The 70,380-nt window shown below is 50.3% G+C and overlaps 3 protein-coding genes and 2 pseudogenes across 3 annotated transcripts; 3 read left to right on the top strand and 2 right to left on the bottom strand.

Moving 5' to 3' along the window:
• The first annotated feature begins 24,268 nt into the window (after window positions 1-24,268).
• Window positions 24,269-25,376, top strand: LOC149326637 (uncharacterized; annotated as a pseudogene).
• Window positions 25,377-27,314: 1,938 nt separating this feature from the next.
• Window positions 27,315-29,142, bottom strand: LOC149326636 (uncharacterized; annotated as a pseudogene).
• Window positions 29,143-38,943: 9,801 nt separating this feature from the next.
• On the top strand, window positions 38,944-42,864 carry LOC149326635 (vacuolar protein sorting-associated protein 4B-like). The gene is made up of 2 exons (XM_089562509.1): window positions 38,944-39,122; window positions 41,772-42,864. The coding sequence occupies exons 1-2, from the start codon at window positions 38,944-38,946 to the stop codon at window positions 42,862-42,864; spliced, it is 1,272 nt and encodes a 423-aa protein (XP_089418635.1).
• A 1,630-nt stretch (window positions 42,865-44,494) lies between these two features.
• Window positions 44,495-46,424, top strand: LOC149326634 (uncharacterized). The gene is made up of 3 exons (XM_089562742.1): window positions 44,495-44,812; window positions 45,126-45,333; window positions 45,997-46,424. The coding sequence occupies exons 1-3, from the start codon at window positions 44,510-44,512 to the stop codon at window positions 46,377-46,379; spliced, it is 894 nt and encodes a 297-aa protein (XP_089418868.1). The 5' UTR covers window positions 44,495-44,509; the 3' UTR covers window positions 46,380-46,424.
• Window positions 46,425-65,487: 19,063 nt separating this feature from the next.
• On the bottom strand, window positions 65,488-67,441 carry LOC149326633 (uncharacterized). The gene is made up of 5 exons (XM_089562963.1): window positions 67,240-67,441; window positions 66,956-67,118; window positions 66,377-66,383; window positions 66,029-66,033; window positions 65,488-65,881 (listed from the first exon to the last, which is right to left on the bottom strand). Exons 1-5 carry the CDS (start codon window positions 67,439-67,441, stop codon window positions 65,488-65,490), a joined length of 771 nt encoding a protein of 256 aa, XP_089419089.1.
• Between the last annotated feature and the right edge of the window lie 2,939 nt (window positions 67,442-70,380).

Here is a 70,380-nt window from a genome sequence, read left to right as displayed (position 1 = left end):
CTCTGTCGCAGTGGTCGCGCGTGTTCGTCTGTGACAATGCGGTGCTTGGCAAGCCGGGTTCGTCGCACATTAGATGCTGATGAGAAGCAATCGGTGTACCTTTGAAGAAGACTGCGTATTTGGTCTTGTCTGCTCCGGGGTAATGCCGGGTTGATGTCGAACGTGGGTTGATGGCCTTGGTCGGATAGTTCTGCGGGTTGGTCGGGTAGGGCAAATACGTCTCTGATGTCTGCCAGCTCGTCGAGGAAAGCGATCGTCGTACCTTTGTTTAGATGCCGGTATTCTTCGGTGAAGTTGGTTAGCAACACCTGGGCTTGGCCATTTCGGATTTCGGCGACTCCCCTCGCGACGCCCAATCCTCGATCCAGGAGTAACTGGGTGTTCCCCTCGATAACGCCTTCGGCATTTTCGATGTCTCCAGTACCTATGCCGACGAGAACACTTGATCGGGGTGGCACGCTCAATGCCTCATCGAGGACGTTTAAGGCAACGTGATGAGTCGCGCTCGTCGCAACAGGTATGGCTTTTTCCGTGGAAAGCTTGATCGACTTAGATCGAAGGTCGATGATCGCCCGATGTTCGTTCAGGAAGTCCATTCCCAAAATCACGTCTCTCGAGCATTGCTGTAGAATCAGGAAGGTTGTCGCATAGGTTCTCCCATTTACAGTAACTCTCGCGGTGCAGCGTCCTGACGGCGTAATCAGGTTGCCACCTGCGGTGCGGATCAGCGGGCCATCCCAGGTTGTTGTTACCTTCCTGAGTCGGACAGCGAGTGGGCCACTCATGACAGAGTAGTCAGCTCCGGTGTCCACCAAGGCAGTAACCGTGTGACCGTCGACCGTAACTTCAAGGTCACTTGTACGCGTTCTCGTATTGTACGTTGTCTTCGGTGTCCGATCACGGCTTCGTCGAGTAGTGAGGCTGCGGTGGGCGTACTGCGACGTTACTTCACTGGGCAGCGGTAAAAGCTTCAATTCTGGCCGCGTCGTCGTCGTCGGTATCGTCGTCGTGGCATGGTCTTGAGTACTCGTCGATGGAGGATATTTGTCATTGCGCTTAGAAGCAACCTCACCTCCAGAGGCTGCTTTATTTAGTTTAACCTTCGGGGGCTGGGGGAGCGTCCACGCACGGCGTAACCTCGGCTAGGAGATACAAAGCGCTGGGACGATGGCGACGGGGAACGTGATAGGCGGCTCGGCGATGAGTATTCTTCCCGACGTAAAAACTCCTCGATTTCGGCTGGTCGCTGGCCAGGTCGGGGTCGTGGAGCGTCGTAAGAGAACCCTCGGATGCCCAGTCTTCTGTATGGGCAGTGCCGGAGGACGTGACCGGCTTCTCCACAGTGGAAGCATAGTGGGCGGCGCTGGTCGGGAGTTCTCCACTCGTCACATTTCCTCGGCTGCGCGCGTCGCTCGTAGGACGGGCGGGTTGGGGCGAGTGGGCGGCGGTCCAACGCAGCTGGCTGAGGGCGACAGGGGCTTGGGTCCCGTCGTCGAGGTGCAGGACGGCGCACAGCTGCGGCGTAAGTCATGGCTGGGGGCTGCAGAGGCTGCGTGGGTGTCGGCGTCACACCCAAGGCCTGTTGAACTTCGTCCCGGATTACGTCAGTAAGTGGTGAAACCTGCGGCTGCGTTCCATTTGGCAGCAATCGTCGGAGCTCTTCTCGTACTACTTGGCGTATAACCTCCCACAGGTTATCGTTGTTAGCGGCGTCCAGGCAGTTTGCTGAAAAAACGCGCTGCTGGCGCTCATATTGGCGGGCTCGGGCGTCAAGTGTTTTTTCCATCGTGGAGGCCTTTTCTATGAATTCCGCCACGGTTTTCGGTGGGTTCCGTACGAGGCCGGCAAAGAGTTGTTCTTTAACTCCTCGCATAAGCAGCTTGACCTTTTCTTCTTCCTTCATGTTGGAGTCGGCACGCCGGTAGAGACGCTTCATCTCCTCAGTGTACACTGCAACGGTCTCGTTTGGGTGTTGTATGCGAGACTATAGCAGCTGCTGGGCTCTCACCTTTCTCACGACGTTTGTGAAAGTCTTGAGAAGCTGCTCTTTGAAGAAGAACTCTAGTTTGGGCTAGTTGGTTCATGATTCAACAGGAAAATGGCGCAAAAAACGTGGACAAAAGAGACAAACACGATAGGACCAGCGCCAACTTACAACTGAATTTTATTTCGCACCAAACCCGCCTTTATGTAGGCCAACACGCCCTAACATCCGTGTAATCACGCACAGGCAGTAGAAAAGATCACTGTAACATATCTAACACATGAAGCGCGATAGCAACCACGTAACATACTATCATGGCTAGAAAAAAAAACCAACAAAAAACCCAACAAAAGTATAGCAAACAACACTAAAACGGTCATGGCCAAGCTACTCTTAAACACCAAAAACGATACACACTCATGAGTGATACGAGATGACCAACAAGAAACGTGGAAAAAAGGTGAAGAAAGAAGCGTTAAGACCAAAGCAGTGTCAAAGGTAAAAAAAAGAAAGGTTGAAATGGATGAAGAGTGCAATCCTTAAAATGGAAACGAAAAGCCAGCAGTTGGGACGTTAAACCCCACAAACCAAACCAAACCAAAAGCCAGCAGCCACATGAATGATAACCGATGACCAACCAGAAAAAAGATGGACGCGAAGCTCAGACCAAAGTCGGCGTCAAAGGTATAAAAACGAGAAAAAATTGGAAACGAACAACCAGCAGCCATATGAATGATAACCGATGACCAACAAGAAATATGAAAAAGGATGAATGCGGAGCTCAGAACAAGGTCAGCGTCAAAGGTGTAAAAAAAAACGAGAACAAAAACCGCGCAAAAACCGCACATCGTCAAAAAATCGTCAAAAATTGCAACCAATGCCAAAGGAAAGAGCGTGCACAACAAAACAAAACGAAGAGCCCACAGAAAACTTTCTAGAAAAGTGTACTCCTCGTTGCTAAGCGTAATGGATGGCTTGCTGACGCATCTGCTCCCTTCTTTCCTGATGTAAAAGGCTTCGACCACCACTCTCTCAAATCTGTCCTTCCCACTCCTCAAAAAAATAGTTTTCTCGAACTCCGGACGGCAACCCCTGCAGGCTTTGCAATGATCCACTAGAAAGCTTCCTTCGTTATTCCGCAGATTCCGGCAGTGCTCGCTGGCTCACTCATTAAAACATCGACCAGTTTGGCCAATGTAGCTAAGCCCGCAACTTAAGGGAATCTGGTAAACAACCCGCGTCCTGCACCGTGTGAACTTGTTTTGATGTTTCACAGTACAAGCCGGTTGTTTTTTCCCGTTAGTCATTGCGCAAAGCTTAGAAAGTTTGCAGGGGGCTGAGAATGCGACCTGAACATTATGTCTGCCTCCTACTCTTTTAAGGTTCCCTTAAGTTGCGGGCTCAGCTACATTGGCCAAACTGGTCGATGTTTTAATGAGCGAGCCAGCGAGCACTGCCGGAATCTGCGGAAAAACGAAGGAAGCTTTCTAGTGGATCATTGCAAAGCCTGCAGGGGTTGCCGTCCGGAGTTCGAGAAAACTATTTTTTTGAGGAGTGGGAAGGACAGATTTGAGAGAGTGGTGGTCGAAGCCTTTTACATCAGGAAAGAAGGGAGCAGATGCGTCAGCAAGCCATCCATTACGCTTAGCAACGAGGAGTACACTTTTCTAGAAAGTTTTCTGTAGGCTCTTCGTTTTGTTTTGTTGTGCACGCTCTTTCCTTTGGCATTGGTTGCAATTTTTGACGATTTTTTGACGATGTGCGGTTTTTGTTCTCGTTTTTTTTTTACACCTTTGACGCTGACCTTGTTCTGATCTCCGCATTCATCCTTTTTCATATTTCTTGTTGGTCATCGCTTATCATTCATATGGCTGCTGGTTGTTCGTTTCCAATTTTTTCTCGTTTTTGGTCTGAGCTTCGCGTCCATCTTTTTTCTGGTTGGTCATCGGTTATCATTCATGTGGCTGCTGGTTTTTCGTTTCCATTTTAAGGTTTGCACTCTTCATCCATTTCAACCTTTTTTTTTTACCTTTGACACTGCTTTGGTCTTAACGCTTCATTCTTCACCTTTTTTCCACGTTTCTTGTTGGTCATCTCGTATCACTCATGAGTGTGTATCGTTTTTGGTGTTTAAGAGTAGCTTGGCCATGACCGTTTTAGTGTTGTTTGCTATACTTTTGTTGGGCTTTTTGTTGGTTTTTTTTTCTAGCCATTATAGTATGTTACGTGGTTGCTATCGCGCTTCATGTGTTAGATATCTTACAGTGATCTTTTCTACTGCCTCTGCGTGATTACACGGATGTTAGGGCGTGTTGGCCTACATAAAGGCAGGTTTGGTGCGAAATAAAATTCAGTTGTAAGTTGACGCTGGTCCTGTCGTGTTTGTCTCTTTTGTCCACGTTTTTTGCGCCAGTTTCCTGTTGCTCTTTGAAGGTTGCCCAATTCGCGAGGCTGGCTTCCTCATTCTCAAACCAGACTCTTGCTGGTCCCTCCAGGGCAAAGAAGACGTACCTAAATTTCATGGCATCGTCCCAGTTGTTAAAGACAGCCACTCGGTCGAACTGCTACAGCCATTCTTCGGGGTCGGCGCCAGGCGAAGCGTCGAAGGTTGGTGGCACCCGGGGCTGCTGCAGAATGATTGGAGTCGTCGTCTGGGGCAAGCTCATGGTGGACGTTGCTGCTGGCTTTCGCTTCCGGGTAGGGTCCGGCAGATTCCCGAACTCTGGTGCGTCCCCTTGCAGGCGTCGGCTAGCGCGGTGGACTGGACTCAGGTCCTGCGGTTGATGACTCAGAGGGCTGGCGTCACGGCTTGTAGGGGGTGTCCGGAACATGAAAGGCTACCCAGCACCTCCACCAGATGTGACGTTGTAGTGAGATCAGTAGGACACCAACAAGACTTCGAAACGAAGCTCTTTATTTGGGCTGACTTGCGCCCGCAAAAGAACTGACTCACTCGGTGGCGGCGTGGAAAGAGAAGTTTTTTTTTCTAAAGGAACAAAAATACGAAACGAAACAGTTGAACTGAAGTCTGATCTTTCAAGCACATGCGCAGTGACGCAGCACTGAGCATGTCAGTATGGCAGTAAGAAAGCCGACACTCGACCGCCGCGCAGGACGATAAAGTATGTCGACCATTTGCGCAGGAACTCAGCCACGCTCATTGACAGAGTGTCCACGCATGCTTGTTCAAAGAGGCGCGTGCGGAGGCGCTGCAACATTGGAAACATTGTTCTTTGCGGACGCCCATTTAAGAAAGCCGCTCCACGCTGACGCCACAAAACGAACATGCCGACACAGAGGAGCATATTTTGAAACACTTCCGGAGAACTAGTGCGCGCTTCCAGGCGGGTTAAAAACATGCGTGACACTAATATCCAAAAGGTGCGCGCAACTACACACTCAAACATTGCGTGCTGCAAAGTTTCAAGGAGACCGCACTGCGGGCATCGGGCGGAGGGCGCCACGCCCCATGCCGCAAGGCGGTCTCTTGTGGGCAGGACCCGCCAGCCTCGCAGCCAGCCGAAGTCCCTGACATCTGCAGGAAGCGCAGCTGAGGTCAGTTGGCGCCAGTGTGCCCGTCTCGTTTTCTGGAGTTGTTCGCGGGTCAGCGCAGCGACCGTTAGTGCTTCACACATCCTGGAGGGCGGGGTTTCATCAACATCCAGATCGGGCACGCTGGCAGTCAACGACGCCAGTGTGCGACGCACGTTAACGAAAAATGCCGGCGGCTGCTCGGCTGTAGGGCCAACCACGTGTTGTGTAAAAACCACGTTACGCGCTGTACCCAGAAAGTATGTGAGGAGTGTTCTCCCGGGATAGTCTCGGTTGCGTACAAGATCTCGTACTCCTCGCAAGGCGAGCACATTGCACATGGTGCGTATACAAGGTATACCGAACCCACCCATGTACGATGGAAGGCGCATGAACATTCGTGACACAAATTCGGTTTTGCCCGCCCAAACGAAAGAGCCACAGGCCGAGGTTAGCCTGCGAACAAACGTGCGCGGTGGGTTTGCGACGCGGGCGACAAAAAAACATGCGGCTAGGATTGTCGACTTAACTACATAGCTGCGCTCTGCCATTGAAAGGCGGAAAGTTGACGCCACCGAGAGGCATTTCTCAGCATTCGTGCGGAGGTTAGTCCAGGTTTCGCGGGCTACATCCCCGCTGGCGAGGAATACTACTCCCAGGACTTTCACTCCCTGCACCCACTCCACCTCGCCCGCAAGGTTCGGTGTGAAGGTGCCAAACCTTAGTGCCTTGCTTTTTTCCTGTTCAATAGCGCCCCCGATATCTCGCTGTACTCGAGAAACAGCCGCGAAAAAGCGGTGTAGCTATCCTCGTCCTTGAGGAAAAGCGACACGTCGTCGGCGTAGGCCGAAACCTGGATTTGGCCCTGGCCAGGCAGAGGGAAGCCGCGTATGGATGGGCTGTCGTTAATGCGCCGGATGAGTGGATCCAGGCATAACACGAAGAATGTTGGGGAGAGAGGGCATCCTTGCCTTATAATTATGCCCCGGGTGACTGAGAAGGGAGCGCTCTGGTGGCCGTTTACGTAGAGACGAGCATTCAGGTCTGCGTAAAGTAAGCGCAGCCTGCTGACAATTTGCGGTGGGATTCCGAAGGCTTCGAGGACTCCGAACAGATACGAGTGTTCCACTCGATCGAATGCTTTCGCCTGATCAAGCGAAACAAAGCACCCGCTGAAGCCCGTCCTGCTAGCAAATGTGAACAGGTCTCTTGTGAGTGCCAGTGCATCATACACAGAGCGGTCAGGCACGCTGCTGGTTTGAGCCCGGTGGATTAGGTGAGGCAGGATCGTCCGCATTCTTGTGTTCAGTAAGGATGCGACTATTTTGTAGTCTGCGTTTAAGAGGCTTATGGGCCGCCATGCTTGCGGGTCGGAGGGGTCACCGCCCGCTTTCGGAATGAGTATGATGCGGCATTCGCGGAAAGAGTTTGGCCGTAATCCATCCGTGAGGAAGCCATTGACCATCCTCAGCAGCGCTCCTTGGATCTCGTAAAAAAACGTTGAATAAAAACATGTTGGAATGCCGTCTGGACCGGGGGCTGAGGCTGCATTCATACTTTGCAGGATGGCTTGCAGCTCTTGGCTTGTGGCTGGTGCGCAAAGGGTTTCATGCAGCTCTTCAGCTACTCGTGGCAAGTTTCCAATAAACCTTTCTAAAAGTCCGTCATAGCCTTCTTGAAGATTCAGCCAACTGCCCGTTGAGAACAGGTCCGAGAAGTGGCTTGCGAAGATCGTGCAGATGTCAGACGTGGTTCTGCTTTGTGTGCCGTCTGGGAGGGTCACAAAAGGCACAGTAGCGGGAGCGAATTCCTCTGCCGTGCCTGCGCGTACGTGTCGCAGCACAGCCGGGTCTGATATAGGTCACCCGAGCTGTTGTGCGCGACTAGCTGCCCGTGATGACTGGCAGAGTAACACGTGGTAGCGTGCTTTAAGTAGGCACAGGTAATCGCTCATAGCAAAGGTTAACGGGGCTCCCCTTTGCACTATACGGATGCGCTTGAGGGTGTCATTAAGTGCGTGCGTTACACGGCGTCTGCGGTCTTGACCGACCGCCACCAGAGTTGCCTGCCAACGAGTCTTGAGTGTGTCTAAAGAATCAGTTGCAACGAAGCTCTTGCACGATGCGGCCAACGTCGTACGCAGCGACGCCACGCTTTCCGGGTCTGCCAGTAGGCTCGTGTCCATGCGCCACGCAACAGTACGTGGGGTGTCTTCACCAAAGTCGAGCCTGACTGACAAGGGGTGGTGATCGGAAATCACCGGCGTGCCTACAGGGAACGAGAGAACCTCGCAGCTGTCGACAAACGAAGCGAGCTCTGGTGGAAGATAGAATTTGTCTATCCGACTGGCTGACTGTGCTCCTCCCACGTCGCTCCAAAGGCATCCCCGTGAAGCTGAACCCACGCGTCAGACAAGCGGAACTGAGTCACGAGATCGCGGAGCGCGGGGGCACCGGAATAACGGCGACCGTGACCCTGTCCGCGGACGTCACGGTCAATGTTAAGAACACAATTGAAGTCACCGACTATAAATGTGGGGTAAGGATCAAGGAGGAATGAATCTAGGCGCTCAAAAAAATCAGAACGACCAGACTGCCATGCCGGCGCGTATACAACCAACGCACGTACCCGCCGCTGGTTTAGCGTGAAATCGACCGCAAGAGTGCGGCCATCCAGCCCGAAAGTGCAATGAGCACCCGCGCGCAGGCAGGGGTTTACAAAAACGACACCGACACTGCACATGTGAGAATCAGTCAACGAAAAATAAGCAAAAACAGAAAACCGGGTGGTGAAATTCAGCACATCAAGTCAAGTACGGAAGTAGCATTCCTGTAAAAACAGGATGTCGACGCCCCTAGCCCTGGCAAAGTGCATCACCTCTCTCTGTCTATCTACGAATTGAAATCCCCGAACATTCAGGGAGAGGAGATGCACAACCGCCATGACTGCCAAGAGCACCGACGGCACAGCATACAACCTAAAGAGCGCTGCCATGGGCGGCGCTTGGCGTGCGCGGCACTTTTTTGCTAGAACGTTCGTTAACAGTCCCTTCGGATTCCGATTATTGGGGGTGGGCACGTTTGTAGTCGGGTCTTGAGAAGTCCATTTTTTCGGGGTCGTCGGCGCTTGTGGCCTCGCTCACCGGTTGCTGCGTGGTCTTGGCGACGCTCGCAGCTGAAGCCGATGCCGACGCCAGGGTCGCCGATGGTAGGGTGTGGCTGGCTGGTGACGGGAAGCGCGCGTCGTCCGCACCTCGAGGAGTCGTCGGCCCTGACACCTGCCCGCACGTCAAGTCGTCTGTCAGGCGAAGCGGCGTGACTTTGTCCGGTACGTCCACCAGGTCGCCCGACGCCACGCTCGACTCGTCGCTGCTGCTCACGGTGTCGTAGGTGTCTGTGCCGGGGAATGGCGCCAAGGGCTCGGCGAAAACTGCAGCGAACGGCTCCACTTCGTTCGAAGGTGACCCCTCGTGGTGCTGCTCCTTCCCGGGCACCTCCGTCACGGGGGCGGATTCGGGCTCCCTCGGGCGGCTGGTCGTTGGGTGCTCGTCGGCAACCGACGTCCGGACGGCTGGTGTGCTCCGTGTTTCTGCGGCCACGTTGTCCTTACTTGGGTCTTTCCTCGAGGCGGCGGCCGCCGCATAGGACCGTGGTCGCAGGCAGTCCGCTGTGGCGTGGCTTCCACCGCAGCGCCTGCAAGCCGCTCCGCATCCGGCCGTGTCGTGGCCGAACACCTCGCAGCGAGCGCACCGCGGCGTTCGACACGCCACGCCGATGTGGCCGTCCTGCCCGCAGCGGGAACACACCTTCCGGACGCCTCGGTAGTCAAACATGACGCGGTGGCCCTGGACGGTCAAGAAGTTCGGCACCGCCTGCTTCATCTCGATCCGGCCCACGCGCGTCCCGTTGCCGACGTGACGACGGCCCTTGAGGACGGGGTGGGTGATGTCCAGCACCTTTCCGTAAGAGGACAGTGCTGCCGCCAGCGCCGCATCTCCCACGTACAGCGGCACACGAAAAGCCGTCACGTGGACCACGGCGGGACCCACGCAGGCTACTGGGACGGAAGTGCCGTTCACGTTGAAGGCGCCTTCCACTAGCATCTTCTCCGCCGCCGCAGCCGAGGCCAAGGCGACGCAGAACTTCATGCCTCCATGGTGTTGGAGGCTCTCTAGCCCTTTCGGGCCGACAACCGACTCGATGCCGTCGACGATGTCGTCAGCAGTCGCGTCGGAAGTAACTGAAAACTGGAAACAGTGCGCCTTTGGGGGCGGCGCACGGAACACCGGAGGGGCAGCAGGTCCCGGGCCTCCCATGACGTCACGGGCGGCCGACTGGGCTGCTGCTTGAAGGTCTCGAAGTTGCCCGAGCACCGGCAAAAGCACGGCGCCTGGGCTGGGAGGCTGGTTGCGGAACCTCGGGGTCGCAGCTGATCCGAGGCCCGCCTGCACTTGACGAAATTCTCAGCAAGCCAGCGCCGAAAAAAACTTCGCTGGTTCTGGACGAGCTCGGGCGTAGAAAGAGAAGTTTATTTTTTTCGAAAGGAACAAAAATTCGAAACAAAACAGTTGAACTGAAGTCTGATTTTTCAAGCACATGCGCAGTGACGCAGCACTGAGCACGTCAGTATGGCAGTATGAAAGCCGACACTCGACCGCCGCGCAGGACGATAAAGTATGTCGACCATTTGTGCAAGAACTCAGCCTCGCTCATTGTCAGTGCGTCCACGCATGTTTGCTCAAAGAGGCACGTGCGGAGGCGCTGCACCATTGGAAACATTGCTATTTGCGGACGCCCATTTAAGGAAGCCGCTCCACGCTGCCGCCACAAAACGAACATGCCGACACACAAGAGCATATTTGTAAACAGTTCGCGTGAACTAGTGCGCGCTTCGAGGCGGGTTACGAACATTCGTGACACTAGTACCCAAAAGGTGCGCGCCACTACACAGTCGAACATTGCGTGCCGCAATGTTTCTAAGAGACCGCACTGCGGGCATAGGGCGGAGGGCGCCACGCCCCACGCCGCAAGGCGGTCTCTTGTGGGCAGGACCCGCCAGCCTCGTAGCCAGCCGAAGTCCCTGACATCTGCAGGAAGCGCATCTGAGGTCAGTTGGCGCCAGCGTGCCCGTCTCGTTTTCTGGAGTTGTTCGCGTGGCAGCTCAGCTACCGTTAGTGCTTCACACATCCTGGAGGGCGGGGTTTCATCAACATCCAGATCGGGCACGCTGGCAGACAACGACGCCAGTGTGCGACGCACGTTAACGAAAAATACCGGCGGCCGCTCGGCTGTAGGGCCAACCACGCGTTGTGTAAAAACCACGTTACGCGCTGTACCCAGAAAGTATGTGAGGAGTGTTCTCCCGGGATAGTCTGGGTTGCGTACAAGATCTCGTACTCCTCGCAAGGCGAGCACATTGCACATAGTGCGGATACAAGGTATACCAAACCCACCCATGTACGATGGAAGGCGCATGAACATTCGTGACACAAGTTCGGTTTTGCCCGCCCAAACGAAAGAGCCACAGGCCGAGGTTAGCCTGCGAGCAAACGTGCGCGGTGGGTTTGCGACGCGGGCGACAAAAAAACATGCGGCTAGGATTGTGGACTTAACTACATAGCTGCGCTCTGCCATTGAAAGGCGGAAAGTTGACGCCACCGAGAGGCGTTTCTCAGCATTCGTGCGGAGGTTAGTCCAGGTTTCGCGGGCTACTTCCCCGCTGGCGAGGAATACTACTCCCAGGACTCTCACTCCCTGCACCCACTCCACCTCGCCCGCAAGGTTCGGTGTGAAGGTGCCAAACCTTAGTGCATTGCTTTTTGCCTTGTTCAATAGGGCCCCCGATATCTCGCTGTACTCGAGAAACAGCCGCGAAAAAGCGGTGTAGCTATCCTCGTCCTTGAGGAAAAGCGACACGTCGTCGGCGTAGGCCGAAACCTTGATTTGGCCCTGGCCAGGCAGAGGGAAGCCGCGTATGGATGGGCTGTCGTTAATGCGCCGGATGAGTGGATCCAGGCATAACACGAAGAATGTTGGGGAGAGAGGGCATCCTTGCCTTATGCCCCGGGTGACTGAGAAGGGAGCGCTCTGGTGGCCGTTTACTGAGAGACGAGCATTCAGGTCTGTGTAAAGTAAGCGCAGCCTGCTGACAATTTGCGGAGGGAATCCGAAGGATTCAAGGACTCCGAACAGATACGAGTGTTGCACCCGATCGAATGCTTCCGCCTGGTCAAGCGAAACAAAGCACCCGCTGAAGCCCGTCGTGCTGGCAAATGTGAACAGGTCTCTAGTTAGTGCCAATGCATCAAACACAGAGCGGTTAGACACGCTGCTGGTTTGAGCCCGGTGGATTAGGTGAGGCAGGATCGTCCGCATTCTTGTGTTGAGTATAGATGCGACTATTTTGTAGTCTGCGTTTAAGAGGCTTATGGGCCGCCATGCTTGCGGGTCGGAGGGGTCACCGCCCGCTTTCGGAATGAGTATGATGCGGCATTCGCGGAAAGAGTTTGGACGTAACCCATCCGCGAGGAAGCCGTTGACCATCTTCAGGAGCGCTCCTTGGATCTCGTAAAAAAACTTTGAATAAAAACTTGTTGGAATGCCGTCTGGACCGGGGGCAGAGGCTGCATTCATACTCTGCAGGATGGCGTGCAGCTCTTGGCTTGTGGCTGGTGCGCAAAGGTTTTCATGCAGCTCTTCAGCTACTCGTGGCAAGTTTCCAAAAAAGCTTTGTAGAATCCCGTCATAACCATCTTGAAGATTTAGCCAACTGTCCGTAGAGAACAGGTTCGAGAAGTGACTTGCAAAGATCGTGCAGATATCGGACGCGGTTTTGCTTTGGGTGCCGTCTGGGAGTGTCACGAAAGGCACAGTAGCGGGAGCGAATTCCTCTGGCGTGCCTGCGCGTACGTGTCGTAGCACAGCCGGGTCTGATATAGGCCGCCCGAGCTGGTGTGCACGACTAGCTGCCCGTGATAACTGCCAGAGCAACACGTGGTAACGTGCTTTAAGTAGACTCAAGTAATCGCTCATGGCAAAGGTTAAGGGTGCTCCCCTTTGCACTATACGGATGCGCTTGAGGGTGTCATTCAGTGCATGAGTTACCCGGCGTCTGCGGTCTTGACCGGCCGCCACCAGAGTTGCCTGCCAACGAGCCTTGAGTGTGTCCCATGAATCAGTCGCAACGAAGCTCTTGCACGATGCTGCCAACGCCGTACGCAGCGACGCCACGCTTTCCGGGTCCGCCAGTAGGCTCGTGTCCATGCGCCACGTAACAGTACGTGGGGTGTCCTCACCAAAGTCGAGCCTGACTGACAAGGGGTGGTGATCGGAAATCACCGGCGTGCCTGCAGGGAACGCGAGAACTTCGCAGCTAACGACAAAAGAAGCGAGCTCTGGTGGAAAATAGAATTTTTCTATCCGACTCGCTGACTGTGCTCTCTCAAACGTCGCTCCAAAGGCATCCCCGTGAAGCTGCACCCCCGCGTCAGAAAAGCGCAACTGAGTCACGAGATCGCGGAGCGCGGGGGCACCGCAATAACGGCGACCATGACCCTGTCCGCGGACGTCACGGTCGATGTTAAGTACACAATTGAAGTCACCGACGATGAAAGTGGGGTAGGGATCAAGGAGGAATGAGTCGAGGCGCTCAAAAAAATCAGAACTACTAGTCTGCCGTGCTGGCGCATATACAACCAACGCACGTACCCGCCGCTGGTTTAGTGTGAAGTCGACCGCAAGAGTGCGGCCGTCCAGCCCGAAAGTGCAATGAGCACCCGCGCGCAGGCAGGGGTTTACAAAAACGACACCAACACCGCACATATGAAAATCAGTCAACGAAAAATAAGCAAAAACAGAAAAGCGGGTGGTGAAATTCAGCACATCAAGTGAAGTACGGAAGTTGCATTCCTGTAAAAGCAGGATGTCGACGCCCCTAGCCCTGGCAAAGTGCATCACCTCTCTCTGTCTGTCTACGGATTGAAATCCCCGAACATTCATGGAGAGGAGATGCACAACCGCCATGACTGCCAAGAGCACCGACGGCATAGCATACAACCTAAAGAGCGCTGCCATGGGCGGCGCTTGGCGCGCGCGGCACTTTTTTGCTAGAACGTTCGTTAACAGTCCCTTCGGATTCCGATGATTGGGGGTGGGCACGTTTGAAGTCTGGTCGGGAGAAGTCCATGTTTTCGGGGCCGTCGGCGCTTGTGGCCTCGCTCACCGGTTGCTGCGTGGTCTTGGCGACGCTCGCAGCTGAAGCCGATGCCGACGCCAGGGTCGCCGATGGGAGGGTGTGGCTGGCTGGTGACGGGAATCGCGCGTCGTCCGCACCTCCAGGAGTCGTCGGTCCTGACACCTGGCCGCACGTCAAGTCGCCTGTCAGGCGAAGCGGCGTGACTTTGTCCGGTACGTCCACCAGGTCGCCCGACGCCAGGCTTGACTCATCGCCGCTGCTGCTCTCGGTGTTGAAGGAAGCTGTGCGGGGTAGCGGCGGCAAGGGTTCCGCGAAAACAGCACCGAACGGCTCCACCTCGTTTGAAGGCGTCCCCTCGAGCTGCTCCTTCACGGGCACCTCCGTCGCGGGGGCGGGCTCGGGCTCCCTCGGGCTGCTGATCGTACGGACCACGTCGGCAACAGGCGTCCGGAGGGTTGGTGTGCTCCGTGTTTCCGCGGCCACGTTGTCTTTGCTCGGGGCCTTCCTCGAGGCGGCGGCCGCCGCATACGGCCGTGGCCGCAGGCAGTCCGCTGTGGCGTGGCTTCCACCGCAGCGCCTGCAAGCCGCTCCGCATCCTGCCGTGTCGTGGCCGAACACCTCGCAGCGAGCGCACCGCGGCGTTCGACACGCCGGGCCGATGTGGCCGTCCTGCCCGCAGCGGGAACACACCTTCCGGACGCCTCGGTAGTCAAACATGACGCGGTGGCCCTGGACGGTCAAGAAGTTCGGCACCGCCTGCTTCATCTCGATCCGGACCACGCGCGTCCCGTTGCCGACGTGACGACGGCCCTTGAGGACGGGGTGGGTGATGTCAAGCACCTTGCCGTAGGAGCTCAGTGCCGCCGCCAGCGCCGCGTCTCCCACCAACAGCGGCACACGAAAAGCCGTCACGTGGACAACGGCAGGATCCACGCAGGCTACTGGGACGGAAGTGCCATTGTCACAAAATTCGGCGCATTTTAGGAACAAACAAAGAAAAACCGCCGCGCGCACGGCGTCTCGCCAGCGCGAGCCCGACGGGGGAGAGGGAAAGCCCCCGCCGAGCGCGTGCCTCTCTCTCCACCGCCGCGGCGTGCGCCGAGGAAATGAGTCATCCCCGCCGATTGTTCTCGAACATGCGAGTCGGTTCTACAGCTGACGGGGGGAAGAGGGGGAAGCCTTGCGTGCGCTAAGACATGTCCCCCTCCTCTGCACTCGGGCGTCGACGACGCCGCCACGACGGCGCCACGCTAGAACACGCTGGAACCTTCGCGAAACGACTCCTGACTCTGACCAATGGGGACGCGCGCCCAGTGAGACGAGAGAAGGGAGACAGCACTGCAAATGCTGCGTGTATGTGCGCGCCTACTTTGGCGCGTACAACGAACAGACGGGAGAGCGAGCCTATAAAAGAAGCGCGTTGACCGCTGTCAAGTCAGTCCGGACCGCCGTTTAAGCTTCATCGAAGCGCGCCCGTTCGACTCCCGGGAAAACACCACTCGGCCAGCATCGGACCAACGAGGCAACGGTTGCCAGTCTGCGGGACGGCATCGTCGTGGAACTCTGGTCGTCGGACTGCCGCAGTGCCCGGTGAACAAATTGTGTTTTGTTTGTTTACCTCTCTCTCTTGTGTTAGTGCACTTTAGGTGCAATAGTGCCTCTGTATTGTATTCTCTCTCGAGTTTAACATTGCACGAGTTGCATTGTTTCGTTAATCACTTTGTATGTGTCTGTACTAGTGACTGTGAAATCCTCTGTATCGTCTCTTAGCTGTATAAACTTTGTTTTGTTTGTGAACCTTTGGCTCCGACCCATTCTCTGGCTTCCGACCAGCGAAAGCTGGGCACCGAACGCCCAAAAACCTCTTGTCACTTGGTGGCTGGTCTCCGCTGAGTTTGCCACGCTGAGTCGAGGGCATCTCCTTTGAGTCCGAGACCGCTACCCCCACACGCTCTAAGGGTGTCTGGGAGCTTCCCACTAAAAGTGCGCGAAGTCAGGGTGACAGCCATTCACGTTGAAGGCGCCTTCCACTAGCATCTTGTCTGCCGCCGCAGCCGAGGCCATGGCGACGCAGAACTTCATGCCTCCATGGTGTTGGAGGCTCTCTAGCCCTTTCGGGCCGACAACCAACTCGATGCCGTCGACGATGTCGTCAGCTGTCGCGTCGGAAGTAACTGTAAAAGAAAAACAATGCGCCTTTGGGGGCGGCGCACGGAACACCGGAGGGGCAGCAGGTCCCGGGCCTCCCATGACGTCACGGGCGGCCGACTGGGCTGCTGCTTGAAGCTCACGAAGTTGCCCGAGCACCGGCAAAGGCACGGCGCCTGGGCGGGGAGGCTGGTTGCGGAACCTCGGGGTCGCAGTGGATCCGAGGCCCGCCTGCACTTGTCAAATCTTCTCAGCAAGCCAGCGCCGAAAAATCTTCGCTGGTTCTGGACGAGCTCGGGCAGCAACAAGCGTGCTCGGCGGTCGTCGAACTACGAATGCCCGCTGCTCGCGGCATCGTTCAATTTAAAGCCGGCAAGGAAACTTCGAGATAACAGGTCGAGATCATCTAGAGTAATCTAGAAACACGTAGATGCAGCTGTTCATGGCTGTGAACAATCGAGATAAGTCCGGTCGCTTCTCGCGTCACGAACAAAAATGATAACAGCCCTTTCCTGCAGCCTTGAGCGTCAACGAACAAACACTACAATGATACGTGGCAATATGCCAACCTTAGAAGACGTAGTACCGAGACTGTCTGGTGCACAGTACTTTTCCACCTTGGACGCGTCATCGGGGTTCTGGCAGGTCAAGTTAGACGACCCGAGCTCAAGAATATGTACTATGAGCACCCCGTGCGGCAGGTATAGGTTTTTACGTTTGCCGTTCGGCATAGCGTCGGCTCCAGATGTTTTTCAACGAGCTATGCACGGAGTAGTAGAAGGCCTTACTGGTGTAGCCGTTGTTATGGACGACATTTTAGTCTGGGGAAACACTCGCGAGGAGCACGACAGCAACCTGAGTAATTTGCTGACGCGGTGCAGAGAACACAACTTGAAGCTTAACCGAAAAAAGTGTCATTTCTTGCAGTCCAAAGTGCGTTACATGGGCCATGTACTCACCAGAGATGGACTCTGCCTGGACCCTGGGAGGGTGGAAGACATCCTACAAGTGCCAGCGCCAAAAAATCGTAAGGAGCTTCAAGTTTTTCTGGGCATGGTCAACTTTGTGGCGCGCTTCGTGCCCAACATGTCCACTTTGTCTGCCCCACTTAGAGAGCTGTTAAAGAAAGACATAGCGTGGATTTGGTCAGACGAACAGGAAAATTGTTTTAAACAGCTCCGGGCAAGTCTTATAAAGGCACCAGTCCTGGCATACTTTCAGCAGGACCAACCCGTGGTACTGTCGGTTGATGCCAGCCAGTACGGTGTTGGGGCCGTACTCTTGCAAAACGTACGGCCGGTCGCGTACTCGTTCCGTTCGCTAACCGGAGCCCAACAGCGGTACGCGCAAATTGAAAAGGAAACTTTGGCAATAGTCCATGGCTGTACAAAGTTTCAAGATTACATATTTGGTCAACCAGAAGTAACGGTTGAATCAGATCACAGGCCATTGGAAATGATATTCAAGAAGGCATTGTGCGAATGTCCGATACGCCTCCAGCGCATGAGGCTAGTGCTTCAAAAGTACCCAATCACAGTCAAGTACAAGCCAGGAAAAGAACTGCTGTTTGCTGATGCCTTGTCATGTTTTCCAAATAAGGTGGAACTGCAAGAAGAAACTGAGCAGTTTCAGGTTAATATTGTTTCTGCTCTGCCCATTGCAGACGATAGACTGCGAAGCATCCGGGATGAAACCAAGAACGATTCACTGATGTCGCAGTTGCTTTTCTATTCGAGTACACAATGGCCCGAGGACAGGTTACAAGTTCCGGATACCTTGCGCCCTTTTTGGGCCTACCGCGACGAACTGCACGTCGAGGACGGTCTGCTGCTTCGGAGCAACAAGTTGGTCATCCCGGCAGCCAAGCGCCCGGAGGTCCTCACCTTACTACACGCAGCACACGGGGGAGAGGAGAAAATGAAGGCGAGGGCACGGCAGGTAATGTTCTGGCCTAATATGAATGCGGACATTCGGGCACTTGCGAAAGCTTGCCCAGTGTGTCAAAAACACAAAAACAGAAATGCAAAGCTTCCCATGATCAGTCATCCGGTGCCCAGCTTGCCTTGGCAGTCTGTTGGTACGGACTTGTTCTACTACGGCGGCGCCCAGTACCTGCTGATAGTGGATTTTTACTCTTCTTTTTTCGAAATCCGAAAGCTCCCCCACACAACAGCGCAAGCGGTCATCGAAGCATGCATGGAAGTTTTCGAAACACACGGGATCCCTGTCAACATCTGCAGCGATAACGGGCCCCCGTTCAGCAGTGCAAAGTTCCGGTTGTTCACGTTGTGGGTTTCTAAGTGGACATAGGCCACCACCCACCGCGGGTTCGAGCTTCGCGCGAGCCAAGGGCCCCGATCAGCCGTCACCACACACACACTGGGACACCGCTGCAGCGCACTCAACCTCCGCTGGGAGGAGATCGATTCGCCGCAAAGAAATAGGCCTCCAAGTTCACAAAGGAGACGTTTATTCACGTCGTCCTCCAGCAGGTACACAAACACTCAATAGTCACCCCGTCCCGGGGGCGCGCGAGGAGCAAGGCTCCGCTGCGCGCACGAAGCGACTCGAGTAATGCGCGCCGCTAGCACGCCGCTGCAGGAGAATGTCCCCGCGGCCGTGCTGTGATCTCTCTATCGTGTCGACCGTTGGGCCGGTTGCGAGAGAGAGTGGGCAATCAACGCAAGGTACGCCTGTCGGAGGTCGCTGGATCCCGCTGGACAGGCTCGAGCCGCCGCAGGTCAGAGGACACGTGCGGGCGAGCTCGAGTAAGCACTGATCCGAACGGCAAAGGCCGGCACGGACAAAACAGTAACGTACGCACCTTACGCTGTCTCGGAGGGATCTCTCCCTCGGGCCCCGCTCGGACGGTCGCGGGATGCGCGGCCGCCAAAACGGGTCCCGGATTCCCGCCAAAAGGCGCCAATGGCAAAGGCCCTTGGGGAGCCGGGGCGGAGCTGTGGCTAAATGACAGTGATTAGTCACCCAGCCGCCTCTCCACCGCCTGAGGCGGGAGCAAGGGAAAGAGGAGAAACAACGCGGGAGGCCGGCACAGCCGCGCAAAGGCGACGGCGGAAAGCCAGGATTCCCACAACGTCTTACTTTCACATCAACCATGTCACATCCAGCCCCTACTATCCACGTGGGAATGGCATGGCCGAGCGTGCCGTTCAAGAGGCAAAAAAGTTGCTTAAAAAATGCTGTTTTGGCACCTTTGAATTTTGCAGTGCTATGCTGGAGTGGAGGGACTCGCCGAGAGACGACCTCCTGCAATCCCCAGCCGAAAGATTGATGGGCCGCCGCACCAGAACGAGGCTGCCGGTACTGGACTGTCATCTCGAGCCAAAGACTATTCCTACTGCAGATGTCCGAACTCGTCTAGAGGACATCAGGACAAGGCAGCAGAAGTACTACAACAGGTCTGCTAGACATCTGCCAGAGCTTCACAGAGGGTCTACAGTGTCTGTCTATGACACTTTGCAGAGAACATGGGCTCCAGCAGTAGTTGTAGGCACGGCAAGCACGCCGCGATCCTACATAATGGATACCAGCGCAGGATATCTGCGTCGCACAAGAGAGCATGTAAGAACTACCAAAGAAGAAATGCAAGACCCTCCCTCCGAGACGGAGCCACCACGCGACGCTTCGACTAGTCAAGCAACACCTGCCGACGGGCTTCGCAGAAGCAGCCGGCAGCGTAGGGAGCCTCAACGTTATCCCTTGCCGGAACGGGGAACTTAATCGCCTATTTAATTTTTTTTTCTACTCTCTCCTTCCGTACTTTTTTTTCGATGAAGAGAAGATGTGGCAGAGTGCATCGTCATCGGCACGCGTCAACAAGACGAGCACTGCGCATGTCTGAGCTGAACAGCTGCCTGTATAAATACCGGAGCACTTCCTAATAAACATTCATTCCTTGTTCCCACATGCTTGCGTGTTACAAGGTGTATCTGAAAAAAAATAAATTTTAGTAATGAATAAAATTGTGGACAAAGCAAAACAAAGAATGAGGGATGTGACGCATCAATTTGCTTGCCAGTGTTTCGACAAGGGGAGATAAGTCCTGTTGTCAAAACATGGCAAGCAAGCTCAAGTTCCCCTCCATAGTTAACTAGGTTTCGGTCTGTGTCGAATACCGTACTCCTTTCTTCTCGTCTGCAATGATATAGATAACGGCGAATTACCTTTGTTGCAGTGATCCTCGGGAATATCTCATTCTTCCATTCGCTTCTCTCATCGACAAAGCAGCAACATCATCAGGTTGCAGAGATGCGTACAGGTCTCTCTCCCAGTCTGAGAGCCTAGGTAGGTTGAAATACAGAGAAAGTGGGAAGGCACCCCAAATTATTGCAGCTCTCTCAACATCAATGCTGCATGCTGTTAGAAGCGTTACCAAAGGGTTGGATGCAGCGCTGCATGTGTAAAAAGACAAATGGGGAGGGGGGGGGGGAGGGGCAGAGGTAGCAGTGTTATGTTAAAAGCGGAGGTATTGCATGGGGGGGGGGGGGGGCCGTTGACACGCCGCTGCGCCGAGTGCAGCTGGCCCTAGTGACGCCTTTTGCAGCTGTTTTCTCTTGGATAACTAAAATGTACCGCTGAGGTAACGAAGATTACAAAAGAACGAAGCATAAACCTGTTCGGGATGCCAACTGCTTCAAGAACTAATTTGCTGTCAGTGCGAGTTTTGACAACATGACTGTGGAACTTCCTCCTGTCCCTGTCCCACTGAAAAAGCTCTAGAGGCTGATCTGAGCAAAATGCGATAGGTGCCCTACTGAAAAAAGTTTTATGAGGCAATAAACTCATACAGTTTATCATACAAATATCATAGAGTTCTCAAACAAATCACGTAAAATTATCATTCAAATGTCATTCATTTCTTTGAAATCATACAGTCATCATTGAGATATCATAGAATATCATACGAATTGCATAGATGGTATGATAATCAATGATATCTCTATGATGACTGTATGATTTCACAGAAATGAATGACATTTGAATGATAATTTTATGTGATTCGTATGATAAGTCTATGACATTTGTATGATAAACTGTATGAGTTTATTGCCTCATAAAACTTTTTTCAGTAGGGTGTGAAAGCCGATTCTTCAATAGTGCCGGCTTCTGCACGAAGCATATCTGTTAGCGGGCATTCGATGCCACCAAAAAACTGCAGCACATGTGTGACTGGAAAGCTTTGGGCACGCACTGAAAAATTATAAAAAAAAACAGCATCAGGAGCGTTTGCAGAGGATTGTGTTATTTCTTGACGCCTCTGGTAAAGCTTCCACGTTTGATTACAGGGATAAACAAAGCTCCAAAAACTCACCTCTCACTTTTTGGGTGCGCCAACTGTCGAATGCTTGGGGTACACTTTTTTTGCCGATGGAACGCGCCAGGATCTAGCCGCGCTGGTCCTCGATTCTCCCGTAGTGTTTTGTACGAACAGCGCGACAGCCGCCGCATACTTACACTTCCCCGCGACACCGGCACGACAGTCGCAACGTGCTGCGATGATTCTCCTGCTGTTGTCAATCTGAAATAACAATGAGAGATGTGAGCCAGAAAAAATGGCTGAGGCTTAACTTGGTTAACCCTGGTCAGATGCGAAGCATATTGATGGCTAGGCTTGTTAATACATGGCTTTCCTTGGTTGAATACTCGATCATTTTAATACAACCACTAGAAGCCTTCGTCGTGGGGGAAGACAACGGCATGGCTACAGCGGAACGCCGACTAACCCCGAGACGCGCGTTGGGTGGGCGCCTGGATTGCCACGGAAGCCGCGTCCGCCTGCCCGGCGGAGCGAGCGTTTCACCTACACCGAGTGTGAACGCGCGTTCGAAATGCGCGGGAATGCCGCTCGAGGACATTCCGGTGTCTGGGCGATGGCATCGTGCTCCTTCTCCCAGCGCGTGACGGCGATCTGTCGTGACGTCATGTGTCACGTGGTATGTCACGTGGTGTGTCGTCACTGTACCACGTGGTCTGCACGGCGTGCAACCACAGCGACGGCGCGAGGTGGACCCTCATCTTCCTCTGTCGTGACGTCATGTGTCACGTGGTGTGCACGGCGCGTAACCACGGCGAAGGGCTGTAGTGTACCTCTAGTAATATGCTTCGCATAAAATACAAGCGATGAACAGACGTAGCTTACCTCGATCTCCACGCTCTTCGGCGGCGCGTTGATTTTAGTCTGCGCCATGCATTTCCCCCTTATTTCGGAGCCGCTTGAAAGCACGAGCTCTTTCACGTTGTGCACGTGACCGGCTTCACACAAAAGCTCGCCCTTTTTCAAGTTCGCTCCTCGGAAGAAGGAATTCAAATCGTCCAAATCGCGAAATGCCGCCGATATAACTATCGGCACGCTTTCCACCGCCATTCTACCAGCCTCGCGCAAGGCTGCCATGCCGTCTGCTACGGCGGAGCAATCCTGCGATATGTTCCCCGCCTGCCCGCTAGATGGCGCTGGTTGTTCAGCGATCGTGGCGGCTCCTGACGACTGCCGGTTTTGGTTGGAAAACATGAGCCGGCCGTGCATTCCTGCGCCGTAGTGCGGCGACCGATGTGAGCTCCTTGCGTTGCTTTTGCAGCGTGCATCAAAATGCCAGCTCACTGCGTGGCGCACGGTTGTACGAATTACTTTATTGAGAAAGGAAGCACGAAGTTCTACAGGTTCCCGTCCGCGAGGCTACGTGCCGAAAAAAGAGCGGCGTGGACAGCGGCTGTGAGAAGACAGAATGCAGACGGCCCGCCATGGGAGCCGAACGAACATTCTCGGATCTGCAGCTGGCACGTTATAACAGGTACGGCACTTTTGAGCACTTGTATGTAGGTTTGTACGATTAGGAACCGCGTTCAATGAAGGACAGCCGTCGGAATTCGAGAACCATCCTGACTTCGTGCCAAGTGTGTTCAACTACGTTAGGAGTCCCGGTGACGCTGCTGTGCGTCGTCATAGCCGATGGCTGAAACGACAGAAAGGTAAGCGCTACTTTTTCTGTTGATTTCTTGCGGGGACCATAAATACCAACGCAGAAATGAGGAGCCCATGCAATGCGTCATTCGCGTCTCATATTTTGTGGTCGCTTTCATCATCAGTAAGATGAGCCTGTAAACGCTTGTCATTGTTCGCAGCGGCCAGCGAAGTGCGGCCGGCAGCGGTTGCGTGGCCTGACGCCGAAAGCCGTGCTACGCTATAGCATAGGGCATGAGCAACTTCGAGGTGTAGATTTATTACCCAGTCGATAAATATTGGCAATGCTACCCGCGATTACGAAATGCTTTTATATTACAAATTTTTCAGAATTGTGAACGCCGCATCAATGCCTTTACTGATATATTTTCACTGTATTTCTTTTACCTACAATATGTGGCTGCTGTGAATGACTCAACCTCATTGCTTGTATTGAGCATATGTTCACTGCATAACCGCTGTTTCATGGTAACAGACAAACTTCAAACGCCAGCGCGTGCAGCAAAAAGATGTGTAGCTGCTCCTGATGATACGGCAGAGTTTCAGCAGCCAGCTAATGGTGAGCTTGCGTGTACTTTCCAGACTGCAACGCTCTTCTGAGCTTTTGCCCATACCGTGTTGTGAACACTGCAGCTGCTTGTTGCACCTGGCCTTGCTCCTGCTGCAATATGCTCACAGAGCACAATTAGTGCTATGCACTAAGGGTTTCTCCAGCTTCTGAGTGCCAGATGTGGTTGCTTTCAGGGAATCCTGACATGGACACAAGTGCGGCGCAGGACAACAGAGCAGACGAGGACTACAGTTGCCTGCAAATCGTGAGTTTTCACATGACTGGTCAGTCGTTGCTGTTCTTGTGGGTCTGTGCTGGACAGAGAAGCTTCCCGGGTTTTTCCAGGTTCTGAGTGCTAGCCGTTGTCTTGCCCGCAGAAAATCCTGACATGGCCGCAAGTTCTGCTCAGGACGTCAAAATGGCTGAGGAGGACACAATAGAGTTCCAGCAGCCTGAAAATGGTGAGTTTGCACGTGCTTTGCTGAGTGAAATGCTCTTTGAGCTTTTGCTCACACCATGGTTCGAATGCTGCGGCTGCTTGCTGCAGCTAGCCTGCTTCTGCCGTGAGGAACTCAACTAGAGATCAATTATAGAGCTCTTTTGCTAGAGAGTATGAGTAGTGTGTTGTAGTATGCTTGCAGAGGGAGCTCTAATGTGCGCTTTTTTTTCTGTGCTGCTTGCAGGTATCACAGAGCACACCTGGCCAGATTGCTGCTGTCAAGTCTGCGCAGTTAACAGGTTGAAGGACTTGGAGAAGACAGTAGGATAGTCACAGAAGGTAATTCTCCGATTGCAGAAGCAAAATGTGAAGCTTGAGATGCGGCTAGATGCAGCCATGTAGAATTTCCTCTCCTTGAGTATGCTTGACACTCAGAAGAAGTGTATGTATTACACTGGGCTGCCAAATGTTGAGGTTTTCAACACTTTGTTAGAATATTTTGCACCGCGTGCCAAGGAAATGCTGTGCTGGGGCTCTGATAAGAAGCAGAAGGATGAACACCGTGGCAATCGAAAACAAAGTTATCTGGCCAAAGAGTTTTTGTCGGTTTTATTACGGCTCAGGACAGGTATGCAAGGTCAAGAACTGTCTCGGAATTTCCTCATCTCGGAAAGTCAAGTTAGCCGCACTTTCTCCACTTAGGCACCTGACAACCTTCCCAACTCGAGAAGATTTAGGTTTGGTTTGGTTTGGTTTATGGGGTTTAACGTCCCAAAGCGACTAAGGCTATGAGAGACGCCGTAGTGGAGGGCTCCGGAAATTTCGACCACCTGGGGTTCTTTAACGTGCACTGACATCGCACAGTACACGGGCCTCTAGAATTTCTCCTCCAAAGAAATTCCAGCCGCCGCGGCCGGGATCGAACCCACGTCTTTCGGGTCAGTAGCCGAGCACCATAGCCACTGAGCCACCGCGGCGGCCAGAAGATTTAGGACCCCACCTGCCGAACTCCTTCAATGATTTTCCCGACACTCGTCTTGTCCTTGATTCCACGGAGGCCAGAATACAGCGGCCCTCAGCAATGAATGCAGAACGCCAAACGTTCTCTACGTACAAACCCTACAACACCTGTAAGGGGCTTATTGGCTGTGCACCAGACGGGTACATTTCACATGTGTCGCGTCTGTGGGGTGGTTCTAGCTCTGATAAAGCCATTCTCGAAACCAGCGGTCTTCTTGACATGCTGGATGCAGGTGACGCTATAATGGTGGACAAAGGCTTCACGTTCCCATACTTGCCACCAGTTATAAAAGTTTATCGGGCTCCATTGCGTGAGTCGCACCAAAAACAGATGCCGGCAAAAGCAGTAGATGAAACCAGGCGCATTGCTTCTGCAAATGTCCACGTTGAAAGAGCCATTGCAAGAGTCAAAGGATTTCATATATTGGACAGGCCCTTTCCGATCTCAATGATTGATATTGCTGAGCTGGTTTTTGAAGTGTGCTGCCTCTTGAGCAATTTCAGGGTTCCAATGATAAGAGAGACAGATTGATATGAGCACAAGTTGTCTGTAGGCTGAAGCTGGCAGTTAAAAATGGTTTGGTTTGGTTTATGGGGGTTTAACGTCCCAAAGCGACTCAGGCTATGAGAGACGCCATAGTTAAAAAATATGAAGGACATAATCGGCTAAAGCTCACAAAGTGAAAAAGGGAAGTGGAAGCCTCAGCCTCGGGCTGCTTGCCAACGTTTCGACAAGACGACTTGCCTCCTCTTGTCGGAACGTTGGCAAGCACACCGAGGCTTTCCCCTCCGTTGTTCACTTTGCGAGTGTCGAGGAGCCTTCTGCCTGCCCTCTCTCGGCCACAGATCTCACAAAGTAAGGGAACAATGCTTTGGTGGCTGCAGGTGATGCAACAACCGAAATCTGTCTCTTGTTGGAACGCAACACGCTTTCTGCCAATTTATTGATGTAACCAAGGAAACCGTTGCGCTGAAATTTTATACGCATATTATAGTCACCCTTGTGCTCACCCTTGTGCTGTTCGAGAACCTTATGCTGTTGAAATTAATCTCGAGCTTTCCAATACATCTTGTAGCTATAAGCCACATCAAACCCCACACATACCTTCAGTCTTAAAACGTAATGCAGCAGGCTGTCTGCCTTTGCTGTGCTGTTCCCGACCATATTTGGTGTAAAAAAAAAATTGGAGGATGCTTAAGGTTCGTCTTTGATAGTGGAATGCGACAGCGTGTTGCAGCGCTGCCAGGGTATTACTCACGTATACATCAGTAGACAAACATTTCACGAAGTCAAAGACCACAACGCATTCACTAGGTCCCCTTTTATTACTTTTATTTTTATTATTTTATTTTTTTATTTTCACAATACTGCAGACCCTCATTTGGGTTCAGGCAGGGAGGGCAGAAAAATACATTCACACAACAGTGTAGCACACATACAATCTAAAATAGCTCACAAAGTGCGTTGTCAAAATCAACAGCCGATATCACTTGTAGAGGCAGGGCGTTCCATTCGTCAATAGTTCTCGGAAAAAAAAGAAAATTTAAAAGCGTTAGTTTGCGCGAAGTATGGTGCTAAAGTGTGATTATGATGACGTCGAGTTCTACGCGTTTCGGAAAACTGCACATAGGGGGCTGGAGAGATGCCTAGTTTTCCGTGGATTAGTTGGTGAAGACGCAAGTTAGGCGGGCTATCTTGCGTCTGACGTGGAGAGGTTTAATATTATTTGCTGCCATTAACGATGATGGGGAATCAGCTCTGTTGTACTTATTAAGTATAAAACGTGCTGCGCGCCTCTGTATTTTTTCTAATTCTCTTGTCTTTTTTTGCATGTGGGTCCCTATGAGCCTATGAACCAATGAGCCTATGTAGGGTGTTTGTAATAAAGAAAAAAAGCCTATGTAGGGTGTTCTGCGCATGTTCGCCTCGCAATCTGAAAGACCTAGATTCGATTCCTCGTATCTCCACAATTTTTTTTATTTTTTTTTTTATTTGGAGGTTACAAAGCCGAGACCGGCTTTTCCGCGTCACGAGCTCCTTAACGCTGCCGCATTAAAAACCTCCCAGCTTCTTCAAGCAAAGCACGCAAATAAAGTGCTCGAGACATGAAGTTTTGTTATTAATTTACAAAACTGCTGGTCTCCATTTAGACCAAAGCATGTGGGGAGTCAGTACAGTAGGAAGTCCAGAATAGTTAGTTGCATCACAAACGCTGGAATAAAGTGAACTACCCAATATTTTACAGCTACAAGTTTCCGGGTTAGCAAAAAACGTAAAAGATCAGAGCAGTTGAAAAAGAAGGCTCGAGTGCATCAGTTCGAACAGCATGGTCGGACACACGCTTGTGCCACGACTCTGAGGAGACATTTTGACAGTTTTATATTGCAACTGTTGTGACTGAAAAATAAAAGTGCAAGATGAAATTCTTGTGCCCTAGATGAGAATGATAACAGATGATGGTCTAATGTTTTACTTTACTTTCTTTATTTTGACACGCAGACCTTCAAGAGGTGTGCACACGTAAAACCCCTCTCTGAATTTGCTGTGTGACACATACGTGCCGGATGTGAAAAGCCGTCCAAGCCCCTCGTTGTCAAAAGCTCTCGTATTAATGCATGCTTGCTGAAGTGTATCCGCTCTACATGTAGGAATGGTGGGTCTTCTGGAGTGTCTCCCTCAAAACAATGACAAGGTCGCACCAATTACGGCCCGTAACTGCCATCTGGCCTTGAATCTGGTAGAAATAGGCATGGTCCCGCTTCAGCTCCGCACCTTCTTCAGTTAGCCTACAACAGAAGGTTTTGTTTAGGCAGGCTTCTTCGCATGACATACCTTTTTTTTTCATAAGGGGCATTTAACATCAAGAAGGCCTTCTTATCTATTATCTGGTGAAGCAGCTAGGAAGGGCTACTGGCTATGGACATGAAGGCCAGTTTCCTGGACTGCTACAGTCAAATCTTCAGCGTGCTGCAGCTTCACATAAGCCTCTACAGCATCTGCCTCATGCTCTCTGCCATATACAGTTGCTTCAGACGTGGCTCTATTAGAAGGGCATAGCAGTCTCTTTAGCAAACCATCTGGCTTGGTACAACGGCAGATCCTTTTGTAGAGCGACGCTGTTAGCCGGCCAGCCCGGGCTTCATGCCATTTCTTGTTGGCTGCTTGGCCGACCGTTTCATTGCACATCTCATCCCTCTCTTCTTGGCTCAGTGGCTTGAGCGTCTGCATGTATGACTGCACCTCAGTCGCTGAAGGCTCGCTCCAGAGGTCAGCGCTGTCTTCGATACGTTTCATTTTGTTGCATAGTGGCCTTGCCTTGGCTTTATCGGTGGGACACAGGTACCGAAGGGCTTGCAGGTCTGGACAGAAGGATGCTAGCTTTTTGCTGAGTGACTCAATTTCGTGGTGACTAGGAAGTGGTGTAATGGGGCAGGGGTCGTAATCACGCTTCCTCTTCCAATGTGGAGGCTTAAGGAAGTGCTTTTGGAATTTTATTTCGCCCAAAGGCTTCCTTGGAGCTGTCTTTTTCGCTGCAAGTGAAGAAAAAATAGGCTACTTCAGTTGTGCAACAAAATTAATTTGCATAAACATAGCTGTTCAATATATGAGAAATGAGTTTGTGTGTGCTATGTTTTCTAGGGAGCAAACAATGTAACACTGTTAAATAAATTGTCATCAATGCGTAAGCAATCACGCAACTGTGCCGGGACTTCCTGTAGTTGTACATTTTTTGAAGGAAGCAATGGCATGTGAACTCATGAAACAATGTGCCTTGTAGCAGTGGTCTGCTGGTTTCAGCATCCACCTTATTACAGAACACCTTTGGGTTCAATCTCCAGTGCTGCCATTCGTGTACGGATGAGACCAAGTTAACACCCCTCCCCTCCCCCTCCCTTTTTCTGGTGCTCAGTTTCTTTGAGGTGAAATGCATCTAAAACTGGTCTTTGACCCCACATTGAGTAAACCAGTTTACGTGCACACTTTAGCCATGCTGCCCTTGTGTCGCTGAAATTTATTGGGATCACAATATGCATGCACTAAGCATTTTATAGTTACGAACCTAGTTGAAACACAAAGCTCTTAGTGTACAGCAAGAACGGCAACATAGCAGTGTTGGAGATGTGAGTAGGTGTGAGTAGGTACCGTCTTGCCGGCATGTTGCGTCCACGATGCTCGTCAATAAAAGGTCGGTTAGGCGAGAAGAGGGAGGAACACAAAAAAAGGGCCGAAGAGAGCACTTACTTCTTCAGGCACGAGCCCCTTGCGGATGCAGAAAGCGTACCGTCTTGCCCGGCATGTTGCGTCCACGATGCTCGTCAATAAAAGGTCGGTTAGGCGAGAAGAGGGAGGAACACCGAAGAAAGGGCCGAAGAGAGCACTTACTTCTTCAGGCACGAGCCCCTTGCGGATGCAGAAAGCGTACCGTCTTGCCCGGCATGTTGCGTCCACGATGCTCGTCAATAAAAGGTCGGTTAGTCGAGAAGAGGGAGGAACACGAAAGAAAGAGCCGAAGAGAGCACTTACTTCTTCAGGCACGAGCCCCTTGCGGATGCAGAAAGCGTACCGTCTTGCCCGGCATGTTGCGTCCACGATGCTCGTCAATAAAAGGTCGGTTAGGCGAGAAGAGGGAGGAACACGAAAGAAAGGGCCGAAGAGAGCACTTACTTCTTCAGGCACGAGCCCCTTGCGGATGCAGAAAACGTACCGTCTTGCCCGGCATGTTGCGTCCATGATGCTCGTCAATAAAAGGTCGGTTAGGCGAGAAGACGGAGGAACACGAAAGAAAGGGCCGAAGAGAGCACTTACTTCTTCAGGCACGAGCCCCTTGCGGATGCAGAGAGCGTACCGTCTTGCCCGGCATGTTGCATCCGCGATGCTCGTCAATAAAAGGTCGGTTAGGCGAGAAGAGGGAGGAACACAGAAGAAAGGGCCGAAGAGAGCACTTACTTCTTCAGGCACGAGCCCCTTGCGGATGCAGAAAGCGTACCGTCTTGCCCGGCATGTTGCGTCCACGATGCTCGTCAATAAAAGGTCGGTTAGGCGAGAAGAGGGAGGAACACGAAAGAAAGGGCCGAAGAGAGCACTTACTTCTTCAGGCACGAGCCACTTGCGGATGTAGAAAGCGTACCGTCTTGCCCGGCATGTTGCGTCCACGATGCTCGTCAATAAAAGGTCAGTTAGGCGAGAAGAGGGAGGAACACGAAAGAAAGGGCCGAAGAGAGCACTTACTTCTTCAGGCACGAGCCCCTTGCGGATGCAGAAAGCGTACCGTCTTGCCCGGTATGTTGCGTCCACGATGCAAGTCAATAAAAGGTCGGTTAGGCGAGAAGAGGGAGGAACACAGAAGAAAGGGCCGAAGAGAGCACTTACTTCTTCAGGCACGAGCCCCTTGCGGATGCAGAAAGCGTACCGTCTTGCCCGGCATGTTGCGTCCACGATACTCGTCAATAAAAGGTCGGTTAGGCGAGAAGAGGGAGGAACACAAAAGAAAGGGCCGAAGAGAGCACTTACTTCTTCAGGCACGAGCCCCTTGCGGATGCAGAAAGCGTACCGTCTTGCCCGGCATGTTGCGTCCACGATGCTCGTCAATAAAAGGTCGGTTAGGCGAGAAGAGGGAGGAACACGAAAGAAAGGGCCGAAGAGAGCACTTACTTCTTCAGGCACGAGCCCCTTGCGGATGCAGAAAGCGTACCGTCTTGCCCGGCATGTTGCGTCCACGATGCTCGTCAATAAAAGGTCGGTTAGGCGAGAAGAGGGAGGAACACGAAAGAAAGGGCCGAGGAGAGCACTTGCTTCTTCAGGCACGAGCCCCTTGCGGATGCAGAAAGCGTACCGTCTTGCCCGGCATGTTGCGTCCACGATGCTCGTCAATAAAAGGTCGGTTAGGCGAGAAGAGGGAGGAACACGAAAGAAAGGGCCGAAGAGAGCACTTACTTCTTCAGGCACGAGCCCCTTGCGGATGCAGAAAGCGTACCGTCTTGCCCGGCATGTTGCGTCCACGATGCTCGTCAATAAAAGGTCGGTTAGGCGAGAAAAGGGAGGAACACAAAAGAAAGGGCTGAAGAGAGCACTTACTTCTTCAGGCACGAGCCCCTTGCGGATGTAGAAAGCGTACCGTCTTGCCCGGCATGTTGCGTCCGCGATGCTCGTCAATAAAAGGTCGGTTAGGCGAGAAGAGGGAGGAACACAAAAGAAAGGGCTGAAGAGAGCACTTACTTCTTCAGGCACGAGCCCCTTGCGGATGCAGAAAGCGTACCGTCTTGAACGGCATGTTGCGTCCACGATGCTCGTCAATAAAAGGTCGGTTAGGCGAGAAAAGGGAGGAACACAAAAGAAAGGGCCGAAGAGAGCACTTACTTCTTCAGACACGAGCCCCTTGCGGATGCAGAAAGCGTACCGTCTTGCCCGGCATGTTGCGTCCACGATGCTCGTCAATAAAAGGTCGGTTAGGCGAGAAGAGGGAGGAACACAGGAGAAAGGGCCGAAGAGAGCACTTACTTCTTCAGGCACGTCCCTTACGGATGCAGAAAGCGTACCGTCCTGCCCGGCATGTTGCGTCCACGATGCTCGTCAATAAAAGGTCGGTTACGCAAGAAAAGGGAGGAACACAAAAGAAAGGGCTGAAGAGAGCACTTACTTCTTCAGGCACGAGCCCCTTGCGGATGTAGAAAGCGTATCGTCTTGCCCGGCATGTTGCGTCCGCGATGCTCGTCAATAAAAGGTCGGTTAGGCGAGAAGAGGGAGGAACACCTATAGAAAGGGCTGAAGAGAGCACTTACTTCTTCAGGCACGAGCCCCTTGCGGATGTAGAAAGCGTACCGTCTTGCCCGGCATGTTGCGTCCACGATGCTCGTCAATAAAAGGTCGGTTAGGCGAGAAGAGGGAGGAACACGAAAGAATGGGCCGAAGAGAGCACTTACTTCTTCAGGCACGAGCCCCTTGCGGATGCAGAGAGCCTACCGTCTTGCCCGGCATGTTGCGTCCGCGATGCTCGTCAATAAAAGGTCGGTTAGGCGAGAAGAGGGAGGAACACAAAAGAAAGGGCTGAAGAGAGCACTTACTTCTTCAGGCACGAGCCCCTTGCGGATGCAGAAAGCGTACCGTCTTGCCCGGCATGTTGCGTCCGCGATGCTCGTCAATAAAAGGTCGGTTAGGCGAGAAGAGGGAGGAACACAAAAGAAAGGGCTGAAGAGAGCACTTACTTCTTCAGGCACGAGCCCCTTGCGGATGCAGAAAGCGTACCGTCTTGCCCGGCATGTTGCGCCCGCGATGCTCGTCAATAAAAGGTCGGTTAGGCGAGAAGAGGGAGGAACACAAAAGAAAGGGCTGAAGAGAGCACTTACTTCTTCAGGCACGAGCCCCTTGCGGATGTAGAAAGCGTACCGTCTTGCCCGGCATGTTGCGCCCGCGATGCTCGTCAATAAAAGGTCGGTTAGGCGAGAAGAGGGAGGAACACAAAAGAAAGGGCTGAAGAGAGCACTTACTTCTTCAGGCACGAGCCCCTTGCGGATGTAGAAAGCGTACCGTCTTGCCCGGCATATTGCGTCCACGATGCTCGTCAATAAAAGGTCGGTTAGGCGAGAAGAGGGAGGAACACAAAAGAAAGGGCTGAAGAGAGCACCTACTTCTTCAGGCACGAGCCCCTTGCGGAATCTAGAAAATCGAACTCGGAGGCAAAAAGAGATAAAGATCGAGTGCTGACACACCTACAGCCAAATTTCTTTATGTAGAAGGCCTCCAGACTAACACGTGCAGTTTTATCCGTGCTCTTGCCAAGAATCTTTGTGTCGTTTAATCGAGCCTCCCAACCGTTGCAGCTTATTACATGCGCAACCAAATGTGCGTACTTATCTTTCATATCTGATAAATTTCGGGCATGGTCCCCCCAACGCTCGTTGATGCAGCGGCCAGTCTAGCCGATATAATGTTTCTCACACGTTAAGGGGATAGCGTAAACCACTCCTACCGAACACTTGGTAAACTGAGTACCATGCTTCATTTGGCATCTCCGCTTTCTTGAGTCGCACATTCGGGGCACAGTTTTACTGTGGCGTGGAACAACACGAGTGTTTACCAGCGCGCGTATCGGATTCCCTGCTCCAACGCGAGGAGATGGACAGGCAGGTGCAGGATTTGATTCATCACGGCATAGTCGAGCACTCAAAGTCGCTATTGGGAGCACCGGCCCCATTGGTGGAGAAGCCAGATGGTTGCTAACGACTGGTAGTGGACTATGGCAGACTCAGTGCCATTACTCGGGTCGCATATCTCACAAGTAGACTATCACCCAGTCTTCCACGCCCTCTGGAGACTGTTTATCATCGTCTCCATCGGAGCGCCGCGTGCGCTTACAGTTCGCGGTACGCTATAGGACAAGTCCGCATTGCGACGACTGTGGCTCAGTAGAAACAGTACAACACATTCTGTTTGAATGCCTAACGTACGTTGACGGGTGTGCGTACTATGATCATTGTATCAAGTCCCTCACTCAAGTGCCAAGTGCCGCTATCAGTGGACTGTAAGCTGTCCGTTAGCCTGCTTTACGCATTAACACTTCTTTTTGCGCTCGTTGGTGCTTTTACGACCCATCTTGAGACCCGCGATAAAACGGTGGTGGATTCAACAGTAGCGGCAATTTCGACGGGTAGTTTGACCCCCAAGATGACCCCACGGCTCGGTACCAACGATCTTCGAGAAGCAACCGACGACAGGGGAAGAAAGGTTGCCCCTCGTCTGAAAAAAAAAAACCCGGAACGAATCAGAGGAAGCCGGCGCAGCTGCGGCTGCGACGTCATCAGGCCACACCTGTGTTCGATGGACGCGAGCTGACAACAGTATGGTTGCCTCGCAGTGCGACAGAGATGCGGACTTACGCTCCTCCTCGCCAGTTCCCACGTGTGGGCTCTCAACAGGTATCTTCGTTGGCTGTGACGTGTGGTGCCGGTCTTTTGTGTCACGATGAATTGCCGCCTGGTAAAAGGGCGGAGCCTTGGGCTATTTAACCTGCGACCAAAGTGAGGACGAACGCTCTGAACATTGGGTAATAGGATATTCAATTGGCTCTGAACCTTGGGTAATAGGTTCATCCATTGGCTCTGGGCCCTGGGTAAAAGGCTCATCCAGTCGCTCGACGACATGAACTCTTATTTTTGATTCCTTGCTCTTCTTTTGTAAATTTATATAAATAAGTGTCTTAATTTCTTGCCATTAAACCTGCTTGTTTTTGATATTCCCAACCTTCGAAGCTTCAGACTGTTCCTCATCCTGTACGAGCCCCCTTGGTGATGCAACATCTGGCCACGCTACCCGAGCCGTAACAACTGGTTGCCAGCGGTGGGGTGCTGCTACACGACACGTAACAACTGGTTGCCTGCGGTGGGATCCGAAGCCTAGGGATCCGAAGCCTTGGGATCCGAAGCCTGGGATCCGAAGACCCAACAACTGTGGATCAGCGATGGGAATCTGAAGCCACAAGCGAGAACAACGGTCGGCCAGCGAGAGTGCAGCTGTCTCGGGACATGATCACGTGTGTGGGTGAGTGCTTGGCTTTTCCTTTGATGTGAACCAGGTTCTAAAAGAGGGTAAAAATTTAGAACTGGTAGACACCTGTGCTTAAATCCTAGAGGTTTGGTATTTTCGCATAGTTGTTTTGGAAATAGCTGAGACTCATAACTGTCGTGCACCTACAGAGACTGCAGAAGCCGGACCTGTTGCTGTTGTGTGAGGAATAGGGGATTGAGACAAAGGGTTTGGCACGAGAACCCGTGATCATTCAGGCTCTTAATGATTTGGGGGCAGATGATGAGGAGCTCTGTGAAGCGTGGAGCCTCATCGAACAAATAAAGGAAAAAGAGCAGCTCAGACAGCAGAAGGAGCAGGAAGAGAGAGAGAGAGAGGAAAAGTGGCGTCTGCGCGAACTTGAGAGTGAAGCAAAATTACTGAAGCTAAAGGCTGAGCTCAGTAAATTAGAAGAGTTTAGCAAGAGGTCGGGCAGTTGTCCACAGCAAGTAGTACCTCTTCTCAACAAGGAGGCAGGCGAGAAGTGTGAAACTATTCCGCAGAAAAGCCTCCGTGTGGAGAAAGAACAAGAAAGGCGAAAGCTTCGCGAGGAAGAAGAAACGCGTAACACGTTTACTGTTAGCCCTGAGACAGATAGCGCGTTGGCAGATACGATAGAGGTCCCGCGCCAGAAAGAATGCAGTGAGGTTCGGTGTGCACGCGATGACAGAACCAGAGAAGGGACACCGCTGGTGCAGCTGGCGAGCACTAGCAGTCAGCAAGTTGAGGCGGTATTAAGCGGCACAAAGAGTAAAAGGGAATCACCTAACGGCAGCAGTGAAAAGCCAGGCAAGAGCGCAACGTTCGCCGAAAAGTGCCGTACAAACGGGATTGTTTCTGTAACCCGAAATGGGTTTGATGCTGCTCCGATAGAAAGACAGCAGGAAAATGAGCTTTGGTGCTCAGATGGAACCACAGGAGTGGACGATACGACAGTTAATCCTTCGCCTAGCACTCAGAGTAAAGCACGAGTAGCGTCGCTACCCAAGAGACATCGCGAACGCGACAAGCGATAGAGAAAGGCTAGGGCAGGTGTTAATGCTGATGCGAGGGCCGGCAAATTAACTCGGGACAGCACCGCGAGAACTGTTGAGGGAAAGGGAAAACCCACAGTGTCATTTTCTTGAAGGCGGCTAGGCCCGATGAAAGCCAAGGTGACTGCCCTTGCGGGCCGAAAGAGGGACAGACGGCGTAGTCGTTGGACACGTGACGCATGCTACGCGTTACTAGCGTTACGAAGAGTAGGGCTCGACAGCCACACAAAAGGGCGCCGCAGAGAGCGCGTGAGTCGGAGGGGGACGCGACAAGCCGGGACAAAAAAATGGAGAAGGCGCCCTTTCCGCAGTAGGTCGCGCGAAGGCGGAACCAATCAACCCCGCAGTTTTCTTGAAGCACCTGCTTGTGGACCGGCCATCCGACCACGACCGCGCAGGGCGCGGCTGAAGAATGTCCAATTCGGGGAATAAGTGTTTGCCTTTTTTTATGCATTGACTGAACTGTAAAAAGGGAGACAGGGGTGAAGGCAAACGAGTTCCCATTTTTAGTGGTAATGCTGAATGGTGTTAGTGGACTACGGGATTTTCACTCAGTTGAGCAGATTTTGAAGATTGAATGGTACGGCAAAACAGCGCTGACGGACGGGACGGAAGAAGATGAGACAAACACATGCGCTCATCTTCTTCCGTCCCGTCCGTCAGCGCTGTTTTGCCGTACCATTCAACATGAACCAACCAGCCCGACTCAGCCCTCTCCTTGAATTTTGAAGATGTTTGCTTTTTTTTTCCTTTAAGTACGTGCCAGAAGGGTACATTGCATGAAAATGCGGACGCGCTTAGCTGTTCTTTCTAAGGGGTCCGGAATGCTCTTCAAGAACCAAAATTGCTACTAATAGTTTTTTTCGTGCAGTTTTGAAAGTGAATGTGTACAGTAGCAGGTTCGGTTTTTCTCAGCTTGCGTGGGTCCTGAAAAGTTTCGGTGTAAGCTTTTCTCCAACGGCTATAGTACCGAGATTGAATCCCTCTTTTGGAACTGGTTTGCTCGGAAGGAGGTTGAGTGCTTGCTTGCGCATGTGGTTGAAGTTTCAGAGACGCTTCAAAGAATTTGGCCGATGTAATGGAAGACCACGTTGCGAGCGGCAGAGGGCTTCTGGCATACTTCTGCGAGCAATTAGCCCAAGTCGACTCTTCGTGCAGCAGCGATGACTGCTACTCGCCGAGGAGGTAGCTGTTACGACCCATCTTGAGACCCGCGATGAAACGGTGGTGGATTCAACAGTAGCGGCAATTTCGACGGGTCGTTTGACCCCCAAGATGACCCCAGGGCTCGGTACCAACGATCTTCGAGAAGCAACCGAGGACAGGGGAAGAAAGGTTGCCCCTCGTCTGAAAAAAAAACCCGCAACGAATCAGAGGAAGCCGGCGCAGCTGCGGCTGCGACGTCATCAGGCCACACCTGTGTTCGATGGACGCGAGCTGACAACAGTATGGTTGCCTCGCAGTGCTACAGAGATGCGGACTTACGCTCCTCCTCGCCAGTTCCCAGGTGTGGGCTCTCAACAGGTGTCTTCGTTGGCTGTGACGTGTGGTGCCGATCTTTTGTGTCACGATGAATTGCCACCTGGTAAAAGGGTGGAGCCCTGGGCTATTCAACCTGCGACCAAAGTGAGCACGAACGCACTGAACCTTGGGTAATAGGTTCATCCATTGGCTCTGGGCCCTGGGTGAAAGGCTGATCCAGTCTCTCGACGTCATGAACTCTTAATTTTTGATTCCTTGCTCTTCTTTTGTAAATTTATGTAAATAAGTGTCTTAGTTTCTTGCCATTAAACCTGCTTGTTTTTGATATTCCCAACCTTCGAAGCTTCAGACTGTTCCTCATCCTGTACGAGCCCCCTTGGTGATGCAACATCTGGCCACGCTACCCGAGCCGTAACAGTGCACACTTAAATTAGAGAAAAACTAGCGCCACAACATGCACACCACAAGAAAAGAACGAGGACGAGACACCTGCTTCACGCACCGCGCGAAATGAATTTTTATTGGCCCATTTAGACGACGGTGGGCTCCTCTACCGCCTCCATACACCTGCTTCATGCCGTGAACTCTGTAAGCCCCATTCTACGATACTGTACTTCGCCCCTGAACATCCTTTAGCATTGCTCGTTGATGTACCTCAGCCCAAATCCAACTTCCACTTGTTTTTATTTTTTACATTCATTTTCATTTTCTCTAGCTTTTCTTTCTTTATTTTATAATCGCGTCCCCGCTCTCCTTCTGTCTCCGAGTGCCTTCCCTAGACAGATTAGCACGTCAGTGAATTTATCATGCCGGCTAAAATCTCTGCTCTGCAATAAAGGGTTCCAATGTTGTTGTTGCCGCCTTGGTGGTAGGGCACCTACCCACGACGGGGGATTGGCCAGGGTTCAGTGAGGAGAAGGAGGCAAAAGTGAGGAGCCAAAAGAAGGTAAACTGGTGCAAAGCTAATGGTTTGAGGTTTATTGTCAAGCTAATGTTGTAACTTTGGGTAAAAATTCAGAGGAATTAAAGATGGAATCATAAATGAAAATGAAAAATAAAATAAATAAAATAAAGAATTAACCGAAAAAAAACGGGCGAAAAGATTAGGAAATTGGATGCAAGAAAAAATTGCTGAGAGATTTTTCAATGCGCAAATTTTGGATACCATTAGCAAGGGAATCTGCCGGTAGCAATTATGTAATTGTGGAAGTAATCGCAAACTTGAAGCAATGCGAAACCTCTGGCGCTAGCACCGAAGGAGAAAAGAAGCGGAACCGACAGAGAGTCTCCTTCGAGGAATTGGAGTTTCTAGATACGTCCTTCTCTTATGTGCAAACCTTCGACAATAGAGTAGGAAATGCTCCAATGTTTCCACATCTCCACAAGGCGCGCAAAGGTCTGAGGGTCTGAACCCGCATCATACCAGCCTACTAAGTCTGTAGAGCAAAGGACTGTGTGAGCCAGAAAAGGCTGGACAACCAAAATTTTTGAGTGCAGTCAACGAAGACAGTGTCTAAGCGCATGTCAGCAGGTACGAGAAAAGAGAACCAGAACACAAGCTTCCATTAGAACCCTCATCTCATGCGGTGCAGAATCCCTCGCTTAAATCATTACTTCTGCACTTATGCATAACTAATGATTTAAGCGGGTGATTCTGCACCGCATGAGATGAGGGTTCTAATGAGAGCGTGTGTTCTCGTTCTCTTTTCTCGTACCTGCTGACACGCGCTTAGACACTGTCTTCATTCACTGCACTTAAAAATTTCGGTTGTCAGCCTTTTCTTGCTGAAACAGTCCTCTGCGCGCCAGATTTAGTAGGCTGGAATGAAAATAACCTTCCCTTTAGGCACGCTGCTCAAGATTTACGCGATAGAAATGAGCGCGGAGATTCTTCCTTTGAAGCCCGTGCCGGCAGCGGGGCCCACAGTTCACCTGTCATAGGCGCGGCCGAGAACTAGGGAAAGAAGAGGAAGAAGAAGAAGGAGGAGGAGAAGCCGAAATTGGAGGCCCTTAAATTGCCGACGATGAACCGCCTGGTCCGCGCCCGCAGGCACGCCGAGCGGGCGGCCTTCCTGGAGATTGTGTCTGAAGACCACGCGGGAGCCTTGGCCCACTACACGCAGGCGGCGCTGCACCTGGAGAGCGCCCTGGAGCTCATCCTCTGCCGCATCCGCTCGCACGCCGCCAAGCTGAAGACGCTCAGGTGAGGCAGCAGCACAAAAGCTTGGCGGCTGACCACATCGCAGCCACGTGTAGCGCCGAACAAAGAAGTTCTCCGGGATTTGTTTGTTGCGGCTCACTGCTAAACGCCAACAACGCGTAGTGAAAGCAATATACTGGCATATTTATATATTTTTTTACTTTTATTTAAAATGCCCTTTTTGCCGAAAGACATCTAGCGTCGAAAAGTATATATTTTACTTGACTCTTCAGCCTTCCATGGGATATTCTCTGGGGCCTCGTTCGTGCTTGTCTTTCATGTCAAAAAGTTCGCGAAAGGATGAGGACGCATTTGAAAAATGCAAACAATGCCCAGTATGGTTGTCTTTTTTGTGCAATTATCTACGCTCTCTCGCGCACTTTTTGAACTAAAATCCATTGGAGCTTTGTTCACAGTGTAAACGTGGCGCAATCGGGGCAGACTACCTTCGCTTCGATAGCCTGTTTTTAGTTTGACATCATACCGTCCCATTGCGTTGGCTAGCTGCGTTGGCAAAGTATTTGAAAGGATGACACTTGCAGGTATGGAGTGGTGCCTGGAGCGCTACCGCATATATCTGGCTATAATGTGCGGGTTTTGACGTGGACGCTCTTCAAATGAGAATGTGGTCGACCTGGTGTCATCCGTCCAGCGCCAAAAACACTTCAAGCGCTTGACCGCGGCATTGTTCTAGGATACAAAGGGCGCATACGACAATGTAACTCACCAGGCTATTTTGGACGCTACGGAAGCTGCCGAGCTTGGTGGTCTCGTATTCTGCTGGATACGCAGTTATTTATCCAACAGATCTCTCTGTGCAGACTGAGGATGGCCCAACATCTTCTCACTTCACTTCCCGTGGAGCCCCGCAGGGTGGAGTGCTTAGCCCGACGCTGTTCAGCATTGCACTTGTCGCGCTTGTCGATATACTACCACAGTCCGCGCAACTATCAACCTATGCGGACGACATCTGGGAAGCCGGGGTTACACGCCCACAATTTCGAGCGAGGCTTCGAAAGGCGTCAAGTATTCTTGCGTTTTATACTTCCACCTGCAAGGCCTACGAATTTGAACTGAAAAGTGCTCGCTTCTTGCTTTACACGCATAACATGCCTCAGTATGCCTTATGCAAGAACGTCACAGCAATACTCTACGCAAAGAGCCATCGGTTTCTGGGAGTAATCATCGTCCGAAATCTATCATGGAGCCCCCATATTTCATACATGAAAAAGAGACCGACAGCGATTTCTCACTTTCGCGCCTTTCTTGAGGGAAAGTCGCGGGGAGCGCCAGTGCGGTCGATGATGCAGCTCTACAACGGCTTATTCATGGTATTTCTTCGCTACAGCCTCCCTCTACTTGGAAACATTCGAAAAACAAACATACATATTCTGCAAAGCGTTAAAGCTCAAGCTCTCCGGACTTGCCTAGGATTGCCGAAATGTGCCTCTACGGCCCCATCTGTACTCGTCGCCCAGGAGTACCCAGTCCCTACCTATCTAACAGTTGACGCACTGAGGGCACATTTTCGACACATATCCCGGGTTCCCACTCCCCATCTTGCCACTCTTCCTATTACAAGGCCGTGCACATCGTTTACATAGGCCATCCATGCACATCGCGCTCTTCTGCCGTCCCAGTTTAAACCCGCCTCTAGACCGCCCTCGCCACTTTGGAGCCTCCACAGTACCCGTGTGCTTCTTTCGATACCTGGCATCATGTAGAACGTTTTATCGCCGATATCAGTGAAACAAGTCACTCTTGAATATTTCCTTGAGCACCATGCAAACCGGGCGCATGTCTACACCGACTGCTCAGTGAACCCTAAGAGTTCTTCAGGCTCCGTGGGCATCCTCGCAAGGACTACAGAAATTAAAGTTAGGATAGCTCACCAGGATTTATATTCAAAAATTTTGTCCAAGAATCTTAGATATGATGAGGGCGGCTACTGTAGCAGGAAGGAGGAATATTTTCAAAAATTATTAATCATTGGTCACCACTTTCTTTTTCGTTGTTTAGTATTATTTCCTCTCCAGTGAAATGCGCCAAGAAGAAGGCTTCACGCGCTTTTTAATAAACAAGCTGTGATGAAGTCTTTCGGCAAGGGCTGAAGTCAAGGGGATGAAGTCTTTCGGCTTATTAAGGCGAAAGTGAAATAGTCCCACAACATTTTTTAATAGCAAAACCGACGAGGGAAAGTGACAACTACTTCGGGGAACATCCCCGCGCTCGAAAACGTAAAGGCCGCTACTGTTGGAGAAATTTTTGAATATATGGCACTCACTACTTAGGGCGTCAACTTTGTGAATACATTTCATGTACCACATGTCGTGCGCGTCTCTAAAACCGCCTTCTGCGCACTGTTGATAATTGCTTAGGAAAGGTGGAGAGACGGCAAGGAATACAGGAAAGGTTCATGACCGCGCGAATAGAAGAGATGGAAGCGAAGCCCAGTACGATAACGAACGTTATGGTACTTGTAGAAGCGTTGGCTAACAGACTCGGCTTTCCTTCCCAATGCTTGTACATTTTGTTCTCTCAGGTACTGAGCGCAGTAGCTTGCAGATTCATGATCAGGAGAGGAAAGAACAAAAAACCTACTTCCCTCAGCTGCCAGCTCAGGTTTTCGCATTCTGTACGCGTTTTGCGCAGGCCACACGTGGCTTCACCCGAGCGCTGGGAGCACATCTCTCTGCCCCCGAGCCGCACTCGCACCTCCGACAAGCGCTACGTGTGCGAGGTGGAGGGACTCGTGGTGCTGGGCCGCCACTGCGGCCGCTGCGTCGACGTCGGCTTCCCGGATGTGCTGCGCCAGCTCTTCCAGCTCATGCAGATCCCCAGCTTCTGCGGTGGCACCCGGAGGGCCCCGGCGCACTACAGGCCGGACTCGTGCCGGACAGTGCTGCTGTCCGGCCCAGCTGCCACCGGCCGGCACAGCCTGGCCCGAGCCATGAGCAGTGGCATCCGCGTTTGTTCGGTCACCTACGTCTACGTGCCGCAGTTGCTGAGGGATCCTAGGGAGCAGCTGGAGGTGGCAGTCAGGAGCGTCTTCGATGCAAGCGGAGCAGTGGTGCCCACTGTCATCATCCTGGACAGGGTGGACGAAATCTGCAACGGCACGGCTGACGCCGAGCTGCGCCAAGTCTTCTGCGAATGCATACGGGACGTGCTCGACTCGCACGACATGCCGAGTCGCTACGTCATTGGTGTCACCAACAGCCCCTGGCTCCTCAGCGCGGACCTGCAGACACTGTTCCAGAGGCGAGTGTACGTACCGCTGCCGGACCACACGTGCAGAGCCACCATCACGCAGCACCTCCTCTCGGGCTCGGATGGGTACGCGTCGGCGCTCTCCCTGGCAGATATCGCGGACGCCACCGAGGGCTTCACCAGCACCGAGCTGGCCATGTGTCTCCGGAGCCCCTTCTGGCACACCGACTCTCGAGAGAAGCTGGAGCAGCGATTCGTGGAGCTGGTCGGCGTCTCCGGACTGGGCCCGGTGCGATGCTGCTTCTGCTTCGGAGAGGAGCAGGAAGAGCTCACTCAGCCAGAGTTCACCGGTGGCTCTGAAGGTCCTGAAGGCCCAAGGGCGTCGCCCTTGTTCCCCATTGACGCCGACCTGCAAAGAGCGATACGAGAGATGAGTGTAGTGCTGGCCCAGAACGCGAGGCCCAAGAATCCGCTAGGAGCAGCTGGCATGAAGGCCTCTACAAAATCGTCGGAGCGTAATTGTCGTATTTGCTGATTATCCCCTAAATGGCTATAATTCACTTTTGAGAGCCTAAAACTGCGTATTTAGAATAAATGTATTCTCTACGACAATTTGTAGAGTTGGGAAATTATTTCGTATACACTAAACAAAATGCAAGACATTGAAACTTCCAGTAAGGTCTGTCAAAGTGATGCTCTTCTGCCACGTTATTGTGGATGACGTAAATAGAGACCCGGGGCGTAGTCATTTGAGGGAAGCAGCAGTAATATAACCGGAACCCGTCGATACATCTGGTATTCGTCGCTCAGATTATGCCGCGGTCGCCACAAATTGGTAAAAATATTAAGACGAAAGCCTTTAATGGCTCATACCGTCGTCCGTTAACAAAGCGTGTCACACGCGTTTAACTCGGGAACTAAAGCTCCAGAAGAGAACCAATGGTTACTTTAGATACAGGAGGAAAAAAATGAACCTAGAAGCCAATTTTGACGACTATACATTAATCAGTTCATTAATTATAAGCAAAAATGTCAAAATTGCGTCAAATAGCGCGGACACTCGTATAGCCACGGGAACAACGTGACTTTTCATCCACCGGATGTCGTCACTGCATAGAGAAAATTTTCACAGAATGGTTGGAAAAGTGTCGGATTTGTGGCTAATTGGATGTCCAAATGTTTAATTAAGCGCAAGTAACACTTAAGATCCCCGAAGAATTATAGTATGAGTATCGATATAGCCACGGGAACGATGTGACGTCACATCCACCGGAAGTCGTCACGGCGTAGTGTCCTCGGCTTTCGCCTCTGCCAAAGTGTTGCCAAAGTGTCCTCGCAAGTTTTTTCGTATGCATAAATATGCTGTTAGGAGAAGTTAAGTGACGCCAACCAAGTAAAATACAGGAAAAACACGACGTTTCGGGACCGGCTCGGCCCCTTCTTCACGGTGTGACTACGGGCGAGCGCAGCTTGGCTTTTTAAGCCCCTGCGTGGAGAACCTCCGGGTCAATGGCCGCAGCCCATGGACGTAGGATGAGGGGAGTGTCCCCAGGGAACGATTAACATTAGGGAGTTTTAGAATAGGGGGCCCCAACGCTTCGGGGCCCCAAGGAAATAGCGGGCCCCACCGCTACGTACGAGTGCGCCGGTGAGCTTTAGAATAGGGGTCTCCCCTACGCAGCGGAGCCAGGCTTGCGTTTATCGATCGCAGCGCCTCTACGGCAAACAAAAAAGATACTCTTGAAAGAGATTTTAAAATATGCGTTTGTTTCGTCATCAGAAACTGGTATTATCGCAGACACACAATTTAAGAGTAAAAAACTGTAGCAAGTGTGTGTTTTTAAACAGCTCTTTTTTTGGTTTTAAAGTCGATGCAAAATCGGTCACTCTTAGCCAACTCAAGTCTAGCGTAGCTCGGCGGTATCTCATGCCTGGGTCTTTTCGTTCTGCGAGCCGTCGGTTGTGGTTTGGGCTAGTTCTCCAACGACATCATGCCGAAATTACACCGAAGCCGCGCCAGTGTGCTCTGTGACCAACTTTTGTATTTGGATTTAAGCTGGGCGGAGCTCGAAGACCTTTTTCTTGGACATCGGCTGCGGTCCGCCCGAGCGCCGAGACGATACAAATCGAGCGCCGGGCTGCTGAATACAGATGCTGTGGAAGAAGAAGAGTTCCGACGAATGTTCCGCTTTCAAAAGGAACATGTCGATATTTTGAAATGTGCACTAGGAATTCCAGACTTCCTTGAGAGCAGCCAAGGTGTGCGCGTCACGGGGAAAGAAGCCCTGCTGATGGGACTGCGGCGCCTTGCCTACCCGAACCGATGGTGGGATTTGGAGCCCATCTTCGGCCGACACTGCTCTGCCATGTCCAGCATTGTTTCAAAACTATTCTCTCACATCGAGGAGAACTTCGGCCGCCTCCTTGACGACATGACTTCACATGAATGGCTGAACGTTGATGCCCTCGAGGATTACGCAAACGTGAGTTCGGCGAAACATTTCACTGGAGTTTTTGTGACATCGGGAGTTAACTGCCATGTCAACCAGTTTGTCATTGAAAACTGGTCGAGGTAGCAGCGAATCGAGAGTAAACGAGATTGTTTGTTTTGTCGCATGCGAAATCAAGGTAGTACAACTTGTTGCCATTATGCATTTGTAGTTATTCTCCTGACAGCGCTAATCTCCTTGTCCGTGGTTCAGTGACATTGCAGCTAATTTTTTTTATATTACGTACCGACCTTTTAAACTGTTATATTTTGTTGTATCGTCACACAGCGTGTTCCTTTTCATGCAGGCTGTACACAACAAGGGTGCCCCGCTCACAACCTGCTGGGGTTTTGTGGATGGGACTGCAAGACCAATTTGTCGACCGTCCATGAATCAGCGCATCTACTTTTCGGGCCACAAGCGAGTGCATGCCGTGAAGTACCAGGCAGTCATGTGCGCAAATGGCATCATCTGCGAGCTTGATGGTCCCTTCCCTGGGCACAGGCATGATGCTGGTGGGTTCGAGCTGCATCCACTTCATTCTGTACTCGAATAAGCGCTAATATATTGTCCTGCTCTCACATTTCGTAATGAGTGATAGCACAGCTGATAGGTATAAAATCTCCCTATACTGTGGAAATCACATTAATTTCATTTTTAATATACATGTATGCCAAGTACTCGGAAGAGGGCTGAGTTGGTCTGGGTGGTTCATCTCAATACAATGGAACAGTACTAGCAGATGGGAAGGGTTTTCTGCCTCGGTTCTTCTGTTATTCGTGTCAACCTTTTGGCTACAGCCATGTGCCGGGCTCGTCTTATGTTCAGAGTCGACAGCTCACCTGTCTCTCTTCTCTCCTGTCCAATCTGTCAGAGCTGGTCTATTATGCCAAGTATGTATGTCTTCATACTATTATTATGTACAGTACAGGCCTCCATTACAATCACTGGCAGACAGCATTCAAGCTATGTACACATATGTGCATGAAGGGTAATAAGTTTGCAATAAAAAAGAAATGGACATGTCGGCACTGCATGGTGGTAGTTGCAAAAAGTTTCACTGATAGCTAAAAACATGCTTTAAAACTTCAGTGCCAAACTGATATAATCGCCTTGAAAATCACACAAACCTAAATCACATGACCTAATAATGACCATATGCATCATGTCTTTTACAGGGATGCTACGAGAAAGTGGACTCTATGAAAAACTGGAGAGGCTGGTGCAGGGTCATGACTACACCATATACGGGGACCCAGCGTATCCTCTGCGGCCTTTGCTCATGCGTCCATACGCTGGTTCATCTTTAACTCGGCAACAGCAGCGGTTTAATGCCGGAATGAGCACGGTTCGACAAGCTGTCGAGTGGGGTTTTGGGAAAACTGTGAGTCTGTGGGCATTTCTAGACTTCAAAAAAAATAAAAAAATTCTGCTCCAGAACGTGCCGCAGATGTACCGAGTGGCAACCATCCTTTCAAACTGCCACACGTGCATCTATGGCAGCCAAGTAGGAATGTTTTTTGGGTTGCGCCCCCCTTCGTTGAGCGAGTACCTTCAATGATATCTATTTAGTTGTGAACTGAAAGAATGGTGGCAGAAAGGTGCAGAGAGAGACTTTGTGCCTTCCAGAATAAAGGTGCAAAAATTGAGCTCACTGTCTGGTTTTGTTTGCTTCCTCACGTCGGAAATTGACACAGCAGCGTGCAGTTTTATTTAATTTGCTGCTGCATGAGGGTTTTTATCAGTTCTAGGGATGCATTTTGTTGTTGGACAAAAATGCGCCTCTCTTCTGCCCGCTCTTCAGACTGGCGTTGAAGCTGCTGCTGAAGGCTGGCAAAAAGCTCCATTCTGAGGCGGCTTTCTTCTTCCTTCTCCCTTCTTTCTGCCAGCCATTCTTGCCTCCGCTGTTCAAGTTTTTCTTTCTCAAGCTCTATGCGCTTGTGTTCCAATGAGAGCCTTTCTGTTTCTAAGCCGTGTTCTCTCTGGCGCCAAGAACATCGTGATCAAGGCGCTTTTGAAAGAACTCGAGGTTGTCCTCTGGCTCTTGTCTTTTGCTGGGACCTATGCGCAACAAAGAAAATAAATGAACAGTGAACGAACATATGCAATGGCAACAAAAAAATGTTGTGCAGCACACTTAAATTCTGATGCACTTCTTTGTATTCATGTTAGGTGGAGTATGCTGTTATGACACATATTGTCGTCACCAAAACTGCGCAGTATTCAATTCGACATCGAGCCACCAGGCACTGATGATGTGAGGAACGAACATGCACACAGCATGGTGCTTGAGTAACAAAATTCAATGTTTCCCTTCTTTGCTGACAGCATAACAGATTAATAATGAGCAACAAAGTATAAATTGTAGTGCCATGCAACGACGCATGTAACAGTTGCGCACAAATACAACTTTTCTTTCCTACAAGGACCACCTTTTTGACAAAACTATTTTAAGCTCGTCCCTGGACCTGGAAATTCGAGTGTGACGCATTGCACATGCAGTGTTAGTCAAATGTGATAGTTTTTTCAACTGCAGGGGTGAAGTTGCACGCCACTCTTCGAACTGCATTGATGCTTGCGCATTGAATGTTTGTGGAACTGTAGACATTGCTAGTTCCCACAAAAGTGTTCTTTCAAGTGTACACATACACAACATAGCTACCTTTATAATCGCAAAGAAGCTGTACTGCTTGGTGACTGAACTTCAAGACTTACCTCGCCTTCCTTGCCGAGCAGGGTCTGCTGCAGCTGTGGCACCTTGTGTAGTACTCATTGCTGCAGACATGTTGCTCTGCCCTTGTGTGCGGTTCATGACCTGGTCACTGGATGGGCCTTCGCCGTTTAAGCAGACTCCAGTGGTAGCCATTGTGCTGTTGGCAATTTCGGCAATGTGATCATCATCGAGGTTTTCATTGCCTTCGTCTGCATAAAATATTTCTTCAATAACCTCGCTCACATTCTGTGATGTTCCTTGCTGCCCTAAAACAAAAAAAAATATTTCAGAGACTGTAAGTACAATGCGACAGGCATTAAGGTATTACTTGTCCACTTCAAGAGGAATAAGCACTGGTGCTTGTATACAACAAGAAGGCACAAGAGAAATTGCATAATTCTCTTGTTCATAATGTTATAGACGCGTTATCATTTCTTCATGCTAAAGGGTGCACGTGTGGTGCAGACTGATGCAGGAAAATTCACAAATACCTGGATATCGATACAGGTAAACTGGATTTAATTTCTGCTAGAGTTTACAATCCAATTTACCCATTGACAAAAGAGAGCTCTTCCTTGTGCTCTAAAATGCTGACCTGCCACTACAATTAGCCTCTTCGAGATGACGTCGGGTTCATTGAAACAGGAGAAATCTTCAAGTAAAACAGCCCGGTGCAGCTCGTGTTTAATAGTGGCAGTGCTTACATTTACATTCGCACTATATTTGCTGAGAGCAATGTTACTAGTACAATAATGGCTGCGTTTGGGCGAGTTGGTTAGACATGTTAAACCTGAAAAGCGCATAAAAACAACGGACAACAGAAAGAGACAGACACACGAGCGCTTACTTCCAACTGATTTTTATTTTCATGCGAGAGCAGAATATATGTACACTTCAGATCACCTGCGCATGCGAAGAAAACTCAAACAAGATAAAATATTATCTGGCTGCACATGCAAAAGAAGAAAGATATGCAATCTCTTTCTCAGACAGCAAAATCGACGCACCACTTACACATTCATCGCCAGATCGTGCTATCTCACTTGCCTCAACAATTTCACGCGTTGTTTTACACTTACTTTTATACAGAACTTTACATTGATGAAAGAGAGGACGACAATTCCTGCTTTTGCACTTGAGGCAATGAATGCTCAAATGCCCACCTTTTCTGTTTTCGACAACGTGATTGTGTTCACCTAATCTCTCATTCAGGCATCTACCAGTTTGGCCTATGTAATATTTACCGCAAGTCAAAGGCAACTTGTACACAACCCCTTCTGTGCATTTTACAAATGGTTTTTGGTGCTTGATCATGCAACCTGACTTCAGCCTGTTTTTTGACGTGCTCTGTTTGCTTAGCGCACTCAGCTTACTTGGGGCAGAGAACAACACATTTACATTCACTCGGTTACCAATTTTTCTTAGGTTGTGTGACAACCTGTGCTTATAGGGTATGACTGCAAACTTTCTTTTATCTTTTGTCTTATCCGGCTCTTGCTTTGAGTTAGCATTCCTTTTGTTTGTTTTTACAAGTCCTTCTGCAACAGACACCAGCATGTGCAATGGGTAGCCAGCATCTTGCAACTTTCTTGACTGTAAAAAGATGCTTTCTTCAACAGAATGTGGGCATGACTTTTTCAAACAGTTTATGAAACCTAAACGAGCTATGTTACGTTTAATGAGTTTAGAATGCGCGGAGCTAAAAGGTAAAGGCAATTTTCCATCTCTGGGATGATAAGTCCAGCAAGTATGATCTGCAAAAAATGTTAATATGATGTCAAGGAAGCGTATGCTATTGTTAACAGGGAGCTCATGTGTGACAACAAGTGGAGATAAACAATTCGAAAAACAATCTAAAACACTTCCAACGGCCTCATCGAGGGTGATTACAGTTGTGTCTAACAAAATTAAAAAGTCGTCAACGTAACGAAATACATTTACCACCCCTACGTCTTTCAGGCAGGCAAAGAGCCTTCTGTCACATTCGGATAAAAACATGTCACTTAAAATGGGAGCCACACTGGACCCTATACAAATACCTTGCTTCTGTAAAAACAGGTCATCGCCCCACCTAACAAAAGTAGAATCAAGATATGTACCTAAAAGTTCTAGAAAAGCGCCAACACTCACACCCACTGAATTCTGAAAATCAATTACACCAGAGTTCTCGATACATCTTTCAACGCACTGCAGCAAACCATTTTGGGGCAAAGAGTAGTAGAGGTCCTTTATATCTACCGAGAAAGCACTGAGACTTCTTCTTTCACTTTGCTTAAGAAAAGAAGTCACGCAATCGGAATTTTTTATTAAGAAGGGGTCGTCAACAACTAGCTGTTTTAGGCTCCTTTGCAGGAAGTCTGAGACTGATTTTTGCCACGTTCCCGCTTCTGAAACGATTATTCTTAAAGGACAATCTAATTTATGGGTTTTAGCAGAAAAAAACATGTCAAGACTTAGGCCTCTGGAATTTTCGATGGACTGAGCTAAACGGGTGAGATTGTGCGAAGTACACAACTTTTTTGCCTTCAGCCTAATTTTTGAAAGCTTAATGCCTTGCTGCTTGTGAAATACATTCTCAATCGCTTTGTCAACTTTTTCACCAAAAAGGCCTCTTGGCATCACAGCAAAACCGCCTTCCTTATCAGATGGAAGAACACATAAGTTGTCTTCCTTGAGCACTTTCAAAACATTTGAAAAGGACACCATTGGCCTTGTCTTCGAACACTTCTTTAAAACGTCGATGCCCTGCGACACACAGCTCCCTTGCTCACTTGTTGGGGCATGCTTCGAAACCGAACGGACCATGGCCAAAAGTTCTGGTTTAGATTTCTTTTGTTCCACGGCGAACTTTGGTCCCAACTGAAGCGTACGGCGCACATCTTCGGGAAGCGTTACCTCCCCAAACGTATGGACGTGGTTGTGCAACCTAGAATTCCGTTTAGGGACCAGTTGACGAAGCCCAGGCAGGACAGTACTCCATAAGAACTCGGCGGACTGGTGAAGAACTCGTGCGAACTGCTGCCATTTTTTCTTTTCACTCGACGGGCTCTCACCTGAGGAAAGCCTTGCTTGCAGACAGTCCTTGTACAGCCTTGCTTGTCTTCTCCATTCCGCGCGAAGTATCTTCAATATCCTTTTTCCATGACTAGCCGATGGTTGAAGTGATCCAAACAAGGATAAGACAGCCGGGGGCACCACGTTGCATCGAACACAAAATGAAAGAGCACGAGCTTGGCAGATGGCGTTTGCGGTGAGGGAAACCAGAAAACACGGATCCACATTCACACATGAAAAAGAGCCCATTGTACAAGAAATATAGTTCAATAATGGCTGCGTTTGGGCGAGTTGGTTAGACATGTTAAACCTGAAACCTGCTCTCGCATGAAAATAAAAATCAGTTGGAAGTAAGCGCTCGTGTGTCTGTCTCTTTCTGTTGTCCGTTGTTTTTATGCGCTTTTCAGGTTTAACGTTACTAGTACCTCAGGCTGGAAAGAAGTATTCGCAAGCACACTGGCTTTGCTGCCACTCTGAACTGGTGAAGCGTACTCTGCAGCAGTGCATGAATGCCAAGCAAACAATTTCTAGAGTCCCACAAAGAAAGTGTGGGGTTAGCACAGACAGATTTCCAAGTCATTCCGTTCAGAGGACACTCACACGAGCTCTGCATCTGTGGAGGCAGCACAGGGCCTTCTTGGTCCGGTGTGTGAATGGCTGCGGCTCCATCCCTGGACGCGCACGCCCGCGCTTTCGCCGACGGCACTCCGGACCGCGCCTGGGGGCGGCAGAAGGCGACCTTGTTTGTCGCCGCTTTCTTTATCACATGACCAAATTCTTTGGCCATGTCATGTACATCCTGCAGAAGGTGACATTTCTCGCCATACTCTTCTTCAGTTCCGGACCTGTGATAGCACAATGAGGTATTAAAGCATCGCGAGTTGGAATTACGAGCAACACAGCAAGCATGAAATTAATCGCAACCGCCGCGGGTAGTGATCGTAAAAGCAAACGAAAAAAAAAACAGCTTAGATGTTACTTACTTTGCAAGGTTGGCCCTGTCGTTTCGCTCGAACTGTGCTAGCAGCAGGTCCACCCGGTCGCGTATAGCCCTTTTCGACACATTTTTCCCAGTTCCCTGGGAAATTAATGCGGCTACTTGATCCCATCTCCTGGGATCCTCAAATGGGTTTGTAGCGTAAACTTCTCTCAATATATTTATATCGTCCTCTATCGTAAAGCGGACGCGCACGTGGGCAGCTGCTGCTTTTTCCGATGCCATTCCGCCTCGTGTTCAAAGGAGCACTGTTTGTTTTGACAGAACAGGCACATGTTTATGCACGTGGATGGGCACGCTTTTATTCGTAGCGCCGCACCGGCTCAAAACTTAAGCAACTACTGAAGGTAAATGAAAGACTTATATTTATTGCTAATTCAAATCGTTATTTGTAATAAACTGTAAAGCTATTTATTAACAAAAGGTAATTGCCTCCTGCTGACGAACAACTGAGGCGGAAAACCCTGTTCGAATGTCCCGCCAAGTCATCTCCATGGCGACCAAACACTGCGTACTCGCTAAGCCTAGCAGCTTTGTTTGTTTGTTTGTTTATTGATACTGTTAACCCTTTGAAGGGTCATTACAGGAGTGGTAGGAAAAAAAGACAGCAAAAATACCAACAAATCTGTCATCAAGCGCATTGTACACGTAACAAGTCATTAAAGAGGACGAGAGAATTTACACAGTGCCCTATTACATTGTAGAAGAGAGCAACAAAAAACATAATCACGCACACTCACGAGCATCTACACAGTAAAACACTATATAAAGACACGAAACACAATACACGGACTTAACTCAGTCATGTTAGCACACCGCGCTCCCGGAATAAATAAAAGAGTCTAAATTAACCAAAAATGCACTGAGCGAAGAAGATTGAACTACGGAATCGGGAAGCATGTTCCATTCTTTTATTGCTCTGGGGAAGAAACTATATTTAAATGCATCGTTACGAGTTACTGGAGGCGGAATATACATGCTATGGCGATGTCTAGATGATTCAGATGACTCTGTAAACACGGGAGCAATCTGAAAATTTAGAGCACTTCATCGCTAAAATTTTGTGGTGCGGGCATCTTCAGACAAAGCGAAAGCTTCGTGCGCCTTTCGTTTGCCGTGAACTTAATACACAGAGTAGCGGCGACAACGAATCGGTGCTGTAGTGAGAGGCCCCGCTTCGACGGGCGCCGCCATGTTGCCTGAACGTAGAGCAGCGTTGGGGCGCACGCTATTTTGCCGAAATAGCGTTCTCCCCTAACGTTAACCCAAGACGCAGGGCGGGGCTTGCGTTCTGCGCATGCGCACTTCGACGCCCCAAACTTCTTGGGGCCCCCAAAGCTTGGGGCCCCCTATTCTAAAACTCTATTCTCTCGTGTTTGCTGAATGTGCCACGACTCGAGTAGAAGCCTCCTGCGTGGGTTAAGGCGGGGACACATGTGCGAAAAGTGCGTGCGATTCGCTGCGGCGCGTCGTTGCGACCGTCGTCGCAACGACCGAACGCAGCTCGTCGCATGCGTCCAACCCTGCTGGATGCCAACGACGAGCCGCATGCGGCAAACGCAACGACGGGAAGCGGGAGCCAATGCGAGCACGGAGAGCGGCAGCGTCATGATGACGTAGAGCGCGATGCTCAGGGCGCTCGGGGCCGAGCCATGCCGGGCCGGTCTGCCAGCTCTGATGCCGGCCGCCGGCGACTGAAAAACGCGCTAGTATTGTTTGTTGACGTTCTAGCAAGCCCAGGGATAGATGCATGTCAAAATTGCATCATTTCTGACGATCGTTGGCTGATACCGAGTTGCACGTAAGAAGCAAATTTCATCCCACAGCCGCTTCGGTGCTGCTGCTACTTGGTGTGGTTCGCCTGCCGTCTGCTAATCCGTTTCTGAAGGCGTCGTGGAAATCGAACATATCTTTTATTATGGGACGAGTTCGCATTGAAGCGATGCGAATAGTAGACCTTTTATTATAGCACAGGCGACTTGCGAAGCGTTGTCAGCTGCGGCTTCGACCCGAAATCAAGTAGGCCTAGCGACGACTAGGGCAGCCGGGACCAGCGCGCAGTTAGTCGCCCGGCGTTGCCGCAGGCGGTGTCGTTGCCGAAAGATCTTCTTTTGCACGGGTGTATTGTCGTTGCTCGAATCTAGGAAGCATCCTCTCTGGTACATGGCTGTTTTTACTTTCTTGTGCGAACGTGAAGTACTCCGAGCATGCCGGTTTACTTTATTGTGAGATCATGCTGTTGACAATAGAGCGATGTGTGGAGTAGGCCTTTTATTATAGCTCAGGCGACTTCCGAAGCGCCGGCCGCTGCGGCTTCGATACGAAAGAGGCTATAGGCCTAGCGACGACCACGGCAGCCAGGCAGTAGCAGAGCTCGTCGTCAGCAGCGCCCGCGAGCGGTGCCGTTGCCGAAAGCTCGCAACATAAGCAGGCATGCTTTGTCGCTGCTCGAACAAGGCAATCTTGTATTTTCTTGGGATATTTGTACACTATCACAAGTAGCGCTGAGGCACCGCTGCACGGCGGCGAAGTGTGACAGCGGTTGTGGGCGGAGCTTGGGTAGAGCGGCGCAGCGATGCTATCGCTCCGTGTGTCCCTGCTTGCAGTGGGATGGCAGTTCGCACGCGACGATCGGTGCGGCGCGTCGGCGAAGTTGTCGCACATGTGTTCCCTGCTTTAGCTTCCGTTTCCAATACAATGGTGCTGTCAAAGTCAATTGGGTGGTCGCACCCTTCGCAGTGTTCGGCCACGGCGCTGCGTTGACGATTCATTTGACGGACGTCCGCTTTGTGTTGGCTCGTCCTTTCCGCGAAGTTCTTCGTTTCCCCTATGTACGACGCCGGGCAGACGGAACCCGGAATTTTGTACACGACGCCCTGGGCCTTTTCTGTGGGCTGCCGGTTTTTTTTTTTTTTTTGGGGGGGGGGGGGTAGAAGGCAACCGGTAGTGCTGGTCGGTTTGTGCATTGCCAGCACCCGTTCTTTTCCGAGAATGCGAGCCAGCGTCTTGCTCACGCCTCTCACGTACGGGATGCAAACACGTTTTCGCTTCTAGCACGCGCCCGAGGAAATAATAGACAGGATTTTGTTTTGTCTTTCTTGTTTCCTGATAATGCGCCGGATGAATGAGCTTGGGTAGCCGTTCTTCTGGAGGTCAGAAATGACTCGGTTCTTCTCCTTCCTTTTTTCTTCACGTGAGGAACATATGGAGTCGGCTGGTTTGAACGACGATTGGGTTTCTTTCGAAGCGAAAGCTTCACTTCTGGTACTCGAGCTTCAATCGCGTGCCGTGTAAATTTCACCTTCAGCTGAGTTAGAGGTCAAACCATGAAAAAGAGAAAAGAAATTGAATCAATATCCACGACTGGGAGACGACCCCATAGAGGCGCGAACAGATGTTCTTTAAGGGTCACTCGGCCCTTAAAGGCTATCGCCGCAGCCTACACGCCTCCTCTTAAACTGCACCACACACTCGCGCTGTGCATTGGAGAGCGTCATCTTCATCAACTTCCATCTGCTCCGTCCTGCGGCACTGCGTGCTCACCGTCGTTTACTACCTAAGGTCAGAACTAACTACGGGAAACAATGCCTTCATTTTTCATCCGTATCATTTTGGAATTCTTTGAACATAGACATCAAAAAAACTAATACGCTTTCTTTATTCAAGGTCAAACTAAAGCTTTTCCTTCTTAATTTGTGATTTTTTTGTTATGTTATTGATTCTATGTATCGCGGCATCTGTGAGTGTTTTATTTTACATTATCGTGCATTACATTGTTTGTATTTAAATATTTCAGTAACTAATATTACACTATGTGCCTATATTTATTCTGTTTCGTCGCTAATTAATGTGTTGTGTATTTTATATTATGTTGCTTATTGAAATTTATTTTCATGGGAGGTCCCGCCCGCGGTCTTGTACCATGGGACCTCTCGCTGTATAGAATTGTAAATTTTATTGTATTACTCAATAAACTTTCAACTTCAACTTCAACTTCCCCGTATCACAAATCCGTGCTATCGCTCCGATTCGAACGTAGTAAACATTTTATCTAATTTTTTTTTCGAAATTACCTGCGTGAGCAGAGGCCACAAGAGTATTTCAATTCCATCCTGAGGTACAAATCACTCTCTTCTCTCCCGAATCGCAGGGCATTTTTGTTAAAGTTAAAAAAGCATTATTAATGTTTGCTTGTTGCTTGAACAACGGTGGGTTTTGGACGTATCGTGTATCAAGCAGCTCAACAAAAGTTTGAAAACTGAAAGTTACCATTGTCAAAACAAGAGTTTAGAATGTGGGAATCTTTTGCTTAAGTGCTTCAGTTTATATAATTACACATATTGCAGCCTTTCGTCAGGCTTTGGCACGACGAAATAAGAATGCAACAACAAATCGTGAGAATCTGCATACGACACATGATACAGGACAAGGACACTCAAAGAAGGAGGCACTTGAAGGTGGCGAGTCCTTTCATTCATTCATTCATTCATTCATTTCATTTATTTATTGATACTGTCAGCCTTTCTCAGGCTATTACAGGAGTGGAAAACCTAATAAATTCACATTCAAAACAAGGTACATTTCACAACTGCGATATCGACACAAAAACAAAGGAAAAATCAACAGTAGACAAGAATAACGCATGCAAGTGCTGAGGCAAAACTATTACATTGTTGTACTACGGTCCAGGTAAGATTTTAGGCATTCTAGAAAGGCGTCGAGGGAGTTAATATTTACAATGGACTCTGGCAGCATGTTCCATTCTTTAATAACACGAGGAAAAAAACTGTACTTAAAACAATCGTTATAAGAACGCGGCACAGGAATATACATGGAATGGCGATGTCTTGATGTTTCATTAGGGTGTATTGTAAAATATGGTGATGTGTTGATATTCAAGTGGCCATGGATTAAAAGTAAAGAAATTTCAGCCTATCTACCTTAGTGCGGTATTCTAAACTTTTAAGGTTTGCTAATTTACATAATTCGGTCGGTGAATCAGTTCGGCGATATTTATTGAAAATAAAACGGGAAGCAAGTTTCTGAACTTTCTCAATTTTTAATTTGTTAGACGCAGTGTAAGGATCCCAAACAATTTTACCATATTCAATTACAGGTTTTACAAGGGTGTTATAAGTGAGTGTTTTTACATCGGGAGCTGCGTTACGGATTTTGCGTCTTAGTGCCCAAATTGTTTTGCGTGCCTTAGAGCATATATTATTTATGTGAGTATTCCAGTAAAGGTCAGAAGTGAAGGTTAAGCCGAGATACTTATGCTGATGTACTCTATTAACTGGTTTACCTGCAATGGAGTAAGGGTATATCATTATATTTTTCTTTCTAGTAACAGACATAATTACGGATTTGTCAGAGTTAAGCACCATCTGCCACTTAGTGCACCAATGTTCTATTGCATGGAGATTAGCGTTCAGTTCTTCTTGATCAGTTGGGGTCCTAATCGTTTTGTATACGACACAGTCATCAGCGAAAAGTCTGATTGGGACTGTGATAGCTTTTGGGAGGTCATTTATGAAGACTAAAAATAAAAGGGGGCCCAAGACACTTCCCTGTGGAACACCTGAAACCACAGGGGAAGAAGACGATTGAAAACCTTCGAGGTGTACAAACTGTGCACGGGAGGTGAGGTAGGAAGAAAACCAGTGTGCTATTTTGGAGTTCCTGAAAATAGCATTAATCTTTAGCAGCAACTTTGGATGGGATACCTTATCGAATGCTTTTGAAAAGTCCAAGAATAATATGTCAGTTTGACCTCGGCTGTTTATTCCCTCGGAAAGATCGTGAACGGTTTCTATGAGCTGGGTAATTGTAGAAAGGCCTTTTCGGAACCCATGTTGAGAAGGATGAAGTATGTTATTATTTTCAAGATATTCCATAAGGTGTTTAAATACAATATGCTCAAGCAACTTAGAACATGTACAAAGAAAAGAAATTGGTCGGAAATTATTGACAAGCGATGTAGAGCCACTCTTATGGACCGGAATAACTTTGGCATATTTCCAAGCGGACGGGAAAGAACACGAGGTAATGGATATTTGAAAAATTTTTGTTAGGTATTTGGCAACCCACTAAGCAGGAATTCATTGGGGATTCCATCAGGGCCAGGGCTTTTCTTTACAGGCAATTGAAGCAGCAAGTTAAGCACTCCTTGCTCTGAGACTTCTAAGTCTTGGACTGGAGGGCAGCCAGGCGCGTCTGCTACTTCTGGTGACAAGCCGTCGTCAGAAGTGAAGACGGATGAAAAGAACGAGTTCAGGTTTTCAGCTCTTTCTGCATTAATTTTGTCTCCATTCTTTTTAGGCTTTGCAGGAATAACATAGCGCCAAAATTTAGTAGGTGCCTCTATTAAAAATTTTTTTAGTGTTACATTATAGAACTTGTCCTTAGCCACCTTGACAAGATGCTTGAGTTGCTTACTCATTTGGCTAATTGCACTGCTATCGCCAGGAACAGATTTAATCCTGTTTGCCCTCCGTTTTCTTTTTAATTTCCGTTTCATGTGTATGATTTCTCTTGTGATCCAGGGATTCTTCTTCCCTGTACAGTTTCTGAAACCCTCGCTCTCCTCCGCGCCGCACCGGCGGGTCAAGGAGCTCCCCCGCACGGCGGCCGAGTGGATGTGCCCGGCGCAGAGCGCCGTCCTTCATCTGCGTTACTACGCACACTGCAGGGCAAAGGCTCTGTCCTTCGCCAGCTGCAGCCACCTCCTTAATCTCATCCGCCCACCTAACTTTCTGCAACACCGCTGTTGCGCTTGCCTTCTCTTGGAATCCACTCCGTTACCCTCAAGGACCAGCAGTTATCTTGCCTTCGCATTACATGCCCTGCCCAAGCCCACTTCTTCCTCTTGATTTCAACTAGGATGTCATTAACCCGCGTTTGTTCCCTCACCCACTGCGCCCTCTTCCGATCTCTTTACGTTACACCTATCATTTTTCCTTCCATAGCTCGCAGCATTGTCCTTAACTTAAGCTGTACCCTCTTTGTTAGCCTCCACGTTACTGCCCCATAGGTGAGTACCGGTAAGATACAGCTGTTGTGTACTTTTCTCTTCAGGGATATTGGTAAACTGCTATTCATGATCTGGGAGAACCTGCCATATGCGCTGCAGCACATTCTTATTCTAGCTATTTTCCTCTCATGATCCGAATCTGCGGTCACTACCTGCCCTAAGTAGACATATTCTCTTACTACTACCAGCACCTCGCCACCAACTGTGAACTGCTGTTCCCTTGCGAAACTGTTTTCTGCATATTAATTTTAAGACCTACCGTTCTGCTTTACAGGAGGTATTCCGGGGCCTGAAATGGGAGCAATTGGGGATGAGTGTTAAAGGAGAATACCTAAGTAATCTGCGATTCGCTGAGGACATTGCCTTGCTAAGTCACTCAGGACATGAACTGCAAAGAATGATCAATGAGTTAGACAGGCAGAGTAGAACGGTGGGAATAAAAATTAAAATGCAGAAAAACAAAGTAATATTCAAGAGACTAGCTAGAGAACAGCCGTTCGTAATTGGTGGCGAGATGCTGGAAGTAGTAAGATAGCAGTAATTTGCGTCCGTCCCGTCCTGTCTCCTCTCTTGTGATCGTCCTTTTTGAGCACTTACGTTCCCTTCATAGTAAGATAATATGTCTGATTTGGGCAGGTAGTGACAGCTGATTGGGATCGTGAGAGGGAAATAACTAGATGAATAAGAATGGGGTGGAGCGCCTAAGGCATGTTCTCTCAGGTCATGAATGGCAGTTTACCGAAATCCCTCAAGAGAAAAGTATAAAACAGCTGTATCGTACCGGTACTCACTGTCACCCAACTTCGCGCACTTTAGCGAGAGTTCCCACACACCCTTAGAGCGTTTAGGGGTGGTGGTCTCGGACTCCAAGGAGATGCCCTCGACACAGCGTAGCAAGCTCAGTGGAGACCAGCGTTCTGCCTGAGCCCGCATTCCGCTGGCCCCTCTGGAAACCAGAGCCGAGCGCCCGCCGACGCGCAAAGGAAGCCCGGACTTGCCGATATGGAACGGCTTGCAACGAGTCATCCTTTCCTGGCTCACCGGCGCAGACCCTTTCTCCTCCTTCTCATAGCGTCGGCTCGAGACAATCCAAACGGTGGCCCGTGGCGTGACCCGATTGGAGCGTTTGAACGGCTGGCTGCCGCAACGGTCACCGGCGGCTATAACAACAGAGCCGCGCTGAGACAGAGGCTACGGCCGCTTATCTGTTTTTTCAGCCCGCGTCCGGTGTTGCGACGCGCGTTTTTGAAGCGAAAAGCTTCACTAGGCTCGTCAACAACGCGCTTCGCGTGGGCCACCCCTGGGGGCCGTCGCGCCGCGCCCTTCCTCCTTCTCGCCACCCCCTCCGTTCTCCTCCTCGCCACCTGTTTACCATTCGCCGCTGCTAGCGGTTCTTATCGCGTTCTTATCACGTTATCGCAAGGCGTTCGCCCGAGCGGCGGCGGCGGACATAAAGGCGCGTTTATAGTCCGACGTGTTCAGCGCGCGGGCGAGCGTCGCTCGCAGTCAGTCGCGCTACGCCGGTTTCGCTGCGCCGGCCGGAGCGACCAGATTTTTGAGCCTCTCCTGGGCGCGGCCATTTTGCACCGACTGGCGCGCCGCGGTGCGGGCGTTTCTTTGGGGACTGCGGGGCTGCGGCAGTTCCGCGGCCGCGCCTGCATATAGCCGCGCTTCGGGCGCTAAAAAAACATTGTCGAGCATACTTCCGCTGCGTGGCTGTGTTGCAGGAAGTATTTACGTTATCAAAGCGATAACATTGACGCGTTTTAATGACATTTAGTTTGACATTCAGGTTAATTGTGCCGGCGCTTAGAACGCGCTCGTGCTTATATCGAATTCCGTCTTGGTGCTCCACCGCAAAGAAACTTTTTATTCAATATCAAGAATTAGGTGTGCGGCTAGTATGCAGTTCCAATTCCCATGCACTCTTATTCCTTCCTGCCGGCCATAAAGCCCCCCCCCACTTCAACAAACGGCTTTCTTGTCGCCGCGCCAGTTTATCAACAAATTACCGCTGTGAGCTCAACTGAGTCGCAGCGCCTACAGAAAACAAATTTTGTCATGGTTTATGCAACCTTGTGCATAAAAACGTACTTTCCCTTAATTTATAAAAGCTTGAATAGATATGAGCAGCTAATCCAGCTTTCACTAATTCTGAGGTCCGAAGTCGCGTTATGTTATTCAGGAGCTCTCGCCGCGTGTGAGAGCGTTGCGTAGGCGTTTGGCTAAGTGTGGAAAATGTAATGAAATCGCGCATATTTTCCTATGAATAATGTAGATACCGCACCGCTGCAGTGGCTCAGTGGTTACGGCTCTCTGCTCTGGCCCAAAAGACGCGGTTTCGATCCCGGCCGCGGCGGCCGAATTTCGAAGGAGGCGAAATTCTAGAGGCCCGTGTACTGTGCGATGTCAGTGCACGTTAAAGAACCCCAGGTGGTCGAAATTTCCGGAGCCCTTCACTACGGCGTCCCTCATAGCCTGAGTCGCTTTGGAACGTAAAACCTTAATAAACCAAACCAAGCTAAGGTAGATACCAACAGCAGAAAGATACTATAGATAAACCTTTACCCCCCAGATACCTCTGACATGTGTGCGGAAAAGCAGCTGGATTCGGTAGCGGTCGTGCTTACAATCCTGTGCATGAAATGTGTTTAATGGGAACAAGAGCAAGCTCAGCGCAAGGATGCCGAACACGTACTAGTGATCGAAAACACGCGCTCCGTCGGGACAACCTTCAGTCTGCAGCTCGCCTATCCAGTTACTATTCCACTGAGTCAAATCAATAGATCTATATTCTGATGCATAAAATTATCATAGATGATATCGCACATAAAAGGCGACAACAAACGACACGACAGCGCAGAAATCTGCTTCGAAGTGCCGGTTTCCAGTCGGTACACTACCTGGTCGACTATACCCTCGGATGTCACGTTAACGAGTAACTGCGCACAAGATAACCGCAGCACTGTCTGGAAGAGGGCAAATGTGAGTAGTGACGCACAGCACACACCCTCATACGTTAGCTGATGGAGCACAAAACGGCAGAAGCGAACACGTAAACATGCGTTCTACAGACAGTTGCGCAAATCAGAGAAAATCGAAAAAAAATTCTCTCGGCTTAACCGCGCGTTTGTTTCGGCTCAAATTTCGCACAGAGGTTGCATTTGGTGGTCAGTTTTGTTTTATACTACATTTAGGTGGGGTACTTGCCTGATTCAGTCAGAATTTTTTGGAAATCCCCATCGTATGTGGCGACGACGATCCAAAACTGAAAGACATCGCAGCAATGGTACCCGTAGCGCCATCTCGCACCCACCGGAGAAACCCAGCTGTGCTAAGTGGAGAGCTCGTTTCTTCGATGGCTGCGAGATGGCGCTACGCGTACCATTGCTGCGAAGTCTTTCGATTTTGGTTCTCCGTCGCCACAGACGATGGGGATTTCCAAATAATTCTGCTCGAATCAGGCAAGTACCCCACCTAAATGTAGTATAAAACAAAACTGACCACTAAATGCAACCTCTGTGCGAAATTTGAGCCCGAACAAACGCGCGGTTAAGCCGAGAGAATTTTTCTTCGATTTTCTCTGATTTGCGCAACTGTCTGTATGCGCGGCGCCGGCGCGACCCGCAGTCCCTCGGGCCGCGCGCGCCGACAGATGGCGACTGGCGTAGAGAGTAGGCGCGCGTCCGCAGCCTGCGTGCGAGGGTAAAAAAATCTGGTCTATACTTCGATGCGTACAGACGCCGCGCGCCGCTTCGGAGCATGCGCAGAACGACCGCCGACTCGCGCGCCGATCGTCGACCGGCGGGTAGTTTGAATTCCGTTCGCGCCTTTTTCTGCGTCGCCTCATCCGTTTCGCCCCATTCACGCCATTGCGGCTACTATATGAAATATGGCGAGGGTGTCATCCGCGCGACAGAAACTTCCTCTCGTGTTACTAGTCCACCGCTTGCGGCGAAAGCGCAGGCGCTCAATGTATGTGCGAAAGATTTTCGCACAGCGGAAAACCACAGGCGAGTACCACCAGCTTGTGCAAGAACTACGGCAAGAATACCATCTCAAGTACTTCAGGTAAGCACACTTCACACGTAATGACTGTTTAACTCGTGTGTAGCTTTTTAGCGCTTTTTTTTAACTCACTGTGACTGCTCGGCTCGTTTTATTACTATCCACAAATATTTAGCTGCACAGTAACTTGTCACGATGTTCGGGGGTGTTTTAAACACACTTAGTGCATCCTTGAAAATCATGTAAAACGACTTTCTTTGCTGGATGACCAAGGCCTCATTTGATAAACTTTTGAGCCTTGTCCGCGACCGCATCGTCCATTCACCGGACCACAAGAATCCAATCAGCCCAGGAGAAAGGCTGGCAGTCACTTTACGGTAAATATCCCCCACTTTAGCCACCCTTAATTACACACTCGCTGACATCCGCTTGTCATACGGGATGGAGCCTTGACTCAAAGCTGAAACTGGCCGTATAGCCGCCTGATGAGCTTAGAAACTGTTCTTTCTTTCGTTCTTGTTCTTATTCAGTGTAGTAGCAGGAAAAACAATTCTATATCGTTTTCCCACTTTGTGCGCTGGTTTTCAAACGTCCATTCACTGTGCGAGCATGGAATTCTCTCGCCAAATATATTTTTTGTCCCCATTTCCCAGTTGTGTTCTATTGATTAATTGCATTCCGTTATTCACATTGATTTCAACACGTCAGACATGACTCGACCCTTGAACATACCTTTATATAGCTATGTTAATCATCCCCCTCCCCTCGCGACTCTGATTGTAATTAACAATCCTCTTCAACCTAGTTGCGCCTCATAACATGATAATTAAATACAGAAAAAAACTTCTTTTAACAAACGATGGCGCTGCAATACAATTAATTTGCTACTTCTACTCTTCACAGGTTTCTGGCCACAGGCGGCTCTATGATGGACGTCGCTGTAAGCTATGGTATGCATGTATCGAGAGTCTCTGGCATTCTGAAAGAGACCCTGCCTGCCATCTGGGACTGCCTTTCCTCACTTGTGCTCAGACAGGCGACTTCCGACGAATGGGAGTTCATCAGACAGGAGTTCGCCACGACGTGGAACTTTCCCAATTGTGTAGGGAGCATAGATGGGAAGCACTTCGCAATTACTTGCCCTACTGACAGTGGTTCAGAGTTTTACAATTATAAGGGTTTCTACTCATTGCTGATGTTGGCAGTGGCAGATGCAAATTATTGCTTTCTGCTAGTGGATATTGATGCTCATGGCAGACTTTCTGATGGCTCTTTCTTTCGAGAAAGCCCAATCAGAAAGAGCTTCGAGAACAATACCCTCAGCTTGCCTTCAGGTCATAATGGGTGGCCTCTGTGCATTGTGGGCGATGCAGCATTTCCCCTGCGGCCCTATTTAATGCGCCCTTACCCCGGAAGACAGCTAAACGAGAAAAACGAGTATTTAACTACAGGCTGTCAATGGCGCTCCGTTGCGTGGAGAACGCTTTCGTAATATTGGTTTCCCGTTGGCGCTGCTTCCTCGGGACAGTGAGTGGCGACGTTGAGTTGCTCACAGCCATGGTAGGTGCGGCGGGTTGCCTGCACAACTTTCTCCTGACTGACAAGGCATATTAAGGCGGAAGCCTTTAATGCCTCATCGTTGTAAGCAGGAGTTGTCGACAGAAAATGTCACGCTTTTCAATTGGTCGAAATGCTCGTGACGTCACAGTGCGCGAATTTCAAATGGGGCCAATTGTATCTAGTTAGACCGCATAAATCAATAAAACCGAGAACGAAATTGGTCGAGTTGGGGAATCGAACCAGGGTCTCCGGAGTGCGATACGAGCACTCTAGCCACTCCGTAATGCCAGCTGAATGGTTTGGAATGAACAAAGGCGCGTCTAGCTAATACGGCGTCTTCGTTCACTCCCATCTTCCCCCTTTCCCTTACAGCGTGGTGCAGGTGTCCAGCCAGATATGCGAGAGAGATACATTTCCTTTCCTCAAAAAATAAATTTACCGTCCAGCAAGGCGTACAGCCGAATTGGCGATGGCGTTCTGTGGACTCCCTGGCAGCGTTGCAAGACGCTGTCGCGTTCCACACTTACAGGCGAAGTTTAACATGTTAACCACACATCAGTAACACACGCAGACAGCCAATGGACGCGTCATTCGCTGGTAGCACTTGAATCATCATTCACAACCACATTCGTGGCAGAATGCTGTACTCAGGCTTTCGCCTTGCACCACTTTAGTCGCCAAAGTGACTCCTAATTTTTTTGATATCTGGTGACCACTTCGTAAAGGACTTTCGAGTGGATTGTAATTGAACATATCCCGCGGATGTAAAAAAATACTCGAAACATTTTGTACTTCTGCTTTTGTGCAAGCACACCACGCTAAGTTTGTTTTGTTTCCATGTTTGTTGTTTTCATGTGAAATATTTTGTTTGAACACACAAAGGTGGTGTACAACTATTGCTCAATATGCTTCATGTATAAATTAGCAATAAATTAGCAATGGTGCAAGTTATAATCATGAAATCGCTTGTAAATGTTGAAAAATCACTTGTGAAAGTTGAAAGACGAATTACCATGACAATGCACGCAGCTTGAATTGTGAAACAATGAAGTGGTGAAAGAGGTAGGAGACTATTAACCACATTGAAGCTTACAATACTTGCAATGAAACCATTCAACAGTCTAACAACAGATATATCACAGCTTTGTAGTATACTGAAACAATAGGAACACTACAGAATGATGTTAGGATACTGCACTGCATGGCAGGCAATGCAAAAAAATGAAATGGCAATGCCCTATAAGTTATCAAAAGAAACATAGTGCAGATGATATATTTGCTGTCACCTACACCTCAAAAAGTATATCTTAAAATACAGCCTCAGACTCGTCATATTCAGCTATTAGCTCTGTTATTCTAACCTTCAAGTGAGAGGCGATTCTCTTTGGCATCCTGTCAAGGCTCGTGCCAACTGATTGCGCGAAAGTCTCATTTTCGGTGTTCTTGACAAGCTGGGAAAGGAGCTGCTGCTCGAAGTGATAGCAACTGGACGCTTTTTTGGACCGTTTCGAGGGTGGCTCCCTCACTGTGGAGTCTTCCTGCCTGGCAGGCTGACCAGGACTAGCTGCTGCGGGCTCCAGCTCTTCATCAACATTGGCGGTGGGTGATGGTGCTGCCGAATCATCACCTTGCATACTGCTGAAAATTTCTTCTGCTGTTGAGGGGATGTCATCACCTCCTGGCAGGGCCCTTAAGCCCACGCTGAAACAAACAGGGTGTACTCTAGTAAGTTCAGTCTTGTCGTTTCACTTTTTTTTTACTTTACTGCTAACAGAGCACCTGTGCCTTGTCGAGTGTAAGAGCGTTACGCACACGGATGAAGAAAAAGAAAAGGACACGAGCTCTGACTTACACTGATGTTTGAAATTCAGTTGAAATTCAAGGCCCATGCATTTATCATGCCTTCTTATTCATGTCTGTGAGTAGTGCCATTCCAGTAAGCAAAATGCTGAACCAAGTGCTCCAATTATCCACATTAGTGCTAATGTCACAGAGCGAAAATGCTGATGTTGCCGGGAAGTTTCGGTGAGCAAATCTTCTACCTTCCAAAAGCAGGAGCTACATCTCCGACCTATATTCTAGGCAGGGGGCTGCCCACTAACCGTTCCCAACCCTCAGCCTACCCTCAGCACAAACAGTAAAGCCATAAAAAATTACAAAAAACCAACGCACATACTAGCCCAAAACAAAATACACGCGCGTTCTAAGAATGCAGCTCACCCGAACCTATGAGATCACAAACGCTATAACACATAACACAAATGCACAATCGGAAGCATAAAGACCTACAGAAATTTTTGCTACAGATGTCTGACCACCCGCCAACTTTTTATTGCATGTTTGATATTGCTGTACATTTTGAAGCTGGTAAAAAGTTAATCTCATTTTAATATTTTCATAGCCACACAAAAGCCGTGAAACATTTATAAAAACACGAACAATTTTGTACAGGCTCCTCCAGGGTCTTCTTCTAAAGCCATGCTAACGTGATCAAGCGCGGCAGTTCATAGGCAGTTACATGGAAAAAAAACTAATACTAAATCCTCTCTCACAGAAGGGAAACGTCACGGTAAAATAGCATAAATTAGCGAAGGAGGCTCAGTATGAACAAGGTGTGCCCGCGTACAGAAGGTAAAACGAAGGAGGCTCAGTGAACAACCTGTGCGTGAACGTAGCACCCAGTTCATGCCGTGCATTGAACACTTTTCGCGCTCATAACTCCACGTACCTCGATCCGCGAAAACAAATATTCCAAAACAAAGCAAAAGAACTCACTTTCTTGGACGACCACAGTTCTTGTAGAAAGACATTGCTTCGGCAAACTGCCATGACTGCCTCGCAACGTAGGCGCTGCCGCTCCTCGTAGCGAGCTCGATCGCTTTTAGCTCCCGGGTGAAGCGGTCCCGGAGCTTCTTCCATAACTTGTGGCATTCTTCGACTACATTGAAAACGAGGGACAAAAAAAAATCGGCCACACATTACGATACATGCGGCGAGTGGAATGCTTCGGCTGAGAAGGGTACAAGTGAAGCCGAGCACAGCAGTCGGGAACAACTCACCCGTGGAGAGACCGGTGCTTCGCCTTATTTGTTCCCAAGCGTTCTCTTTTCGCTGGTTGTCTCTGAAATCGAGTCGTTTTGTGTCGTGTACACAGGGGTGTTGTTTTATGGCTTCAATAAAGCGTTCCACAACGATATCCGGCTCGGTTTCGATGTTTGGGCAGCTCGCTCCACTCACGCCGCTCGCGCTGGCATCCGCCATTTTTCTCCGCGCGATGCATTGTGGGTCGGCGCGGTCGGCGGCGCCGGCGCGCAATTGGAGCAGGAGCCAAATCTGCGCCGGGCCCGTCGGGGCACGCTGGCAGCCGCCGGTTGCGTCGGCCGCTGCAGTGCGTCGAACTACAGACGGAGCTGTTTTCACCAACGCAACGCAACGTGCGCGCGCGCTCGCTTGCGTTACGTCGGACTATATTCGCGCCTTAAGAGGCCGCGCGGCGCGGCGCGCGCTTCGTCGTTACTTCTCCTCCTCGCCATCGGTTAACCGCTTGGGACGGTTGGGATGGCGGTCTCCGTCCCAAGAGAAGGTTCTTTCTCAAGGCGTTGCGAAAACGCACGCGGGAGCGGCGGCGGCGGCCGTAGAAGAGGCGCAGATATTCGCCATGGAAGGAAGAAAAGAAGACCCAGAAGTGGTAGGGAGGGAGTTGGCTCAAAATCTACACCGCTACCGTTGTGTTCCCAGTGCATTGTGCGCGAACTGCGACAGCCATGACGTCAAACAAAGCATAACTGCCGATTTTCGCTTGTATATCCAGGCTTAACCAGAGCTAAGCCACTGCCAATTTTTTCTCTCTCTTTTTCTCTTTCCTCTTATCTTTCAACTCTCTTCTATCTGCACGCGGCAGCGGTGGTGGCTCGGCTTGAGCCAGTCGGAAGGCCCCTGCACTTTCCTTTTCATCCTTCTCTCAGTCGCAACCAACCAACCCCAGACGCAGCAGCAGACGGATAGCAGACGAGCCATCAAGCCAGACAGGCGCTCTTCGCAGGGCCTCGTCCTAGCCCATTGTGCTCTCGGCCCTTGTATATATGTTGTAAAAGCCTTGTAAATATTGTATAGAAACGTCCGTTCACTCACCATCGCCTCGACCGTTCTTCGCTCAGCTCTGCGCAGCAGTGGCAGCAGTCTGAGACGCTCCAGTCGCAACAGTGGTGGCAGCGGTGGGATCGACTGGCGTCTGCTACCTCGGCGCCGTGAGTGCCTGATGTTTTCCCCTCAATTCGCCAGACTGCTCGAGCACACGTGATTGTAGTCTAGAGTAGGGCTGTGTGGAACACTGGAGGGAGCTTTGCTGTTTAGAGCATAGTAGGAGTGCCTTGAAAGTGCCTTGAAACGACAGCTGATGCAGAGGGAGTTAACAAGGCTTTGTTGTAAAGGATTGCTTGCGCGTTTCATACTAGTAGTGCTATAGTAGTGAACGTCAAGGGAATTCTAATAAAAGGGCAAACTGCAACAGGCTATTGCGTGCGACGGAGAGCTTCAAAGTGAAGGAACTCATCGAAATTTGTGAAGAGTTGGACATTGATTTGGGCCCCGCAAAACGAAAGGATGCGGTTCTTGAGATCATGCGGGCAGAGGAAGAAACGGCTGAGGCAGCCAACAAGGCCTGGGTTGAGATCAAAGAGCGCCGTGAGCGCAAGGACGCAGAGCGTGAGCGACAAGAACGCCTTGAGCACGAGGAGGCCAAAGAACGACTTGAGTGCGAAACCAAAGGATGCTTTGGGCGCGAAGGCAAAGAAAGCCGTTGGCGCGAAGAGGCAGGAAAACGGGAGGAGCCTGAGATAAAACGGCGTGCTCGCGTAAGGAAACTTATGGACCTAGAGCTTCGAGCGCATCAGATTAGTTTAGAGAGAAATAAAACTCTCGTTCTGCATGAGACCAACGGTCGGCAGCCGAAAGACAGGCCGCCGCCCTTCGTGATCGCCGAGGATATGGCGAAGTATTTGACGGAGTTGGAGCGCATCTGCGAGAGAAAGCGTGTGGAGCGGAATGGTTGGACACAGAAGTTAGGAGCCCTTCCTTCCTGCGAAGCGTATGACGTTGTAAAGCGCCTCTTGGACGGCGGCTTGGCACACTACGATCAGGTGAAAGGCTTCTTACTGACGAGATATAACTTGTCACTGGCGGACCATCGCCAAAGGTACCAGCGCGAGCAGAATAACACCAAATCGTTTTATGATTTTCCCTACCAGTTTAAAGCCGACATTTTAGAATGGCTGCAAAATGCGGAAGGTTCAGAGGTATATAGAGCGCGTAGCTGCGGAGCAGCCCTGCCAGTGCGGCACAGATGAAGGTAGTTCGTACGTGGCAGATGTAACTGCTGCTGTAACAGTGGAAGATGCCCGCATTCGCGAACTGAGGAGACCTCTCTACCTTCGGATAGGGTAGCCACGGCATCGGATGATGCAGTTACAGAGGTCTCGCCCATTGAGATCGGAGCGGAGTTTAAGAAAATTGGGTCTCCTAGCATGTCAAAAGCTGGTGTGGTGGTGGTGAAAAGCATTCATTTAGTAACTTACAGAGAGATGCTCGGGGAGAAACCCCTAGTGGGTCTCACCCCTTACAATACTAGGCGGAGTCCCCTCATTCCGGGATCCCGTTGGTCATGACCGCTACACAAGTCCGCTGAACCAGGGCCTCTTGGGCCGATAGTTCCTGGCAGCTGAGCAGGGCCGCCTCCCTGTCCTCTCGTGTAGGGAAGGGGTGGTGAGGGGGGAGAGAAGGATTTTTTTCTGCATGCCCAAACCATGTGGAAGGTGCACACAGAATGAGCAGCGGCCATCAAAAGAAGGATTAAAGTGCTTGAGAACCGCCGGGCACAGAAGGATGTTTGTGTAGAGCCTGAGGAGAATTCGTTCGCCAGCTTTACCAAGTCCTTTCATAGGAACTGGGTATCGCCGGTGTTGGGCCCGATAGTGCTCAGTAATGTCTTTAAAAGAAAGAAGAGGGCTGTGATCTGGGTTAAGGTCCTCCCAAGGGACGCCTGGTGCCCGGTGAGTGAGTGTGCGGGCTGTCTAATGGGCGGCTTACTTACCTGGCATGCCTTGGTGGCCGGGGACCCATATGATTCAGCGATCAGTTGGATCGCCGTCGCCATCCCTGCTTGGCAGCAGTGACAGCGCTGACTACGGACGCCTAATTTTCGC

Source organism: Amblyomma mixtum, chromosome 10 (assembly GCF_055824585.1).
Source record: "Amblyomma mixtum isolate Tamu chromosome 10, ASM5582458v1, whole genome shotgun sequence".
Classification (NCBI taxonomy): Eukaryota; Metazoa; Arthropoda; class Arachnida; order Ixodida; family Ixodidae; genus Amblyomma; species Amblyomma mixtum.
The sequence above is the reverse complement of the archived record's forward strand: the minus strand, read 5'-3'. Positions and strand labels throughout refer to the sequence as shown.

Bases quoted from the DNA above. Each gene is read 5' to 3' on its own strand.
- LOC149326635 (XM_089562509.1), top strand. From the start codon at position 38,944: ATGAACCGCCTGGTCCGCGCCCGCAGGCACGCCGAGCGGGCGGCCTTC. The intron at 39,123-41,771 runs GTGAGGCAGCAG...CGTTTTGCGCAG, and splicing joins GCCAAGCTGAAGACGCTCAG to GCCACACGTGGCTTCACCCG.
- LOC149326634 (XM_089562742.1), top strand. From the start codon at position 44,510: ATGTTCCGCTTTCAAAAGGAACATGTCGATATTTTGAAATGTGCACTA. The intron at 44,813-45,125 runs GTGAGTTCGGCG...CTTTTCATGCAG, and splicing joins CCCTCGAGGATTACGCAAAC to GCTGTACACAACAAGGGTGC. The intron at 45,334-45,996 runs GTGGGTTCGAGC...TGTCTTTTACAG, and splicing joins TGGGCACAGGCATGATGCTG to GGATGCTACGAGAAAGTGGA.
- LOC149326633 (XM_089562963.1), bottom strand. From the start codon at position 67,441: ATGGCGGATGCCAGCGCGAGCGGCGTGAGTGGAGCGAGCTGCCCAAAC. The intron at 67,119-67,239 runs GTGAGTTGTTCC...TTTTCAATGTAG, and splicing joins AAGCACCGGTCTCTCCACGG to TCGAAGAATGCCACAAGTTA.